Source organism: Rhinoderma darwinii, chromosome 3, assembly GCF_050947455.1.
Source record: "Rhinoderma darwinii isolate aRhiDar2 chromosome 3, aRhiDar2.hap1, whole genome shotgun sequence".
NCBI lineage: Eukaryota > Metazoa > Chordata > Amphibia > Anura > Rhinodermatidae > Rhinoderma > Rhinoderma darwinii.
The window spans coordinates 376,253,700-376,316,046 of NC_134689.1; the positions used below are offsets into that span (position 1 = coordinate 376,253,700).

A 62,347-nucleotide genomic window follows, 5' to 3' on the forward strand; every position below is an offset into this window, starting at 1 on the left:
GCTATGATCAGTAATGTATGCGGATGAGCGATCGTTACTACGATCGTTCGTCCCCATATATTTCCATCATCTCAGCAGCACGTCTCCCTCTGTAAAGAGAGGGAGATGTGCTGCCGATAATATTTCTTACATAAACTATATGATCAGCCATTGAAAGACGGTTTGCTCTTTCAACGACTGATCATTGCCCTGTTTACACAGGGCAATGTTTGGGAACTAGCATTCATATGAACGCTCGTTTGCTTGTATTGGCCAGTGTAAAAGGGCCCTTAGAGTCCTTTTACACCGGCCAATTTTGGGCGTACAAAACGAGTGCCGATCAACGAGACAGCCCGTTGATCGGCTCTCATTTGGTCCGTTCACAAGGAGCTATGATCACTAGTGTATGGGGACGAGCAATTGTTACTACGATCGCGCGATCCTGCGTGGGTTGCGCTTGATCTCCACTGCCTTTCCATAAATCAACTGAGTAGCCGCATCTGATCCTTTGGATTCTGCCGTTTGTCTGAGGCACCCCTGAGGCATATAAATTTACATGCGATTTTGTTGTTCTGTTAAACACAACTCCAGAAGGTGAACATATTTCCCTCTGCACCAGAGATATACATCCACTGTGCAAACATACTGTTTGACGTGTCACTCTATGTTGTTTTTCCAGCTTATTGGTCTATTTCTATGCTACGGCCTGAACAGGCATTAGACAACTATTCATGATGGCATCTGAAGGACTCCCCAATGAAGGGAATGGCACAGTAGTGGTGCAAATGTAGACTTGGCCTTATTACTTTCGGTTTATATTTATTAGAGTATTACTAATGTTATGATTTATGACCGGAATATAAACAATTCTTTGTTCTCATTAAAAATATAAATTAAATAAAATTGTATCACTTATTTCTAGCAGTGCATCTTTGGATGATCAGCCTGTGTTGTGAAGGTTTTTGGACCAAACGAGCTAATTATTGCTATAAGAGATGAGCCAATCTTTGGAAAAATATCCGTCTTGGCATTTCGTTGATGGGTGATTTTTCTATTATGGAGTCCTATGTGCCGCAATGGACAATAGGGAAACAAATACAGATCCATATTCCAGCATCTCTGCCCCCATTGACTTATATGTGGAAAATACGGTTCCATAATAGCTCATTGTCAAATTTGTCGCATTTTAAACTATTCCCTTGTCGTGAAAGTCAATGGCTCAAAATATATTAGACTGAAATTTAGACGAGTGTTCCAACAGACACTCACGCCAGGCACTTTATCCAGCATCTTAATTAGGATATTTCATACCGATATATATCGGTAGAGAGGAGAAATAACACACAGACGCTGCTGATATGCTCAAAATACTCCTCTGTGGGTTTATTTACAAACTCAATTACAATACTATCATACAGAAGGGGTGTAGGCTTGAGGTTAACCAATCAGAGACAATGTTACAATATTTGTTATTCAGCCAATTACATACATACGATACATTCCAGATACATCATTATAATTCTTCACACATTAGGTTTGCAGGTGGCCTTATCTCTCTTGGCAAGAATGTTCCTGTAAGAAGGGGGAGGCACTCCCACATGCATATTTGCCACCCTCCCATCTCACTCCCTGTGGCTTCTCTGCAAGCTTCGTATGGGAACCAGGGTCAAAGATAACTAAAAACCATACGAAATCAACATTAATAGACTTGTGTTAAAGGAAGAATGACTTTCTTATTCACTACAAAAGAACCAAGATGGGAACTCCAGACAAGATGGCTGCTGCACGAAATTAAATTATTTAAACATTATTAGAATCACTTTCACATAATACATATCTTAGTAATTCGGCATCCTGCTTGATAATTCACAATGTAATTTCATACAGAGAATATAAGCAAATAAACCATCCTTCACACCCTCATCTCTGACTATTATGGTTGTATAATTGGTGGATAACTGGTCTATCCAATGTACAATCTCAAGTGACATACAATAGCACTGCCCAAGTTATTTGATCATAAAATGACCAAATAACTGTGACATGCCTTCTAAAGTGATACCACCATATAATGCTCATATTATAAACACACAACAGTCCTGAAATAATAGTGCCACACAGCGCTCAAATAATATCACTGTACCGTGCTCAAATAATAGTGCCACACAGCGCTCAAATAATATCACTGTACCGTGCTCAAATAATAGTGCATAAATAATACCACCATATAGTGCATACATATCACCATATAGTGCGAAAATAATACTGCTGTATAGTACAGAAATAATACTGCCATATAGTGCATAAATATCACTATATAGTGCGTAAATAATATAGCCATATAGTGCAGAAATAATACTGCCATATGGTGCATACATATCACCATATAGTGCGTAAATAATACTGCCATATAGTGCAGAAATAATACTGCCATATAGTGCAGAAATAATACAGCCATATAGTGCAGAAATAATACTGCCATATAGTGCAGAAATACCATGATATAGTGTATAGATAATACCACCATATAGTGCATATATAAAACCACCATATAGTGCATTAATACCACCATATTGTTCAGAAATAATACCGCAATATAGTGCATACATATCACCATATAGTGCGTAAAAAATACAGCTGTATAGTACAGAAATAATACTGCCATATAGTGCAGAAATAATACAGCCATATAGTGCAGAAATAATACTGCCATATAGTGCAGAAATACCATGATATAGTGTATAGATAATACCACCATATAGTGCATATATAAAACCACCATATAGTGCATTAATACCACCATATTGTTCAGAAATAATACCGCAATATAGTGCATACATATCACCATATAGTGCGTAAAAAATACAGCTGTATAGTACAGAAATAATACTGCCATATAGTGCAGAAATATCACCATATAGTGCGTAAATAATACAGCCATATAGTGCAGAAATAATACTGCCATATAGTGCAGAAATACCATGATATAGTGTATAGATAATACCACCATATAGTGCATATATAAAACCACCATATAGTGCATTAATACCACCATATTGTTCAGAAATAATACCACCATATAGTGCATAAATAATTCTGTCATATAGTGCATAAATAATGTCATATAGTGCAGAAATACCACCACATAGTGTATATATAATACCACCATATAGTGCATAAATAACGCTGACATATAGTGCATATATAATACCACCAGTGCATAAACACTATATAGTGTGTAAATACCATCATTATTATGCAGTTACTTTACATAATAGTGCCTTCCAGTGCCCAAATAATACACAAAAATAAATAATAATGAATATATTGTTATTATTTGGGCATAGTATGACAGTAATATTTTGAGCAAAGTGCATAACAGTGGCATTACTTATACACTATACGGTGGTATTATTAAATACTATATGGTGCACCCTTATGGCTTACATCTTGGCAGTGGGCATGATATGTATTAGCAGCTACTATGTCTTTCACATAGCCAAGCAAACAATAATGTGCACTAATCCTGTGACTGACTCTTGTGGCCACCACATTGGCACTACCACACGTGCAAGAGGGAAACTTCCCCCAATAAAAATGTCAGGACGAGCCTCGTATACGTCACATCCGGAAGGCAACCAATAGTATTCGAGTGTTTGTTGCTCGCGTAACTGTCCAATCAGAACGCGACATGATCGGGTGTTCTACGCATGCGTGGTGTCCCTATTCGGAAGCGGAGTGTGTACGAGCGCGGAGGTTATTGATGCTGGATTCTGGGGTGAGAAGGCGGACGGGTGATGTAGTAACGCCACATGTGTAATCCACACTGACCATATACATCCCCGAGTACAGAGGAACTACAAATCCCAGTGCGCTTCAGGCTTCTACAGCGGACAAGTTGGTAGGAATATGCTGCGACTACGGCTGAGGGACATGTAAAACAATGTAATGCAATATTACATTACATTGTTTCACATGTAATTAGTACCGATGCTATGGATGTTATCATCAAAAACTCAGAGGGGGAGGGGGGTCAGCTTTGTTATTATGATCCTACTATTCTGGTGTTAACCCCTGTTCATATTGAGCTGACTCCGCTCTGCTAGGTTTGCTCCTGGCAGGCATAATAGCGAGAAAGTAGAAACCTCATGTCATATCTGTCATGAATCTTTACAGAAGCCATGAGGTCCGTGTGAACAGGGCCTAAGGCCTAATTCACACAAACGTGTTTTTGCGTCCGCAGTTCATCCACAAAAGTGTGGATGAATTGCGGACGCTTTCATATCTATGGGCCCGTACAGGCCCAAACTCAGGACAAGTCATTTTGAGGTCCGGCATGATTGAAATGAATGCACATCTTTTGTGTTCATGGTCAGTGATTGCGGACTGTGCACATGGCTAGCCCCTTCCCTTGGCCTCACACACGCGACCGTTACCATGTGGACGGCCATGACTTTTGGGTCGGCCGGCCGCGGAGTGTCACCCGCGAGCCGCCCACAAATCGCTGGCCGTGCACATGGCCGCGTGCATTATTTTCTTATGAGCTTGGACTGCAGAACACGGCCGTAATAAGACATGTCCGTTCTTTTTGCGGTCCAGGCTCCTGTGCTATGCACGGACCGTGGAAACCACGGTCGTGTGCATGGGTCTATTGAAATGAATAGGGCTGCAATTCACCCACAGAATTGCGGCCGCAAAAATATGTTCATGTGCATGAGGCCTACGAGTAGGGCACCGGTAGCATTGGCCTTGGTTTACACATTGTTAAAGAGGCTCTGTCACCAGATTCTCAAATCCCTATCTCCTATTGCATGTGATCGGCGCTGCAATGTAGATAACAGTAACATGTTTTTTAAGTTATGAGCTATTTTATATTTATGCAAATGAGCTTTGAAATGGACAACTGGGCGTTTTTTTTCCGTTATGTCCAACTGGGCGTGTATTGTGTTTTTATCTGGGCGTGTTGTACAGAGTGTATGACGCTGACCAATCAGTGACCAGTCAGCATCATACACTCATCTCCATTCATTTACAAGCAGCACAGTGTTCTTACTAGAACCATGTGCAGCCACATACACAAGTGTCCTGATAATGAATACACATGACCTCCAGCCAGGACGTCATGTGTATTCAGAATCCTGACACTTCTGAATCTTTTCTGTGAGATTTCTAGCAAGTGAAACGAAATCTCGTTTACCTCCATAATCTCGCGAGATTTCGCTTCCCTTGCCGGAGTCTCACAGAAAAGATTCAGAAGTGTCAGGATTCTGAGTACACATGACGTCCAGGCTGGAGGTCATGTGTATTCATTATCAGGACACTGCAGTACCGTTAATCTCTGTGTATGTGGCTGCACATCGCTGCTGTGTAAATGAATGGAGATGAGTGTATGATGCTGACTGGTCACTGATTGGTCAGCGTCATACACGTAAACACGCCCAGTTAAAAACACAATACACGCCCAGTTGGACATAACGGAAAAAAACCGCCCAGTTGTCCATTTCAAAGCTCATTTGCATATATATAAAATAGCTCATAACTTGGCCAAAAACTAACGTTCCTGTTCTCTACATTGCAGCGCCGATCACATGCAATAGGAGATAGGGGTTTGAGAATCTGGTGACAGAGCCTCTTTAATGGCCGCACCATTTTGCAGACGTATGGCAGTTTAATCTGCAAAACCGATTGCTGGTGTGAGTGACATGTATAAGGATTGTATTCTCTAACAAAACGGTGAGTTTCTGACATTGTGGAGATATCGTTTGACCCCTTGCAGTCACAGCCATTTTTTGTGTTTTAGGCTTCGTTCACATCTGCGCGTTCCGTTGGCGCTTTCTGTCCTAACGGGACCCTGACTGACACAAATGGAAAACATAGCTTTCCGTTCCCATCACCATCGTTTTGACGGAATCCATACCGTAGTCGACTACGCTACTCTGTCAAAACGACAGAACCCTTGCACATCGGAGACGAATGGAAACCATTGGCACCGGAGACCATTGGCACCAGATCAGTCGCCACTGAAATCAATGGTGATGGGAACGGAAACTGTCAGTTAGGGTCCCGTTCAGACGGAAAGCTCAGGCGGATGCAGATGTGAACGAAGCCTTCGTTTTTCAGTCCCCGCCTTCCAAGAGCCATAACTTTTTTTTTTTGTGTTTCCATCAGTGGAGTGGTGTGAAGGCTTATTTTTTATTTTACGCGGGAGGAGTTGTAGTTTCTATTGACACCATTTCAATTACCGTATAATGTACTGGGAAATTGAAAAAAGTTCTTTGTGGGATGGAATTGGGAAAATTTGTAATTCCTCCGTTTTCTTTTTGGGTTTCGTTTTTATGTCCTTCACCGTGCGATACTTAACTGTATCCTGCTGGTCAATACCATTACGGCGCTACCACGTTTCTACATCATTTTTTTTTTTTAATGTTGGACTACTTTTACAAAAAAAACGTATTGTTAAATAAAAATGGCTTTGTGCCGTCAAATTCTAAATAACATAGCTTTTTAAATTTTTCCGTGGATTGAGCGGTGTGAGGGCTTATTTTCTGCGGGACAGGCTGTATCTTTCATGGTACATACGACTTTTTGATCACTTTTTTATTACCTTTTGTTTACAGCTAAGGTGATCAAAACAGCGAAACTGGCGTGTTTTTTTTTTTACGGTGTTCACCGTGCGAGTTAAATAATGTTATATTGTCATAGTTTGGACTTCTACGGACACGGCGGTACCAACTTGTTTTATTTTTTACATTACTTTAGAGGAAAAATGGGGAAATTTTTATTTTTTTTGTACACTACATAAAACTTTATTTGAAGGGGTTTTCCCATCTTGGACAATTCTGGCATATCCACAGGACATCTCTAAGAAATATATGGCACTCCGATAGATAGTGGTGCTCGAGAAGGATTCCACTCCTTAGTAATATCAATGCAAGAATCGGCACTCAAGTTTTCACACGCTTAACCAAAAACGTCTGAAAATACGTATTTTAAGCCACTCGCGATTCTCGCATAGTTTTTCGCAGCGTTTTTTATGGCCGTTTTTGGAGCTGTTTTCTATACAGTCTATGGAAAAACGGCTCCAAAGACATCCCAAGACGCGACATGCACTTCTTTTTCGAGGCCGTTTTTTTTATGTGGCCGTTTTTCAAAACGGGCGCATAAAAAAACGGCCCTTCGGAACAGAACGCCGTTTTTCCCATTGAAATCAATGGGCAGAACTTTGGAGGCGTTCTCCTTCCGATTTTTCGGGCATTTACAGCCCGAAAATAGGCCATGTGAACATACCCTTATAGTGAAGTAAATGTATGATATCCTGTGGATATGCCATAATTGTTCAAGATGGGAAAACCTCTTACACTTTTTATTAGTCCCCCTATGCAAGGGGATTTGAACCAGCGATTGTCAGATCACTGGTACAATACACTGCAATACTAATGTAATGCAGTGTATTGTCATTTTTACAGGCTTCTGTTAAACCCAGCCAGAGGCAGAGTGAAAGCAGACCTGGGGGGCCTTCATTAGGTCGCTGCGCTGCCATGACAAGCATCGTCACCCTGTGATTGCATCACGGGGGAGCTAATTGGCTGTTGGAGAGGGCAGGCCCCTCTAGCTAACTGCTTACATGCTGTGCGGCCATTACCTAACCAGCTGTAATCCATGCCCATCGCTTATGGCTGTAGTTTTCGGACACATGTCCTCTCCCTTAGCAAAGGGTCCTAAATAGCGAAGGCCACATGATTTTGCCGGGTACCATCAGCAGCAAAAGTGCGACTATTGGGCACCATAGGTGAGTGGGCTTTCAGCCACATGCGGTCACCGCTAAATAGGACCTTACTATTCGGCCTAGTTCACATTGCTTTTTGGCCCGTTTAGCGTGCACGTCAGGAAAGCTTCCAACGTACACCCTAAACATGTCCATAGGGCTCCATTAGCCTCCGTCGGACTTGTATATGTCGGGAAGCTCCAGTGATGTAACTGTCTATATGTGGACAGTTATCGCTGGAGCTGACCGACGCAGCAGAGACTGCTGTTATCGCACGGTGGCTTTATCCCTGTCACAATGACCTCAGGTAGCTCTCTGTCCGGTGGTTCGGGCGATGTGTTCCATTATATGCCTGTACAGTGGAATACATTCATGCCTGCCGTCAGTAGTCCCGACATAGAATTCAGACGGAGGGAATAAACGTGATGTGAACTAGACCTTAGGCTTAAGGTGCTGTAGAGCTCACTGCCTGCATGAAACGTTCAAGGATTAACGTTACCGATTGTCATTGCGTATGTTATTAAAATGACCGCGTCTGGGGGCGTTGCCTAGTAACAAATGCAGGCAGACGTGCGGCTGGAGCTCCTGCTGTGCTCATCTTGAAGACACTACTTATCCCTTGCCTACCTGGGCAATACACCCTGCCAAAGTCACTGTAAAGCTGGAGGAGACTGGATCGGTCAGTCTCGCAGAGATAACCCGCTCTAAAAAATAAAAACATACCGCCGGCAAGTCTGGGGCCCAGAATCCAAGATGGCGCCGGTGAGCGAGAATGCCGGAGCAGAAGGGTGCACTCCGATGTAGCAGACAGGCTGGAGAGATTTGCTCGAACGCCACGGCCGGGAAGCTCAGCAGCGGGCAAGAAATCTATGGCCGGAGGAGGAAAGGCGGACAGCCTGTCGTATTGCTCACGCTACTTCGTACTGTTGGAGGAGCGGGCAATGCCTAATAGCAGTGGGGGACCGCACCACAGGAGCGGCAGAGTGCCAGAGCCTTGACTCACCGAGATACTGGTGGCAGTGAAACAGAACTCCTCGGTTCTCTCCTTACTGACAGGCCAGGGGGGCGGCCTGAAGGAGGATATTTTGCTATTGAGGATTGATTTGCAGAAGGTTGTGAAATGCACTACGGCAATTGAGGAGAGAGTGTCTGAGGTTGAAGACGCTATTCCGACTATACGACCTGATGTACAGGCGGACTCACAAGCTGTGGTGGCTCTGCAGGCAAAGGCGGACGACATGGAGAACCTGCCATGCAGAAATATCAGTTTGGTGGGAGTGCTGGAAAAAGTATAGGGCAATAACTCTGGTAATTTCTTTGAAAAATAGCTGCTGGAGCAGTTTGGTCGGGAGGAATTGACCCCTCTATTTGCAGTCGAAAGAGCACACAGGGTGCCTACCAGACCGGGACCTCCGGGGTGACCACCAAAGCCGGTACTAATAAAGCTCCTACATTATAACGATCGAGACCGGATACTATGGAAAGCGAGGGAATGGCAAGAGATATCCATTAATGGCGTTAAGATTTCCTTTTTCCCGGATTTCTCTGCGGGAGTGCAGAAGAAACTATCGCAATACTGGGATATTAAAAAACGCCTCAGAGACATGAGTGTTCAGTACTCTATGATGTATCCGGCTAAACTATGAGTAGTTGCTCTTGGGAATACTTCCTCCTTTGAGACGCCTAAGGAGGCTACGAGATGGCTGGACTGCAATGAAAGTCGATTGAGACGACCTGCTGGAGCAGAGGGAGAGTGAGAGACTGCTCGGAGATGGAACCCGGTGGGGGTGCCGACACACTGAGACGTTAGTATTGTGTGATTTGATATGTTGTCTCCGTGGGTGGGAGTCCACCCAGGACAGAGTTCAGTAGGATGGTATCCCTTACCAAGTTTTTTTCAAAAGCCAGTATTGTTAAAGAGGGTTAATTAATGTGGAATAGTTTGAAAGTTTCATGTGCTGGTTCATTGGGATTGGTTAACACATCTGCATAAGTGGGAGTAACAACCAGAAGGGAGTGGTAAGAACGCAACATGACCACGTGGCACGCATTATTTGAACACCAAGTTATGCCTGCATTGGCTAGGGGAGACACTATATGTCACCCGACCCTTCTAGAAGGGGAGGTTTATTGGGTGGGGGTCCAGTATCTCTGAAAGATTGGTTGGAATCCGTGGAAGAAACCTGTTTCTATTAATGTATGATGGGGTCGGTTAGCTGTATATCCTGGAACATCAGGGGATTGAGAGAATCTATGAAACTTCAGGCAATCTTTGAATATATCAAACCACAAAACGCCCTGATAATAGTGCTACAAAAGACACATCTGACCATGGACTCGATGTCGTTATTGCATAGTATGGATAGGTCACGGGTTTCACTCCTACCACATGACTTATTCCAGGGGGTGAGCCTGCTGATACAAAGGAATCTTCCTTTTATTTGCCATTCCACCTTTACTGATGAAGAGGGCCGATATGTGGGTGTGCATTGCACCCTCTAACATTGGGAATCTGTTTTGATTTGTATTGTACACCGCCTTATTCTAGTGTTGCACTTAAAAAGCTTATGTACTCTTAATTCTGATGGGAGACTTTAAAGCAGTGATGCATGGGGGGCTCGATAAATTTCATAACGGGGAGAGGGAACAGAGGGAGAGAACGATAGCATTTGGGAGGCTCGTTATGGAGAGGAAATTGCGAGACATTTGGAGCGATAAACACCCGGGCACATGCCAGTACTCATGTGCCTCATCCACGTACTAGTCACTCTCCCGGATAGATCAGATCTTATGTTCCCCTACAGCGGTATATTATATTGCACAGGTAGAATATCTGCAGAGAGCATTGTCAGATCAGTCCCCTGTGAGCATTGTCAGATCAGTCCCCTGTGAGCATTGTCAGATCAGTCCCCTGTGAGCATTGTCAGATCAGTCCTTGTTGCTGGCAGTGGGAGAGCGGCCCAACAGAAGTTTGGTGAACTGGAGGCTAAATGCGTTCTGGTTAAAACTGATGGATGGCAAGGAGATACAAGACCAGATATTGGAGTATTTTTGGTTTAACGCAGTCACAGTGCTACTGGGGGTCAAATGGGATTCAATGAATGCCTGGTTACAGGGGGTGTTCATCCAAAATAGTAAGGCTATCAAAACAGTCTAGACGGTTGGGGGATAATTTGATGGAGAGGGTGGCAGAGACTGAAGGAAGACGTGGAGGAGGGCTCGGCAGATTCACTTCGTTTCGGGGCCTCTACCCAGTTTCTATTGAGAAATAATCAACTGGAGAGAGCTGATAACAAGAGAATGTTTCTTAAGACACAGTATTATGAGGAAAGGGCGACTACTCGACGGTTGCTAGCCAGAATGGCACAGGCAGAAAAAGGTAACTAATTTATTCATGGTTTAAGCGTGGCGGCTAGGGACCGACACGGGGCAAATTATGCAAGTGTTTGAGAAGTTTTATACTGACCTATATACCTCAAGAGTGCAATATACCATGCAGAAATTAGGAGTATCTGGGAGGTATTCGACTTCCCATCCTGGGTCCAGGGGAAAGAAAGCTCTTGGGGGAAATGGTGAAGGCGATAGGAGGTTTGGCTAATGAAAAGGCTCCAGGTCCGGATGGTCTGCCAGGGGAAATATATAAGGAGTATAGGGACGAAATCGCACTGAAATTCCTAGATACCCTATTTGACAGTTTTGAAAGAGAGACAACCTGATTCTCTATGTGAGGCGACGATAGCGGTCTTACCTAAGGAAGGGAAAGATATCCAATTACCTGAATCTTACAGACCGGTATTGCTGCTGACATCCGATATTAAAATCCTAGCAAAGGTATTCGCACAAAGACTGAATAAGGTGGTATGTGACGACCAATCGGGTTTCATGCCATCAAAGTCGACAGCTATAAATCTTAGAAGGCTGTTCCTTAACCTACAGGTGGTGCCGGAAGATCGTGTGGGGGGGGGGGGGGTATTGACGCCGCAAAGGCATTCAATTGTATAGAATGGGTGCAACTATGGAATGTCATGGGTAAGCTGGGATTCAGCCCTAACTGAAGTGGATTTGGCTGCTATACGCCCCAATGGCTAGAGTATGCGCGAATGGGGTGTTGTCTGCGGGCTATGGGAATGCGTCAGGGCTGTCCACAGTCACCATTATTGTTTGCACTGGCAGTGGAACTAGAGGTTCAGTACGACAACACGGGCTCATAAAAAGCTCTGAAATATGGTATGGTGGAAGAGAAATTGTTATTTATGACGAATACTGAAAATATTCTTCCATTAGTCCTGGAAACGATTACAAGGTTTGGTTTTTTCCGGCTTGTCTATAAACTGGAATAAATTGGCTATCATGCCTATCGACCCGGTTAATATTGCTATCACTGGAGAGGGGTCCCCTATGCCGGTAGTATCAGAGTTTAACGTCTAACCCCTTCAGGACCAAGCTCATTTTGGCATTCACGACCAGCCCCATGTTTTCAAATCTGACGTGTCCCTTTATGTGGTAATAACTTTGGAATGCTTTTATCTATCCAAGCGATTCAGGGATTGTTTTCTCGTGACATATTGTACTTCGTGTTAGTGGAAAAATTTTGTCGATAAATTCATTGTTTATTTGTGAAAAACACCAAAATTTAGAGAGAATTTGAAGAAATCATTTTTCTAATTTTAAATGTATCTGCTTGTAATACCACACAAAATAGTTTGTCCACTTTGCTTAGTTTTTTGAACGTCCTTTTATTTTTCTAGAATTTCAAACGGCTATATTTTCAGGGACGAGTTCAGTTCTGAAGTGGTTTTGAGGACAATATATATTAGAAACCCCCATAAAACACCCCATTTTGAAAACAGCACCCCTCAAAGTATTCAAAACAGCATTCAGAAAGTGTTTTAACCCTTTGCTTCAATTCCTGTGAAACGCCTAAAGTAGAGGTGAACTTGTGCAGTGTATAGTAACTGTCATTTTACAATTGACCCTTAAGGCTACATTCACACGAGCGTATCAGACTGACACGAGTGAATCTGGTCTGTGTGTTGCGTTATGCATCAGTATGCTTTCCGAGTGTCATGCATTCACGCACTCTCAAAGCACTTTTTAAAAAAAAATAGATTCACACACCCATTGACTTCAATGGGCGCGTAGGTGCGTGAAAACTCACGCATGTGTGAACGGCCTCATTGAAATCAATGGGTCCTTGTGCTGTGTGTGATTTCAAAAGCAATGGGGAAGATGGTTGGACTGCTTGGGATTAGTGTCGTCGGAATTGTGCAGAATATGGGCACAAATATAGGGGACGAAGGATACATAAGGTGGTTTCGGGGACAAGTCCGTTTATGAGTTTGCCCCCTCTATGAAGTAGCTGCTTGAACAGGGAATATTTCTTATATGGGAAAGACGGCCAAAGGGTATACGTTCAGACGGAATGGCAGGAAGAGGGGAAAGACACATTAATATGGTCCTATATCTATACAGTGATATCGTATGGCTTTATGGGGACCATCCAAAAATATGGGTGGGATACTGGAAGGGGACTGCAGGGGTTGAGGGAGGGGTGATTGGGTTTGATTACACGGTCAGGAATATACTGTATGATCTGTTGGAATTGTTGAATGTAATATTGATCCAGCGATGCATGATGGGTTATGTATTGCTGTACTTGTCAATAAACTTGAACTGATTTAAATGAAAAAATGACTGTCTGCTTAATGAAATGCCTTTGCTTATTAACCCCTTAAACCCCTGTCTAACTACGACAGACCTATTAGGGCATGTGGATGTCCTAGAGGTTGGTCCTCACTCGAAACCCCCTCCCCACCTCTATAAGCAGAGCAGCCGCTACCATGGAAGTGTACTACATGTCGGACGTCCAGATAAATGGTTATCCATATAATACATGGACCGCTCGAGCGGGAGTCACTGTCCGGCTTAAAGAGGGGGGTCCATAGAAACATGTACAGGGGTCATTTTCAGAAAACAACTCCTTTAAAGGAGTCGTCCGGGGACCAAAAATTTCAAAACGGACGTCGGCAGCAGTACTGGAGTCTCTGAGCAGAGCATCAGCTGGTGCTTTGCTCGGGAAACTCCAGCTATAGGAAACCCCTGAAGTCGCTGACCAAATGTCGAGAGCGGTCCTGGAGTCCCGAGCAAATCGCTAGCTGATGCTCTGCTTGGGGACCCCAGCAATAGGCAGTGTCACAGCCCCTTGCGGTCATGCCATTTGATGAGAGCAGCGCAGGAAGCAAGCCCTCAGCCATGTGGGACCGTGTCGGCACGTCCTCAATATTAGAAAAGCAGCAGGACTTCTGGGAACAGTTCACTGGGTTTGAACTGCACCATTTAGTACCGAATTTTTAATTAAAGTATATTAGTAAGTTACTACTTTTTACATAAAAATATGAATGCAAAGCGATCCTTGGTCCCCGGATAACCCTTTTAAAGCCTGCAGCCGAGCATGTCGTGTGCCTGGCTGTCAAATAGACAAACTGTTTTAGTTTTGCATAGGCCGTGCGAAGTGGATACTGTGTATATCAGTAGTCCCCAACCTCTGCCTATTCAGTTGTAGTGGAAGTACAACTCCTGGGATGCTGGGAGTTGTAACTTCACAAGAGCAGGAGAGCTAGAGGTTGGAAACTACTGGTGTATAGAATACAGATCATGGTAATGCCACTTCCTCAACTGAACTCGGCGATTTGCAGCCCCTTCAGTGCTTATGCAGGCATAGTGGCACGTTCGTACGTGCGGCTATACCAGCTACTGCAGCTCGGCCCCATTCGTACCAATAATCGGTGGGGTTCCCTGGGAGTGGATCCCCACTGATCATCACACAGTGATCAAAACTAATACATGGATGGCCTGCGTCCGCCATCTAGAGGGGTCCTGAGCGGGGGGACCTCCCTCTATTTTGTCCATCTGTCCTAATAGGGCATATAGCATGGGGATATTTTGATTCAACCTTTTTTTAATGATTTTCTCTTTTTTTGGTCCCTAGGGCTTCAACAATGAATTTCCCAGGTATGTACATACAAATGACGGTGTATTTGCTCACCGTAATTAATACAATTACAATGTAGTCTTCAACTATCTTTTTTTCTTATCTATTTTTTTATTTATTTTTTAGGTTGGCCAGGTTTTAATTTCTTTCGTCCACCAATGAATTTTCCTGGAAATATGCCAAACAACGGTAATATGATGGGCCACGGAATGAATCAAGGATTTGGGATGATGCCTATTAATTATCCATCCTATAACAGGTAGTCTATCTCAACCAAGCTTCTCAAGACGTGTTTTCTTCATAGACCCATCAGCTTGTCTCCTCTTAAAGAGGCTCTGTCACCACATTATAAGTGCCCTATCTCCTACATTCGCTTTATGCTAATTCGTTTCTTAATGCCCAAGTGGGCGTGTTTTTACTTTAGACCAAGTGGGCGTTGTTCAGAGTGTATGACGCTAACCAATCCGTGACCAATCCGCATCATACACTTCTATCCATTAATTTACACTGCACTAGCGATATATCTATATCGCTATGTGCAGCCACATAAACACACAATAACATTGCTGCAGTGTCCTGACAGTGAATATACATTACTACCAGCCAGGATGTCATGTGTATTCAGAATCCTGACACTTCTGAATCTTTTCTGTGAGATTCCAGCAAGGCAAGCGTAATCTCGTTTTAAATGACAGTTTAAATCGTAATCTCGCGAGATTACGCTTGTCTTGCTGTAAATCTCAGACGCTACGGAAGTGACAGGTTTCTGAATACACATCCCGTCCTGGCTGGAGGTAATGTATATTCATTATCAGGACACTGCAGTAATGTTAGTGTGTTTATGTGGCTGCACATAGTGATATAGATATATCGCTAGTGCAGTGTAAATGAATGGAGAGAAGTGCATGACGCTGATTGGTCAGCGTCATACACTCCTCTGTATAACGCCCACTTGGGCATTAAGGAACTCATTAGCATAAAGCTAAAAATCGCTCGTAAAGTGGTAAAAATAGATCGTTTTTCTAAATAAAAAACACTGCTGTCACCTACGTTATAGCGCCGATCTCCTTATGTAGGATATAGGGCACTTATAATGTGGTGACAGACTCTTTAACCCCTTCACGACCAGCCCACGTAGATTAACGGGCTGCAATGCTGGGCTTTTGTTCTGCAACCCGTTAATCTACGTGGTGCCAGAACAGCGTGCACAGCGCTCTCCCTGTGCTCTGAATCTCTCAGCACACGCTGCTACTAGCAGCCTAAGTGCTGAGAGAAGACATCAGGACCGGATTGGTGTCGGTCCCGATGACGTGATCACCATGATAAAGCTATCATGGTGTTCACAGCAAAGTTTGTTGCAGCAACAAACTTTCGTGCTGTTTGTTACAAGGTTTCTCCTCCCTCCCTGTCAGATCGTTCTGAGACAGTGGGGGAGAAGAAGCTGTGCCGAGCAGCTGCTGTGTGTCTCGTATAAAGACACAATGACTGAAAAACACACAAAAACACCTCCACATAGACCGTTTAGTGTAGGCAGCTAGATATAGTTCAGGTAGATAGTACTCAGACTAGGACAATTAATTAGTTAATTAATAATAAATTAGGGCTTATAATATGTGTGTGTGTGTGTGTGTGTGTGTGTATATATATATATATCTATATACACACACACACACACACACACGTAATCTATATTATATATAGACATATATTTGAAATCTGTTAATACTAAAAATTAATAATTAGGGATGTTACATATCTATATCATCATATAGATATATACGTACATGTAATACATATGTATACACACATATACTTATGTAAATCTCTTCATATATTTTACACGTCTGTAAATTCTAAATACATTGATTCATTGTTAGGCTGTGTTCAGAGTTTTTTTGCAGGAGGAAAATTCCTCCTGCAAAAACTGCTCCAGACGGTTTTTGCACAGTGGTTTGCCAAAAACTCGTCAAAACACTCGTCGAGGTGTTTTGTTTTTTTTTACCCTTCTGACTGATTGAAATGGGGATTTGGAGGCGGAAACCGCCTCAAGATAGGTCATGTCGCTTCTTTTTACCGCGATGCGTTTTTTTTTGCTCACAGTAAAAAAGCTCGTCCAACTCCCATTGAAATCAATGGGCGAAATTTTCTGGCGGTTTTTGACGAATTTTGCGGAGCGGTTTCCGGGCCGAAAAACTCGTCAAGAAACTCTGTGTGAACAGGGCCTTAGGGTTGTTCATAAATTTATTGATCAATGGATTAGTGGACTTTTTCTTTGTTACTTTTATTAAAACTGTTACAAAAAATCAGTTAAAAAAAAAAATGGCACGCAAGTTATATACCACTGAAGAGGCATTTGCTCTCTTGAATTCTGATATTGAATGGGGTCACTTTTGGGGGGTTTTCCGCTGTTTTGGTCCCTCCAGGGCGTTGCAAATGCGACACGGCACCGAAAACCATTATAGCAAAATTTGTGCTCCAAAACCCAAATGGCGCTCCTTCCCTTCTGAGGGCTGTAATGTGTTCAAACATAAGTTTATGACCACATATGGGGTATTGCCGTAATCAGGATAAATTTCTTTACAAATGTTGGGGCGCTTTTTCTCCTTTATTCCGTGCAAAAATTAAAAATGTCTGTTTCTTCAGAAGAAATGTAGATTTTCATTTTCACAGACTAACGCCAATAAATTCAGCAAAAAAACTGTGGGGTTAAAATGCTCACTATACAACTAGATAAATTCCTTGAGGGGTGTAGTTTCCAAAATGGGGTCACTTTTTTGGGGTTTCCCCTGTTTTGGCACCTCAAGACCTCTTCAAACCAGACATGGAGCCTAAAATATATTGTATTAAAAAGGAGGCTTCAAAATCCGCTCCTTTGCTTCTGAGGCCGGTGCTTCAGTCCATTACCACACTAGGGCCACATGTGGGATATTTCTAAATACTGCAGAATCTGGGCAATAAATATTGAGTTGTGTTTCTCTGGTAAAACCTTCTGTGGTACAGAAATTTTTCTATTACAAATGAATTTCTGCAAAAAAAATTACATTGGTAAATGTCACATCTACTTTGCCTTAATTCCTGTGAAACGCCTAAAGGGTGAAGAAACTTTCTGAATGCTGTTTTGAATACTTTGAGGGGTGAAGTTTTTAAAATGGGGTGATTTTTGGGGAGTTTCTAATATATAAGGCCCTCAAAACCACTTCAGAACTGAACTGGTCCCTGAAAAAATAGGTTTTGGAAATTTCTTGAAAATGTGAGAAATTGTTGCTAAAGTTCTAAGCCTTGTGATGTCATAGAAAAATAAAAGGAAAAGGACGTTCAAAAAACGATGCAAACATAAAGTAGACACGTGGGGGATGTTAAATAGTAACTATTGTGTGTGGTATTAATATCTGTTTTGTAAGCAGATACATTCAAATTTAGAAAAATGCAATTTTTTGCACATTTTCTCTAAATTTCGGTTTTTTTCACAAATAAATACTGAATTTATCGACCACATTTTTTCACAGACTTAAAGTACAACGTCACGAGAAAACAATCTCAGAATCGCTTGGATAGGCAAAAGCATTCCCAAGTTATTACCACATAAAGTGACACGTCAGATTTGAAAAAATCGCCTGCGTCCACAAGGCCAAAACAGGCTGTGTCCTGAAGGGGTTAAAGGGGTTTTCCAGGATTAAGAAAACATGGCTATTTTCTTCCAGAAACACTGCCACACCTGGCCACAGGTTGGGTGTTGTATTGCAGTTCAGCCTCATTCACTTCAATGGAGCTGAGCTGCAATGCCATACACAACCTTTGGGCGGATTGGCAGTGTTTCTGGAAGAAAGCGGACATATTTTTCTAATTCTGAACAACCCCTTTCATTTGTCAAGTCCCATTAAAGATAAATTGTGTGTGATGAGAAAGTTTTTGTGGGCTAGAGAGCGCCCTGCATATTGATCTCCGTATAAGTATGTGTCCCTTTTTTTTAAATTTGTTTTTTCCTCCAGACCTGCTTTTCAGCGTGACTTTCAGTTTTCAGAAAATCCTGACACTGACGTTCATGGAAATTCCTTTTGGGTAGGATCATTTCAACAGAGGGAGTGCACAGTAAGTCCGCGTGCAGTAGTTTTGTCTTCCAGTGTTTTGGTTATCTAGGACAAGTCGTACATATTTATTTAGAATTCCCCCCCCCCCCTTATATATATATATATATAAAAATATGTATGTGTGTATATACATACACAAAAAAATAGAATCCAACAGCACAGGCTTAAAGGGAATGTGTTGCCAGAAAAACATGTTTTTTTTTTAAAAATTAAACATTTAGTGTGTGGGTGATTAAACATTGTTCACATTTTTTTTATTTTTTTCACGAGTCAGGAAATAGGAAATATTATAAATTAATTCTAATTTATAATACTACCCATTTTTGGTCACTAGATGGAGCTATTCCCAAAATTGCAGCATTGCAACAATGGGTTAAAAGCCCTCGCTCTAGTGAGCTCTCAGCATCCCCCCCTCCTTTATCCTGGCTAGTGCCGGGATAAACGAGGGGTTTGAACGGTGTAACCTCCTACGCTGTGTGTCGCCATTTTTTGAGCTAACACACAGTGTAGTAGGTTTACATACAGTAGTAAACACACACAAACACGAACATACATTGAAATCTCTTACCTGCTCCTGCCGCCGCGGCTCCCTCCGGCCCGTCCGCTCCGTTTGCTGCCGCTGGTCCAAGTGCACAAATCCGGAAGCCGCGACCGGAGGTAGTAATATTACTGTCCGGCCGCGACTTCCGGTCCACAGGAAAATGGCGCCGGACGGCGCCAATTTCGAATTTGACTGTGTGGGAGCGGCGCATTCGCAGTTCCCACACAGACGCCGTACACTGAAGTCAATGGGACGGGAGCCGTTCGCAGTCCCTATGGGACTGTGGCTGCCGTATTCCATGTCTGTATGTGTCGTTAATCGACACAGACAGAAATGGAACAAAAAATGGCAGCCCCCATAGGGAAGAAAAAGTGTAAAAATAAGAAAAAGTAAAACACAAACACACAAATGAATATAAACGTTTTTAATAAAGCACTAACATCTTTAACATATAAAAAAATAATTTGTGATGACACTGTTCCTTTAAATGAAAGGGGGTGCAAGCCTTAGGGAACTGACCACTGTCCCTCTAGACATAAAGCAGTAAATAGGCAGCACTCACAAAGGCTTATGGTGAAAAAAGTGGGTGCTTTATTGACCCCAAAAGTGCGACGTTTCGGCTCGCACAACCTGAGCCTAGACAGATTATATCTGCACTTATCTGATTTAGTCCATCTCCATTCAGCATGCATTGGGTCCCCCGGAGTCTCAGGATAGCAGCATACTACAGGGTGCCAGCGAGCAAGAGCTATGCAGGTTGAATTAACCGCTTCCCGTCCTGCGCCATAAAAGTACATCGCATCTCGCCATAACATTGTGATGCTAAGCCAGCACCATCACTTGCGGGTTTCGGCTATAATATACAGCGGACGACCGGTATCAGCGATAACTCTGCTTTTGGCCGTCTAAGCCACTCTCCCTTTCAGCCTGAAGACGGACTCGCGCTCACATAGGATGTCTATAAGCATCTTTAGGATGACTAGGAGAGCCATTCATAGCAGAAGGTGAAAGCGCTCATCTGATCGCTTCTGCCCCTTCATTTCAGGGGTGGGGGGGGGGGTCTCCTCACCCGGGCCCCACCAATCAAAACTTCTGATATGTCTCTCTGACATATCAAAAGGTTTCTGAAAATACAGTTACTCTTTAAAGGTATTCCTATCACATAATGTTATGGCAGATTGCTGGAATATCTAATGACGTGAAGATTCGTGGGGTCTACCTAGTTCGAGTATTGTGATTCCAATGCACTTGTAAAACACTGGAGGGGGGAGGGGGGATATTTTAAAAAATGATCACAAATATACATTAAAAACGTAAACTGGTTATCTGGGATGTTATTTTTTTTTTAGTAATGGCTGCAAATGTCCCGAAATTAAAAAAAAATATATTGTACCGCCAGAGCGTCATTCAGTGTTTGTTTACATGCGGGCAGCATGTGACCGCTGCAGCAGCCAATCATCAACCTCGGCGGTCATGTGTTGTATTCCTGGTATTAACGCTCAGCGGTGGGTACCAGGAATACGGTTCGCCACTGCTAAAGCCTTTGATTAGCTGCAGCAGTCGCATGCTTCCCACATGTACACAAATACCAGGAGGACTGCCAGAGCGTCAGCGCTGGGTCGCCGGGGGAAAGAATAGGTGAGTACGATTTTTTTTTTATTATAGAACATTTGCAGCCGTTAGTAAAAAAAATACAAAAAAACTAGAGGTGGTTTAGAGCGCAGCAGTGCAAAAGTTATTTTTAAAGGAGCCACAATGCTTAGCTATTCTGAGGGTCATGGGTTCCCGACAGGTAGATTACCCACTGAACAAGTGATCACTTCTAATGGAGGGAAAGCCACTTTAAAGACCAGGATGAAGCCTAAGGCTGGGTTCCCACGTAGCATATATGCTGCAGAATTTCCACAACGGAATTCTGTGCGGAAGTTCTGAAGCGTTTACAGTAGCAGCAAAGTGAGATATGAACAAATCTGATGCATGCGCTGCAGAGAAAATCTGCGGAGAACCGTTTCTTAAATTGGCGTGCGGTTTTTTAATCCACAGCACGTCCATTTATGCTGCGGGATTCGTTGTTCTTCTGTTGCAGGTTTTCCCCCATTGAATTCAATGGGGATGTAAAACCTGCAACAATTAGCAAAGTGTTGCGACTTTTTCTGCGGAAATGCTGCGGTTCCGCTGCAAAATTGGCAAATAAGAAAAGAAAACCCTTTTTTAAAAAAAATAAAGTTACTTACCGCCCGACCGTTGTCATAGCCATGCTTTCTTCTGTTGTCCATGCAGTCTGGCCTCCTGGGATCACAGGCTGCAGCGGTCACGTGTGCTGTTCAGTCATGCCAGGAGGCCGGACTGCATGGAGAACAGAGGGATGCGTCACATGGACAGCGGTCCAGGTAAATATAGACCCCCGCCCCCCTTTTTTTTTTTTTTCAAATGCTGGTTTCCATAGCAGACTTCCCCGCCCGAAATACTGCACCACAATTTGGTGAGGTTTTTGCGGCGGAATTCGCTGAGGGTCCTAGGTCGGATACGTGGTGTACTTTTTATGCAGTGTATCCGACCCATGGGAACCCAGCCTAAAGAGTGTGATGTATGGAAGTATGTGCAGATCTTATGTCTGTGTTTGTCTTCCTGCCATGTTTTAGGTGATTGACAGGACGTTCATAAAGAATAAAACTAGGTCTGTCGTGATTAAGCAGGTTCCAATTGAGGACGATATAAAGGAGAAAACGGGTAAGTTATTGCGGGACATTTATGAAAACTAATGCAAAGGAAAAGTCAAGTAGTTGCCCAATCCGCTTCCTCCGAGGCCTTTTTGTTTTGTAAAATTAAAGCTGCAACCTGATTGGTTGCTCTGGGCAACTGCTCTACTTTTTCCTTTTTGCATCAGTTTTGACAAATTTCCATCATTGTGTCAGACTAAGTTTTTGGTTAATTTATGTATATTTAAGTCAAGTTATGGAAATTGATGTTGTGGTGGATCACGTTAATTTTAACCCCTTAAAAGGTCACTTGCTTTTCAACAAACTTTGCATAAATCAATAGTACAAAGTGACTATAAGAAACTTTGTAATCTATCTTAGAGAAAAATTCCTCTCTTTTTTTTTTTTCCACTTACCGGGCTCTTTTTCCTCTCACCCCTGTCTTCTGCAAGGGATCATTCACTCTCAATTCACTGCTAAATTTTCTTTGAGAGACTAGAAGGATTATCCACTCACTGAGGGATCAGGTTACAGCTGCCTATACAAGTCTATGGAGAGGGGAGGGGGTGCAGAGAGAGGGACACTGGCTGCTGGTAAAGTTAGATTTTACCCCAGTGCTGGATTTCAGGTATACTGCGCATTACTGCTGTAGATTTTTATCCATGCTGCTGCAGCTTCGAGCCTGTTCACATCACCCTTGCCCTTCCTTTGAGGGGTTCTGTCCGAGGTTTCCGTTGTTAACCCCTCAACGGAAACCTAAGCTTCCATTTCCCTCACCGTTGATATCAATGGTGACGGAAACCTAGCTAATGTTTTCAGTCTGTCACCGTTGTGACAGGGTTACGTTGTTCCTGACGGAATTTCTGTCACCATTGAGTTCAATGTTGAGGGAAACTGAAGCGGAGGTTTCAGATTTCTTTCCGCTGAGGGGTTAACGCGCCGGAAGCCTCCAACGGAACACAGACAGTGATGTGAACACAGCCTTCTATATATGTGATAGAGATTCTCCTCTATGTTTGCCATCTATAGAAGACATGATGGCAGTTAGGCTTCATCCACTAGCTCAGGGAAAACTGAGAATTAGAGATTGAGTCTGCAGAGAGGAAAACTGCTAAATAATGCAGAATACAAGTCATATAATGATCAGAAATAGTGTTATTCCTCATGTACACACACATGGCAGCTTATTCTGAAAGGTCGCCTGAAACGTTGGATATGCTTTAAGGTCTAAGCCATTTGTATTTTAATATTCGTTTTTTCCTCCCTGCCTTCGAAGAGCCACTACCTTTTTTTTATTTTTTTTATTGACCTAGCCGCATAAGAGCTTGTTTTTGGCAGAATAACTTTGTATTTATTAATGGCATCGTTTAACTCCTTAATGACCGTCCACCGTCTTTTGACGGAAGGCGGTGTAGGTGCTTCGTCTACAGTGACGTCTTTTGGCATTGCTGTAGAAGAGGCTGGTGAGCGCTCCTGTGAGAGCTCCTTCTCTGAGCAGGAGATGTAACTTACAGCTCCTGATCTTAGAGCAGCCTGCTAAATACAGCTGGGGTTGGAAAACATTCCGACCCCAGTTAACAGTTTGATCGCCGCGTTCCGTGTCCCGGAAACCCGGTGACGTGATCAAAGATCGGGGAATCCCTCTGCAGTCAGCCCTGGGGACCTAGAAAGGACCCCAGAGCTGTCTGTTGCATTATGTGCTGCCCTAACATCAGCCTATGTCAAAGTGACACAGTGTAATGTATTAGCATGGATTAGCAAGTAAAAAAAATAAATAATAGAGTTGTAAATAATGTTATCCCTTAATGGGATTAAAAAACTATAACAAAAAATAAATAATGTCCCAAAAAGTCATTATTTTGCATAAAATATATTTTATTGCCAATACATTACATAAAAACGAAAATCCTATACATATTCGATTTCTACACGACCGTAATAACCTGAAGAATTAATTTAACAGGTTATTTAGTGTGAACGGGATAAAAAAATAAACGAGAAAAACGATGCCGAGAATCGCTTTTTCCTATATTCACGCCGGAAAAATAATAAATTTTTCTACCCACAAACGGCAAAATAAAATCCTATGTCTCCCGCATAAAACAAGGCCTCACACAGCCACGTCCATGAGAAAAAAGTTATGGCTGCTGAGAGGCAAAAACCCAACAATGTAGCTGGTGGTTAAAGTGTAGCTAAACGTTTGACAAACTTCTGACATGTCATAGTGACATGTCAGAAATTTGGATTGGTGGGGTCCGAGCACGGAGACCCCCCCACCAATCGCTAGAACGAAACAGCTGAAGCGCTCATGTGAGTTCTCAGCCACTTCGTGTCTGTTCGGCCTTTTCCGTTTGTCAAACGTTTAGCTACACTTTAAGGCCTTTTCAGGCCCGGTTATTAAGGGGTTAATGTACTGTAAAATGTGGAATTGTGTTTTGTTTTGATTCTTGCCGCGGTTCACCATGCGGTAATAATGACATGTTGACGTTATTCAGGGGGTCACTACTATTACAGCGATATCATGTTTACAGTTTTACCACTTTTTAGAAAATAAAAGCAATTTGTTGTGTTTTTATTGGTACCACTTTGAGGCAAATTTTTTTTTACAACTTTTTGATCACACTTGATTTCGGTTTTTTGGGGAGGTGACTAAAAAACAGCAATATTTTATTTTCATTTTTTTCATTTTTATGGCGTTCACTGTGCGGCTAAATGTTTTTTTAGTTCTAACTTTTACAGACGCGACGATACCTATTATTTTTTTATTGCTTGCATTATTTAAAAAAAAAAAAATGGGGACAGGGTTTTTTTTTTTTTTTCACTTTTTAAATTATTTTTTTTCAAACTTATTTTTTAAATTTTTCCCCACTAGGGGACTTGAACATACGATCATTTGGTTTATTGTATAGTACACTGCAATAAGTATGTATTGCATTGTATTGTGCTTTTACCAGGCTCCAATTAAGCTCTGCCTCTGGCAAGACTTAAAGTGGTTATGTGGGGACCGAAAATTATTAGCAGTGTTCTTACTGCAGTATGCGAGTACGCTCACTAATGTACATTCTGGTCGCGCTGATTGAGATTTTTATAGCACTGCCGGGGGCCCGGAAGTCTAGTTGCACAGCCTTTTTTGATGATACGAATCTTCATCATGTGACCGGCTTTGCTGTACTCTATGTACTAGTAGTAATACAGGGGGGCCGGTCACATGACGAAGAGTCGTATCATCATCAAAAAAGGCTGTGCAACTAGACTTCCGGGCCCCCGGCAGCACTATATGAACTATGAAAATCTCAGAATCAGCGCGACGGGGGACCAGAATGTATATCAGGGCCTGTTCTCATCACCGTTCGCTTCCCGTTCCGTCGGAGGTTTCCGTCGTGTGAACCCTGTAACGGAAAGTGAAACCACAGCTTCCACAGCTGGTTTCCGTTCGGCAACATTCCGGCAGGTTTCCGGTTTTCCGACGCAATCCATAGTGGAGTCGACTCCGCTATTGATTCCGTCTGAAAAACGGAAACCTGCTGGAATGGTGACGAACGGAAAACATTAGCCATGTTTCCGCCACCATTGATATCAATGGTGACAAACGGAAGCTGTGGTTTCACTTTCCGTTGCGGGGTTCACGTGACGGAAACCTCCGACAGAACCCTGGAACGGAAAGCGAACTGTGATGTGAACAGGCCTTTAGTGAGTGTACTCGCATACTGCAGTGAGTACACTGCTAAAAATTTTTGGTCCCCACATAACCCCTCTAATCTGAAAAGTAAGATGGCAGACGTGGGGACCTTTTAATATACCCCCGGTTGCCATTACCATTCAACGGCGTTCTGCAATTGTGTTGCGGGGTGCTGATGGGATAGCAGAGGGTGACCCCCCCGCCCCCTCATCTGTTTAATGGCTTAGATGCCCCGATTGGAATTGACCATGGCATCTAAGCGGTTAAATGGATGGGATCGGAGTCATCTCTAATCTCAGCTGTTAGAGCAAGGTGTCCTCTGCAATGTACAGCTGACACCCGCTGCGTTTATTTGGCACATAAATGGCGTCTGGCGGCATCCATTGTGATCTTATCGGAGTGTTGAAATAATTTGTATCCTTATGTTATATCTCAGGACAGAAGCTTTCTGGATCCCTCAGGAGAAGGGGCTAAGTTACAGTTTTACATATTCATCAGACCATCTACATAGTTTAGGAAATTCTCAGTCGCTCAGGTTGTACGCTAGTATTATATATATGTGCCCCCTCTATATGTTTCTTTTTCTCTTATTGACAGATGCAGATGCCAATGCAGCTACAAATCCAGAGCAGAAAAAAAAAAAATCTAAAGCCTACCGCAAAAAATTAAGAAAATTAAAAGGTGAGGCGCTACACAGTGTTTTGGCACATTATGTTACAATAACAAAGCAACTGCTACTGAAAAAGTATTGACTGACCTTTAAAAGTAGAGGAGTCCCTGTCCAGTGCGTTAGCAATATGTTGCAGCTAAAAATCTACGGGACCAGAAAGTTGTCAGCCGCAAAATCCAGAAGGTGAGGATCCATGCAGTGTATGGGCAGCCATAATCTTAGGCTTCATACTCTGGGGATGCTGTGAAATGTCTTAATTCCAAGCACATATTTCCAGCATCTGCCTTCATTGTTGGTATTATAGGATTCTATAGCGTTGGCGGCCGTTCTGGATACGGGAGCCATGGAGATGAGCAGGACGCTCGGTCTCCCACTGAAGTTATGTTCAGCCCATAGCATGGACTTTACACTCCCTGCTGCTGCTCAATGCAAAATCAGTAAAACAAGTGATCTAGAAAAACTAGCACACTCCTGCGCTTGACTCTATTTTTAACTAAAAGTGGAGGTACACTTTAATCTTCATTGAACCTCTTCCTGCTGCAGCCATTTTTCAGTTTTTGTTTTTACTTTTTTGCATTGGACACAGACCACGGGCATATGGTGTTACCACTAGTACTGAAAAAGTGGTCCCATCTGCTTGATATACATATACCCTGCCCACAAACACTGAGCTATTCAGTCTGCTTAGTGTCTGTAGGAGGTAGATACTTCTGCTGTTGCGGTGGAGTATACCATCTTTTTTTGTCGTCGCCCCCCCCCCCCTCTTTTTGTCTACCTGTTTTCCCCTCCACGGCGGACGCGTGGTGTTATCAAGCAAATGCGCCATTGTCTTCCTCCCTATGAAGACAAGTGGGACAAGATCGTTGGCTCCTGTCACGCACCAGCTTAAAGAGGCTCTGTCACCACATTATAAATTCCCTATCTCCTACATAATGTGATCTGCACTGTAATGTAGATTACAGCAGTGTTTTTTTATTTAGAAAAACAATCCATTTTCACTGAGTTATGACCTATTTTAGATTTATGCTAATGACTTTCATCAATTCCATGGAACGGGGATTTTCTTTCTTCGGTGGACATCAAAGAAACATACTTGCATGTCCCTATTTGTCAGACTCGCTGTCGCTGCCTGTGCTTTGAAGTGCGGTCCCATGCTTAACAATTTGTGGCTCTTCCTTTTCGTCTGGCTACGTCCGCAAGAGTCTTCACAAAAATCCTGCCAGTCGTGATGGCACTCCATTGGACCAGTGGGCTGTCTGTCACCCCGTACCTGGACAACATTTTGATCAAGTCTCCCACCAGGGAGGACAACGCGACCAGGCTCCGGATCACTCTGGATACCTTGTGCTGGTTCGGTTGGATTGTCAACTGCTCCAAATCTTGCCTGTTTCCCACCCTTCAGAATGGGATGTGCTCGTTGCGGATGGCTGCTGACCTTACCACACCTCTGCATGACTGTTCTTAGAACCAAGGTGGCCTCGATCGAGACCATTTTCTTTATGCAGTTCCACACACGCCCACTTAAGCGGGTGATCCTATTCCATGTTTACTGTTCCCTGGAATTCGGTGGTGGATCTCCTCCCTGGGCTGGACCCCCCCCCCCCCCCCAAGGTCGCTCCTTTCTTCTGCTGATCTGGAAGATTCCGGCTATCCTGGTAGCCAGATTTCCTGCGTCGTCGTTGGTACGCGGACATTGTATGCCTACTGGCTGACGTCCCATAGTCATTGTCTCTCCGTCTTGACCACCTCTCCCTTCCACCTGTGTGCCTGTTGAGGCCGCTGTTCGACAAACCGTGACGCATTTAGGAGTGTGTCATTCTCACTATGTTCAAGGCTAGGAAATCTTTCTCCACCCGCATTTAGAATCATACATGGAAGACCTAGTTGCATTGGTGTAAGGATGGCAATATCCCTCCTTTGCGTATTTCTCCACCCAGAGTTCTTTGCTTTCTTCAATGTGGCCTGGATCTAGGTTTGGCTCTCAGTTCCCTGGAGGGACAAGTGTCGGCCCTTTCCATCTTGTACAGTCGCCCGTTGGCATCTGAAATTGACGTTAAGACTTTTCTATATTGGTTTCTCACGCTGTTCCCCTTATTGTCGTACTCTTTCTTGAGATCCCAATTTGGTTTTGGAAGTCTTGTCTCCTTTCGTTTTTTCTCTGAATAAAGTTTTTTTTCTGGTTGCGGTGACTTCCACCTAAAGGGTCTCTAAAATGGCAGCTCTGTTTTGCCGTTCTCCATTCCTGAAACTCCTTCAGGACAAGGCGGTTTTCCAAATGGTGCCTTTCTTTTTGCTGAAGGTTGTTTTAGCTTTTCACATGAATGAGAACATAGTTTTTCAGTCTTTTTGTCAGTCTCCCAATCATCTGAGGGAGCGTTCTCTCCGCAACCTGGATGTTGTCCACGCCTTGCAGACTTGACTTTCTGTTACTGCTACCTTCCGGAGGTCGGATTACTTGTTCATCCTCCCGAAGGATACCAGAAAGGGGTTAGCGGCCTCTAGGGCTACTGTAGCTAGCTTGATTTGGATGGTTATTTGCAAGGATTACTGGGTTCAGGGTAAGTTCCCCCTTTTTGGATCACGGCCCACTCTACCGGAGTGGTTGGGGCCTTCTGGGCTCTGTGCAATCAAGCTTCTATCATTTAGGTGTGCTAGATGGCCCCATGGTCTTCCTTGCACACACTTGACTCTTGTCAATCTCTATCAGGTGCACGCCTCTGCAGACGCATCCCTGGGTCGCAAGGTCTTGCAGGCATCTGTGAAATAGGTGACCATGTCCTGACTTCTGTTCCCGCACCTGGGGAATGCTCTAGAATGTCCCACAGCAAGTGTCCCCCAAAGCAGGCAATGAAAAAACAGGATTACACAGTACTCCCCGTAAAATCCTTTGCTCGGCCATGTCATTGGGGGGCACAGCTCCCACCCATTGTGGTCCAAGGTTTTTTTCGAAGAATTCTTTCTTTTTTTTTCTTTTTATCATCCTTTTTCTTAAGGGCAATATACATCTAATGAAAGGGAATTGTTTATTTTTTAGTAAAAATGTTAGTGTGTTTTTAAACTTTATAATTTAGTTTTATTTATTTTTACTTTTTAAAATACAGCTGCTCTGTATTCTCTATAAAGAGCAGCTGTATGGTTATGCTGTCTGAACTTAGATCTGATGGATAACAGGTGGATCCTGTGAACCAGTAAGTACCGTGGACCTGACAGGAACATTTAGTGAGCGATACAGCTGCTCTGTAAGTTAAACTGATTTTTTTTTTTTTATAAAAGCTTAGTATAAAGTTGCACCAAACACACTGGCCATCTTATAAAAATTTTTTTAAAAATAATTCCTTTCAGAGGTGTGTGTATATATTTAAAGAGGCTCTGTCACCAGATTTTGCAGCCCCTATCTGCTATTGCAGCAGATCGGCGCTGCAATGTAGATTACAGTAACGTTTTTATTTTTAAATTCAAGCATTTTTGGCCAAGTTGTGACCATTTTTGTATTTATGCAAATGAGGCTTGCAAAAGTACAACTGGGCGTGTTGAAAAGTAAAAGTCCAAGTGGGCGTGTATTATGTGCGTACATCGGGGCGTTTTTACTTCTTTTACTAGCTGGGCGTTCTGACGAGAAGTATCATCCACTTCTCTTCAGAACGCCCAGCTTCTGGCAGTGCAGATCTGTGACGTCACTCACAGGTCCTGCATCGTGTCAGACGAGCGAGGACACATCGGCACCAGAGTCTACAGATAATTCTGCAGCAGCATCAGCGTTTGCAGGTAAGTCGATGTAGCTACTTACCTGCAAACGCCGATGCTGCTGCAGAATCAACTGTAGCCTCTGGTGCCGATGTGTCCTCGCTCGTCTGACACGATGCAGGACCTGTGAGTGACAACACAGCGTGATCTCTCGAGAACACGCTGTGTCTGCACTGCCAGAAGCTGGGCGTTCTGAAGAGAAGTGGATGATACTTCTCGTCAGAACGCCCAGCTAGTAAAAGAAGTAAAAACGCCCCGATGTATGCACATAATACACACCCAGTTGTACTTTTACTTTTCAACACGCCCAGTTGTACTTTTGCAAGCCTCATTTGCATAAATACAAAAATGGTCATAACTTGGCCAAAAATGCTCGTTTTTTAAAAATAAATAGCAGATAGGGGTTGCAAAATCTGGGTACAGAGCCTCTTTAATTCGTTTATATTCTTCTAGTGTTTGCAGACGTACTAAATAGCTCAATGTCTGTAGGCCGGGTATATCCTGTAAATGGGGCCACTTTTTCAATTCTTAGCGTCAAACCTCCTTGTGGCAACAGAATGCACCCACGGTTTGTGTCCCCCATTGAACTTGACAAGAAAAGGATTTTACAGTGATTACTCAAAAAATCCTGTTTTCCTCCCCACCTTCCAAAAGCCATAACTTTTTTTTTTTTTTTTTTCTCCGTCGCTCTGGTCATATGAGGGCTTGATTTTTGCGGGATGAGTTGAAGTTTTTGATGGCACCATTTATTGTGCCATATAATGTACTTTGGAACTTCAAGAATATATCTTATGGGGTGGAATGGGAAAAAACACTGATTCCTCCATTGTTTTTTGGGTTTCGTTTTTACAGTATTCACTGTGCAATAAAAAAAGCGACACTCTTAACTTTTCAAAAATTGTTTTTATTAACATTTTCCAATAAGGGATACATAAAGTAAAAAAAGGGAAGATGGGGGATGAGAAATATCCAAGACATCAAGAAAGATAAAATAATGGGATAAAGCAAAAAAAATAAATTAAATACAATAAAACGGAGGTAAATAAAAATAGGGAGTGGGGTTGGGGAAAAAAAACATAAGTCATAACCATTACTATTAAACTCATTATATCCATAGTTCCAATAAGTCAGGTGAGGGGATCTACATATTTAGGCAAATGCAGGCTCTCCCCTCCTCGTCAGAGTGTGACGATAGCCTGGGCATGGAACCAGCCAAATACCCTGTGCCAGTCACACCGATATGTTATCCAAAAGTTTTCTCCGAGAAAGGAGAGCACCACTAAGCGGAACAGAGGCGTGACCCCCGCAGGCATCATAAGAATCCGAATCCCCATCAACTCGTAGTGAACACACGTTACAATATAGGTGCGTCCCCCATGAGTACCTGCTCGTGAAACCATATAGTGGAGTCAAAGCAGTGTTTTATTTTCATTTGCACATTCCGCGGGAGGAGTGAGATAAAGGATTCCCAGGTATAGAAAAATTGCTTGACCTTTTGCTCTTTATGGAGAGATGCCTCCATCCAATCCATCTTCATCAGATAGGATAGTTTGTCAAGAAACATTTTGAAAGGTGGGCCCTGAGCGTGAAGCCAGGTTTGTAGGATAGCCTTTACCCCCGCTGCCGCCACGTAGTGCAATAGTCTGTGCGCCCCGGGGGAGCAGTGGTGTGTATCGGGGTCCAGGTACCCAAAGATTGCCCATAACGCTGTGTTAGGAACAAAGTTTGTGAGGTGTTCAGAGGTGAATGATTGTATTCTGGACCAGAAAGTTTGGGTATTTGGGCAGGACCATAGACAGTGATCTAGGTTAGCTTCTGTTGTGTGGCATTTGAAGCAATGCGAGGTGGGATAGACGCCTATTTTGTGCCCTATATGGGGTGTTAAGTATGACCTATGGGAGACCTTCAATCTCCTCTCCAGGAAACGTGCCGAAGGGAGAAATTTATGTGCCTGTGTTAAGGCTGCTAAAATGGTTGTGTAGGTGAGCGTGTGGTCATCTGTTTGCCAGTTGGTTAGGGGGGGGGGGGTTTGTGTTTGAGAATAATCTAAGGGAACATGGATAAATTGATAATTACGAGTGATTTGACCCCTGAGGTAGTTTAGTTTTGAAAAATTGTCGCAAGTATGGGTTCCATTCTTGATCAGGTAGCAGTGGTAGTATCTTTAAGTAACTTTTGACTTGTATATAGCTAAAGAGATAAATCTGGTGATCCGGAAATTTAGAACAGAACTCCGTAAAGGAAAACATCCTACGCTCTTCTATACTCACAAATTGCCCCACAGAAGTGAGCCCCAGCCTGTACCATCTGTGAAAGACAGCATCAGGATTACCATTCTGAAAGTCAGGGTTACATACCAAGGGCATAAGAAGAGATAGCAGAGTAGAAAAATGAAAGATCTTATCTTCTGCCATGCCTTCCATGTAGTAAATAGTAAGGGGTTGGCCCTCGTTTCCCTTGTCAGGCTCCCATAAGGAAGATGCAAGAGTCCTGATAAAGCGTTCCCCCATGAACAATGCTGAGTCGAGAGGTGAGGAGGTGTATACAGAGGTGTTGTGGATCCAGTCAGAGATATACCTATATAGAGCTGCCAGATTGTAGTGTTTAATATTGGGGAAGTTGATACCTCCGTTACCCCTGGGCTGTTGCAGGATGATATAGGCTATTCTGGATCTTTTCCCGCCCCAGATAAAGGTTCTATAGAGATAGTTGATTCTGCGCTCGTCTTTGGGTGTGAGGTAAATTGGGAGCGTGTGGAAGAGGTACAAAAGGCGCGGGAATTCTGTCATTTTGAGCAGATTAGCCCTGCCCAGATAAGAGAGTGTAAAGTGTTTCCAGGAGAGGAGCGTCTTCTCCAGTTCAGTTATATAGTGCGATATGTTGGTGCTATAAAGTGCGGACAGGCGTTTCGTGATTCGAACTCCTAGATACGTGAGGGCCTGAGAGTTCCATTTAAATGGGAATTTGCGTGACCACAGGGGTGTGGAAGGGCCTTTCAGTAACATCGCTTCTGTCTTATCTAGGTTCAGAGTGTAACCGGACAGTCGTCCCACCCCCTCCAATTCACTCAAAAGAGGGTCTAGAACCTGTTTGGGGTTAGATACTGCTAACAAAATATCGTCAGCAAAAGCGCCCACTTTTAATTCTATATTACGTCGTTTAATGCCCTGAAAAGTAGATGTCTGGGAAAGATGACGCAAGAGGGGGTCCAGGGCGAGATTAAAAAGGAGGGGGGTTAGGGGACAACCCTGCTTGGTGCCCCTAAAAATATCTATCGGAGCCGTTTTATGCCCATTGACCGTCACACTAGTCGCACACACAACACGAAGGGATTGCAGGAATTGAGTAACTGTCGATCCAAGGCTCGTTCGTTCCATTACCTCATCGAGAAAAGGCCAGGCGACAGTGTCGAATGCCTTCTCAGCGTCAAGGCATATTAACTGGTTGATCTTGCTCCTGCGCCATGACTGTGGCAGCAACAGCTGATCTTATATTCTTGATACTAGTCCTGCCTTGTGTGAAACCCATTTGAGCTTCGCATAAAAGGTCGGGGAGAACAACCTGGAGTCTGTGAGCCAATATCCTTGCCAATAATTTATAATCTTGATTGAGTAGTGAAATTGGCCAATAAGATTGGGCCAGAGACGGGTCTTTATTTGGTTTTGGTAAGAGAACTGTGCGAGACTCTGTGAATCGGTCAATGGGCATTTGGCGTATAAAGGCGTCGTTAAATAAATTAGTGAGAGTGGGGATTATTTGGGGAGCCAGGATTTTAGAATATTCCGCCGGGAATCCGTCCGGACCCGGTGTTTTGCCATTGGAAGTCAGAGAGATGGCCCGTCTCACTTCCTCCTCATATATGTCCGAATTCAGCAAAGATTGCTGATCTTCAGATATGGAGGGTAAATTTATGGTGTCCAGGAAAGTATTGATATCTGGGAGGGATGCTGGGGCCGCTCTATATAAAGGTCTTCATAATAGTCAGAGAAAATCTGCGCTATATCAGAAGAATCGGTGACAAGGGAGCCGGTGGTAGGGTGCTGCAGGGATAAAATGGGTTTGAATGGACGTCTTTGCTTAGTTAGGGTGGCGAGTATTTTTCCAGTTCTATTCCCCCATCTATAAAACTTATTGTCTGTGTTTTTTACCTGCCAATGGGATTCATCGTAGACAAATGTGTCCAAAAGATGCCTAGCCGTTTGGTAAACATTTTGGTTATACGCAGAAGAATCTGCTGCATATGTGCGCTGAGCGGTCTGTAAAGCCTTATGTAAGGCGTCAAAGCGCTCCCTTCTCGTTTTCCGCCTACGGGACAGATAGCTGATGACATGACCTCTCATTACAGCCTTGGAAGTCGCCCACAACAAGGGGGAATCATCCGTATGAGAGATGTTGTCATCCAAGAATTGACTCCAATATGTTTGGAGATACTGTTTAAAGTCATCAGAATCTGCCATATATGCAGGAAATCTCCAAATTCTAGTTCTCAAATTGGATGGGGATAAGGATAATGACATTGTAATTGGAGCATGGTCCGATATGGTGATTGGATGTATACGTGATGAGCAATGTGACTCAAACAGGGGGGGGGGATATCAGAAAGTAGTCAATACGGGAAAATGTTTTATGGGCTACAGAATGGCACGTGTATTCTCTTGCCCCAGAATCCATCACCCTCCAGGGATCGCACACATTAAGGGAGTCAATGAGAAGAGTGAGGGAGGCGGTCGCTACCTGGGACTGAGGTGTAGAAGGGGACCGGTCTAATGTGGGGCATTGTACAAGATTGAAGTCGCCTCCAATTATTAAGCGACAGTCGGGAAAGCTTGTTATGATTTGGAGAACCTCTGGGGAAAAAGCTTTGTTGGTCGTGATTAGGGGCATAAATGTTTACCAGTAAATATGCTATCCCGGCAATTTAATACCTGTAGTATTAGGTACCTGCCCTGAGGGTCTGCTATGGAGTTCTCTACAGTGTATTGAATGTCCCTTCTGAAAAGTGTCGCAACCCCCCGCGAAGAGGAAGAATGTGAGGCAGAAAGGCAATCCGCTAGCCATGGGGCTTTCAAGTTGCTTTGCGTGCCTGATCTCCAGTGAGTCTCCTGAAGAAAAATAATGTCAGGGGAGAGTCTTTTGAGATGATTAAGCACTTTTTTCCTCTTCAGGGGCGTGTTCAATCCTGCTACATTTCAGGAAAGGAATTTTATATGAGGGTGGGTGCTAAAAGTGTCAGGGTGTAGTGTGTTTGGGGTACTCATCCTATGTCGAGGTGGTAGATTCGGGTCAAAGGTAGTGAAAGCCAGATGCTGCACCCCACGGTCCCAGCGAGCCGCGAGTACAGCCCCTTCCCACTGATGCCATTACAAGCGGGAGTCACGCCTCCCATCACCTGAAAAAGGATAAAATACATGAGCGAGCATGAGTAACATAAAAAAAACATAGAAACAACAAAAATTGTAGCGGCCTTTACAAGTAACTGGTGTTCTGCTATGAACACAACTGCCGCACATTGCGCTTTAATTCGCCAATGTCCATTAGTAGGAGGGCTAACTTTTCCTCTCAAAAGGTCTTCAGTATCCTTCATCCCGCGCTTCTAGATGGAGGCCTCTGTGGTCCAGGACCGGATCCTCAAACATCAGCGTACGGTCCCCCATTTGCACTTTCAGCTTGGCCGGGAAGAGGAGCTGAAATCTGGTGTTCTGGTCGTGCAACAGGCGGCAAATAGGAGCGAAGGCTTTTCTCTTTTGAGTGACCGTCGCCGAGTAATCTTGGAAAATCAGGATTTTGGAGTTATTCACGTGAAGGTCCCCCAGCTGCCTGTATGCTCTCAAGACTCTTTCTTTTATCGCCCAATGAAGATACTTGGCGATCACTGGACGTGACCTATTGTCTCCCGCCTTCCCCCGGGCCCTCGGCGGTCCCAGCCTATGCACTCTCAATCATGAGGGGGTCGCGTCCCAGGTCAATGTGGAGGGCTGTGGGTATATCTTTGGTGATGTAGTCCAGTAGCTGGTCGTTCGTCACTCTTTCAGGGATGCCCACGAAGCGCAAATTGGTACGCCGATCCCTATTTTCTAGGTCATCCAGTTTGTCTCTCAGGGCTTGGGATGTGGCTTGACTTTGCCGTAAGGCGACCTCCATTGTGGCGATAGAATTTTCCGCTGTATTAAACAGTGTTTCCATATCTGCTATTTTTTGAGAGTTCTAAGTGATTTGCGCCAATGCAGAGTTTATGGAAGTATGCAAGATATCCAGCCGCTTGTCGAAGAGAGGAAGTAGAAGTTTGGAGTCCTCCTGTGCCACTAAGGTCGCCTGAAGTGAGTCAGTTTCCGAGTCATGCGAAGGACTGTTCTGTGGGGTTAGTCTGGGTGGCGTGACATCGTCATCAGGAAGAAGTTCTGGGGAGAACTGATTTTGAGAGCTGGATCCTCTATTAGAAGAAGAACTGGGAGTCTGTTTATCCCCCTTCATATGGGTTTTGGATTTCTGCATTTTGGAGGACGGGGGTATCCCGGGCGGCACAAGAGCGGGTAGGTTGATCTCTCAAAGATTTCGTCAAATATTTGTCCATGTCACGTTCCCCTATCAGGGGAATAGCACGAGAGATTTTACAGACAATCAACAGGCAGCAGAGGCAAATAGAAGGAAAGTAGCCCACAGCACTTTACATCTTTACAGGACATTCTAACTTTATTCTGTGGGTCAATGCAATTACGGTAATACCAAATTTATATAATTTTTTTGTTTTACTACTTTTTTAAGAAAAAAAAAATAATAGTTCAAAATATACATTTGCTTTGTGTCGCCATATTCTGAGAGCTATAACTTTTGATTCTTTTCTGTGGACCAATGTGAGTGCTTGTTTTTTGTGGGAGCAAGCGTTATTTTTTTTTTTTTTTATTGGTACCATTTTGGAGTACATAAGACTTTTTTTCTTAATCACTTATCAAATATAAATGTCGGCTTGCCGCTTGTTGTGAGCGCCACAACAAGCGGCAAGCCGACATTTATATGCAAAGCGCCATTCACAAGCTTACAACAGTCCCCAGCACAGCTCAGTGCCTGATGAAGGTCAATGTGACTGAAACATCGCACTGCACAAAAAAAACTGCTCAAAATTAAAAACAATAACTTTTCCACCTTCAAATTGTCTAATACGCTTTATCTGATACTGGGTTGGGCCCCGATTCGTACACCTACCTGATCTAGTGCTATCTGAACCGCTACGCATCTATACCAACATTAGTTGGATCGCTCTCATGATATAGTGCAATACTAATGTTTTGCAGTATATCGTGACTTTAATCGTGATGCTTAAAGGGTAATTCCCAAGTTAAGTCAATTTAGTTTTTTTTATGCACTCTAATCTGAAATGAAATTATAAATCAATTGCTATTAAAAATTAATTCCCTAACTACCTTTTTTTTTTTTAAAACTTGATAACTCAGCTAGTGCTGGTTATCTTTTATAAAAAGGGGCGTGAGCGGCTGGATGTCAATCAAGCCGCTCTGCAGTGTGCGTGCTCCCGACGTTGCTAGCTAATGTAGTTCTAGCAACATCGGCAGAAAGATGGTCTCAACCAGGCATGGTAAGTCTGGTTGAGACTAACACACCGTGAATTGCAACACCCCGGCACCCTTCTCTGTAACATTCTTCTCCCCCTTACGGATAGCCACTTCCTCCCCCTGCAGTACTTTGAGCCGACCTCTGATGTGTCCTCAAGAACCATGGCCGGCCCGTCCTCTAATGCGCATGCGCCAATATGCGCATGCGCCGATATGCGCGTTCATGAGAGAAATGACATCCTCTCCTAAGGACGGAGAGGATATTATTGCGCAAGCTCGGCCACCGCTAAAGGTAAATAGTGGTGGCTGGATCCCTAGACAATGAGCTGCAAACAAAGAGGGACTGACCGTGACCTGAAGAATGAGTATAAAGAAAACGACATCAGTGGGATAAAGCAAGGCAATTTAATAAGCTTAATAGCTAGATTTATGAAGATGGGAATAACCCTTTAATAGGAGCACAAAGATGGCAGACCTGGGGTCCTCATTAGGCCCTCAGGCTGCCATGATCGCGTCGTGGTGGGTGATGAGACATCAAAGGGAGCTGCCCTATCTTTCTAGATGCCGCAGACGCTGATCTTCTCGTTTGCACAGCCAATAAAATGGTCACTGGTCTGTAGCACATTTCTCTGTGTAAACGGAGATGTGCTGCCGAAATAATGGAAATGTATGGGGACAAATGATGAAAGTAACATTCGCTTGTCGCTATACATAGCTGCTTTCACAAAAAGCAATTATTGGCTAACCAGCGTCAATTGACAAGCTGTCTGGTTGATGGGCACTCTTTTTCATGGCCCATATTGGGCTGTGTAAAAGGACCCACAGCTTCACTCAGGGATCAGGCTACAGCCACCCATAGAGGTCTATGAAGAGGGGAGGGGGAGGAAGCTGGAGGGAGACAGGAGAGACACACAAACGCTTCTACATTTTCTCTCTCTGGATCTAAACTCAAGGAAAACTAAGAATTAAAAATAGAGCCCGCAGCGGTGGAAACGGAAAAAAAATAGCGTCATATAATGGTAAGGTAAAATGTTATTCCTTATGTACACAGACGTCTAGTTATCCAAAAAGTCACCTTAAGGAGGCTCTGTCACCAGATTATACGTGCCCTATCTCCTACATAGTGTGATCGGCGCTTTAATGTAGATAACAGTGGTTTTTATTTTGAAAAGCGATAAATTTTGAGCAAGTTATGCACAATTTTAGATTTATGCTAATTAGTTTCTTAATAGACAACTGGGCATGTTTTTACTCTTTTACCAACTGGGCGTTGTAAAGAGAAGTGTATGATGCTGACCAATCAGTGACCAATCTGCGTCATACACTTCTCTCCATTGATTTTTAGCAGTACTCGCAACACAGCGTGATTAGGCTGTGCAGTCACATACTCCCACATTAACGTTACCGAAGTGTCTTGAGAGTGAATAGACATTGCCTCCAGCCAGGAGGCGATGTCTATTCACACTACCGACACTTTGGTAAAGTTTCTTGGGGACTTACTCACACAGCACAACGTGATCTCACGAGCTCACGCTGTGCTATCATTCACAGAAACTTTACCGAATTGTTGGGAGTGTGAATAGACATCGCATCCTGGCTGGAGGCAATGTCTATTCACTCTCAAGACACTGGTAAAGTTAATGTTGGAGTATGTGACTGCACAGCGTGATCACGCTGTGTTGCGAGTACTGCTAGAAATGAATGGAGAGAAGTGATTGGTCAGCGTCATACACTTCTCTTCACAACGCCCAGTTGGTAAAAAAGTAAAAACACGCCAAGTTGTCTATTAAGAAACTAATTAGCATAAATCTAAAATTGTGCATAACTTTCTCAATATTTATCGTTTTTCAAAATAGAAACCACTGTTATCTACATTACAGCGCCGATCAGATTATCTAGGAGATAGGGCACTTCTAATCTGGTGACAGAGTCTCTTTAAAGGTTAGGTACGCTTTAAGTGATGGGAATGGTAGATGTGGGGCTTTGATATCCTCTCCTTGTTTGTGTTTGTAACATGTATCATCCTTTTATTTTAATCATTACATTTTTATTGATCGATACAGCTTTGAATCAACAGCAGATGCCAGTTTTCAGCCAGCCTTCAACTTCAGAAGTTGAACAAGTAAGTATGGAGGTCATTGCTGGAATGGAGCATTAGAGGGGTTTTCTCACCATTACAATTTATGGCATGTATGACTACTGGGACAACATTGGAAAAGCGGTCTTACATCCCCCGACTGGGGAATTAGATGTTCAGTTCTAATGCTTCTAACAGCTGAGGGTTTGCCTCAACTGTATCCCGTATAGACAATGTGACTCTGTGAATGGAATAACCCTTTCATTTATATAAACCAGGAAAACGTTAACTTTTTGCTGCCGGGAAAATTTTTACAAATAAAACCTGAATTATAAAATACATATATTATCATATAAAATGCCACCCAACACTTTACACTCATGTTGCTTTCATGCAATTTTACATCAAAGCGTAACGTTTTGAAAAGTCAACAAATCGTCTTATTAGAAACTGGGGATTGGCTGTGCAGCTGCAAGACACCACTGTATGTGACAACCATAGGGCACATATCCCCCTCTGACTGGTATGGAGGGGTGATAACATGAAGAATAGTTCCTGTATACCCCCTGCAGTCAGTGGTGTATAAACAGGGGGAGAGATATCCGTAACAGGCTGCTCTTTTTCTTCCTGCTCTCACTTGCAGCTTCATCCCTCCCCTACACAGACACAGAACCAGGAAGTTAAATTTTTTTGTAGGTTGTGGGGAGTAATGCTGGATAATGTGTGATGGGGTTAATGAATACACTATTCTCCTGCTATGGGCATCTAAGTGAGAACCCCCTCTAAGTTTCAATGAGGTTTTAGATCTCCGTTCATTTTATTCTGCAGCAGAAAGAAACCGGGACCCAGAACGGAGAGACTAAGATGCACGTGGCAGCTTGCACGACCGGAGGTAAATACTACTTCCATTACTCCTGTATTATAAGTAAAGAACTTTGTTTGTGACCAGAGACTGATGTCCGTTCCTAGATGATGATGATGATAGTGAAGATGATGATGATGAGACCACCCAATCACACAAGAAGCTGAAGACCGATGAGACGAATCCTCCTGCTGAGCTGTAAGAACCAAAGATAGTGTCATGTCTTATTCACTTACTCTACTTCTCAGATCGATATGTGTAACTCACTCTGGTATGTAACCCCATATTACATACCCAACCACTATTTTAAGGGGACCCACCTATTTCAATCCTATTATAGTGTTAACCGCAGCATAAATAATTTGGAGCTTTTCCTGGTATACTTGATAAGGTTGTGTTGGTACATAGCACCATTACTCTGTTTCCCCACACACAAATATCACTAATTGTGGCTGCCACTAGGGGGGGCATTCTGTATGTGTCTGCTATTCTGGTGAATACAGATCAGCTCCCTAGTGGTGGCAACAGGGAGCCAAGCATTTATAAGTATGTGTGCCCAGTCTTGAAAAACAGTTGCCCAGCAATGAACTGCTTAAACATAATAAGATCATCCATAAACACTGGGGGGATGCTGCAGACTGCTACACATTTGTCAGGGTGTATGTAGTATTACACGGTACCGATTGAAGTTAATGGACGACCATGTAATCGGTTGCGACGAGTCTGCCAGAGCGAGATCTGCTCTTTAGAACGGCTTTCAGCTCAGGCTAGAGGCGACCCACCTCTATGACATCCATATACCGTAATAGATCATATAGAGGTGGTTCAGGTGGGACATTCCTTTAAGAAGTCCCGTAACTCAAAAGTGTATTAGGAAAATCTCCTGATCATGTATGCTTCTCCTTGTTTTGTTTTTTTCATCAGACCCAAAGTTGCGAAAAAATATGGATGGCAAGGTAATCCCAAGACTATATTCTCATGTAGTTTGTGTCAATATCAAACCCAGGACGAGACAGAAATCCAGAAACATTTCTATTCCAACCAGCACAAAGAGATCCTAAGACATCTATGTATTTTTTTCCCCAAGCACCGTGTGGACTTCCTTCATGTAAGAGAGAATCGTATGAATATACCCTGCGAAGCTTCTCAAGCCTGGCAAGGAGGCCGTTAACAATGTTTTTTTTATTTCTAGGAATACCTTTTATTTATGAAAAATAAAATGTCCATTCAACGACAGACGAAGAAGCTAAATCCCATCAGAGACTCCTTTACAGGTGAGACGGGGCACTCTGCTCCCTGAAATGGACCACTTTACTCTGCCCTATTTTGTCTTGCCTCATAAAGGAGATTTATCAAAACTAGTGCAAGGCAAAAGTGGAGTAGTTGCCTTTAGCAACCAATCAAATTCGTCCTTTTATTTTGCAGAAGACCTTTGAAAAATATAAGGAGAATCCTGATTGGCTGCTACGGCCGCACACCACGTTTCCTCTGCACCAGTTTTGATAAATCCCCCCATATGTTTTTGATGTTTGTTAAGGGGGAATACTGATTAGGAGAACCCCCCCCCCCCCCTTCCTCAATTGGAGTAGTCCTAGTTCAATCAGGTCTTCTATGAGTGAGATGTTCCCTCTTATGCTCTTCAGATCCTCCTCTATGTACAGCGTTGTGTTTTTATTGTATTGCCACCGTGGTGTGTTGTGTATTGTATTGCCATCGTTGTGTATTGCGGAGTGTATATTTATTGTTATGTCTGTTGTGTTTTATTGTGTTGCCATCATTATGTGTACTTATTGTGTTGTATTATGAATATTTATTGTATTGCCATCTCTCTTTTAGGAGTGGGTGTTGAACATTACTTGCATCGTATCCAAGCGGTACACTGTCTGGCTTGTGATGTTGTCATCCCAGATGTCCGTCACCTTCTGATCGAACACACAAAATCAGACGTCCACAAACAGAAGGGCAAGGTACAGACCAATTGGAATAGAACCGATATATTCAGAATAACTGGTGATCCTTCACCTAACGCACATCATACACTTGGCAGCAACAGATACTTATGGATCTGCTAAGTATGTAAACCATATACAGCTGGTTCCTAGTATATTTCTATTACTGGAATTCTTCAGCCCTTAGGCTTTGTTCACATCTGTGTCGTGGCTTCCGTTTATAATGGATGCCATGATGCAGTGAGGGATCCATTGCACAAAGGATACCGGTGGTGCCGGACAGACCCTATTGAATTACAATGGGGTCCATTTGGTTTTGCCAAGAATGCAGGGCTATATTTCCCGGAATCTGTGATGGATGTGAACATAGCCTTAGAGGTTGCAATTCGGATCACAGACCTATATTAGGGAAATTCAGGATTCCCACGATTGCTGGTCCTAGGACTAGCACGAGTGAAAGAATACGTTTGCCGGTTATTCTCAAAACATAATCTCAGACCTGGAAAATTGGTTCTTCTGCATCGTAATTGTTGGTCCAAAAAATCGGCTTCTCTCTAGTTCTCATTGAGGTCCTAGGGATCAGGGATGGGCACGAGCTTTGTTTGACCCTTAACCCTTTTGAGCCTGTCAGAAGGTCTAAAGTCTCATTTACTATGGTGATGTCAGAAGTGCATCTAGGAAGTGGCAGCTCATCATTCATAACACATGGCGAGCGATCGGGCAGCTGAATGTCTGGTTTTCGGCTGCCAATGACTGCCGGGGACCCGAGGAGAAGATAGAAGCATCTTTTGCCGTACCGCGAACCCTGACCCAATTACCCTAATATAGACATGTAACATTAAAATTTACGGTAGACAATGAGTATCACAAATAAAAGGTCTATTTTAGGGTAAAACTATGTTATTACCAAAAAAAAATATTATATACATGATTAGACATTTTTCTTATTTTTTGTAATTTTTTCACGAGTCAGGAAATACTATAAATTAGATTCTAATTTATAACATTTCCATGTGCTGGTCACTAGAGGGAGCAATTCCCAACATTGCAGCATTGGCATGTGGTAAAGCAACCTCATTGCTTTATGCTGCAAAATTGGAGTAGACACACTCGCTCTAGTGAGCTCACAGAATCCCCCCTCCTTTATCCTGGCTAGTGCCAGGAGAAAGGAGGGGGTTGAATGTTCAAACCTCCTACACTGTGTGCCGCCATTTTTTTAGCAAATGCAGTGTAGTAGGTTTACATACAGTAGTAATCACACACTAAAACACGTACATACACAGAAATAACTTACCTGCTCCAGCCGCCGCCGCTCCCTCCGGTCCGTCTGCTCCTAGTCCTTGCTTGAACACATGTCCGGAAACCACGACCGTTCGCATTCTCTATGGGGATGTATGCGCCGTATTCCATGTCTGTATGTGTCGTTAATCGACACATACAGAGATGAAAAAAATTGGCAGCCGTCCTTTAAATGCTTATGTATCTCAAAATGCTCTGATAGAAAGTACATCTTGACCCCCTATAAAACAAGACCTCATGCAGCTGCTTTGATGTAACAAAACAAAAAAAAATATTTGGGAATATGATGAAAACACAATTTTTTTTTTTTTCCTGAGGCTCAAAAATTACTTGAGTGGTTTATGCAATCTAGAGTGTGTTTTACATATAATAGGCCCACGTTTAGGGTATGTTCACACAGCCTATTTTCGTCTGTTTTTCGGGCCCTAAACGCCCGAAAAACGGCTGCAAAATCCGAAGCAGAACGCCTCCATCTGCCGATTGATTGCAATGGGAAAAACGGTGTTCTGTTCCGAAGGGATGTTTTTTTACGCGGCCGTTTTGAAAAACGGCTGTGTAAAAAACCGGCCGCGAAAAAGAAGTGCAGGTCACTTCTTGGGACGTTTTAGGAGCCGGTTTCATTGTCTATAGAAAACCGCTCCAAAAAGGCCACGAAAAACGTGAGTGGCTTAAAAAACGTCTGAAAATCAGGAGCTGTTTTCCCTTGAAAACAGCTTCGTTTTTTCAGACGTTTTTGAGTTTGCGTGTCAACATACTCTTACAAAGCAACTAAGGGGGGGGGGGGTTTACACTGGGTAATTATCAGGCAGACAAGCGTTTGTAGACCGCTCGTTGCCGATAATTGTCCTGTGTAAACAGGGCAGCGATCAGCCGATGAACGAGCAAACGCTCAATCATCGGCTGATTGCATAGTTTTAAAAAAGTTAAATATCATTGTCGGCAGCCGACATGATGTATGGGGACGAGCGATTGGAGTAACGACCGCTCGTCCCCATACATCGCTACTTCTGGCAGGCGTAATTCAGTGCTGATCAACGTTGATCGTTGCTCGCTGCATCGGCCTTAATGCAAAATGTGAGCTTATCACGTTTATAGAGGGTTTTAAGCGTGCAGTTTCTTTTTTTTTTTTTTTTTTAGGCACTTCGGTTTCTTTTTGTTGCCTTTAGTTGGTGATAACATTCAGGGAGTTTAGTTTGGAGACGGGCGTAGAATCCAGCTCCATCACAGTACTAAGGGTGAATGTGAGACCAGATAATTTCTGCAATACTTCCTCCTTTCTTCAATTTGAATGATTGTGCCTCTAAATGTTTTTATGTTTACCAGGACATATCCAGAAACACAAAGACCAATAGCCTTGCGGTAGCAAAGAAGCTTTTACTGGATAGTGACGTTTTGCAAATGCTAAAAAAATACAACCAGGTAAGTGACGGCCGTGTGCTGCTGGGCTGCTGTATGCAGTCTGGAATGGTTATTGTAGCGCTAGAAGGATGTTTAACAGGTTCACATTATATTCTACCTTCTTACCAGAGCATGGGTCATAGACACTGCTGCTGCTGCATGGGGGTAGGGGCTAGTTTTTCCTATACACCTGCAGAGAACATACATTAAGATGAAATACATACAGTGATGTCAATGGTAGTATTACATCTGTATGCTGCTGTGTGTGCGCACAAAGGACAATTTGGAAGGAGGGATTTGGAGACGACGTCCAGATTACAAGTAAAATATAAAAATGGTGCCAACTACAGTATTATAAGATATTAAAGAACGTAGCACAAACTAAGTCTTCAAATACAACGAACTGCACAAATAGCAATACTGTGTGTGTGTGTGTGTGTGTGTGTGTGTGTGTGTGTGTGTGTGTGTGTTTGTCTAGTCACGTTATTATGACCACCTTATAGTTTCGACGTAGGCAGCGCGTAGCCCATGAATTAAGTGATGTCGTGGAATTGCTCGGTGGGTATATAAGGTGTGCGATAGGCTGAACATATATCACTCGTTGTCATGGGTAAATGGGGCGATTTGTCAGAGTTGCAAAAAAATGGATGATTTGCTTTCGGGCCACGAGTGGCAGTATTTCTCAAACCGCGCAGTTTGCCAACAGTTTGCGTGCTGCTGTGGTGAAAGTGTATCATGAGTGGACAAATGGCCCATTGGGAATAACCGACTTGGAAACTGCGGAGCACCACGACCTGATGTTGGGAGAGGTGAACGTCGGCTACGAAGGTGCGCGCGGGACAAACAACACTCTATGTTGGAGTAGCTCACAATGAAAATCAACCAGGGGGCTACGAGACGTGTGTCTAAAACAGTTCAGCGAACCCCACTGCGTATGGGGCTCCGAAGGAGACAGATGGTCACTGCTCCTATGCTAAGAGGTGCATCGGAAAAAAAAGGCTTCATTGTCTGGATTAATGTTGGCGTGTCAGGCCAGAAACATAAGAGAACAAACACCCGGCAACCATTGCTGGAAGAACATCGGTTTGTGGCGGCAGCGTTTTATGGTCTAGGGTATTTTTTTATGGCATTCTCTGGGCCCACTCATCCATGTGGAAGGCACTCTGAACCGATCTGGGTATGAATCCATCGTTGCTGATCACGTCCACCCATACGTGCGGTTTGTCTTCCCTGGGGCAGATGGAATCTTCCAGCAAGACAATGCAACATGTCACACGGCTAGAAATGTCCGACAGTGGTTGGAAGAGCACGACCAAGACCTCCAAGTACTTCCCTGGCCCCCTAATTCACCAGACTTGAACCCATTGACCACCTCGATCTTCTTGTTTGCTCTATGGATTCTCCCCCACCCACCCTCCAGCAAATGTGGGATGCACTGCAGTCAGCACGGCTCCAGATACCTGAGACAACCTACCAGCACCTTATTGGTCATGATAATGGGACTCGTGCGTGTGTGCGTGTGTGTGTGTGTGTGTGTGTGTGTGTATATGTATGTATATATATATATATATGTATATGTGTATATATATATATATATATATATATATATATATATATTATATATATTTTATATTCACTATAGTGTCCAAATTATGCCAATACCATAGGACCGACTGATATAGGACAGACCTGAATATGAATTGCTAATGGTGTTTATAGCTTATCCCCCTTTTATAGTATTGGTCATAGATATAACAATTTTACACCCCATGTAATGTTAGTTGATACGTTACATCCTGAGGCTGTAAGGGCATGCTGGGAATAAAAGCTCCATAAAAAGCTTCAGAGCCACAGGTTGGAGACCATGGCCCTAGAATATAATTTCCCCACATAGGTCCTGCTGAGCAAGATCGGCGTCCTGCTCTGACTAAGAGGGGGACTCAGGCTAAGTGACTGATGCACCAATTAACGGCATATACCCTACAAATGATAGTGAACCAGCTGCCGCGATGTCATAGCTGGAAACTTATGTCTCTTGTGTGGTTTTTTTCAGGGACAAAACCCCTTCAAGGACATACCGGTATATTCGCCGCATGTAAGCAGCACACAGGAAGTCCTAGTCGCTGAGGAAGATGATGTTGTTAATTATTTTGAAGACGACATTGCTGATGACAAAGATGGCCAAGAGGTTCCTGTTAACCATAATGAAGATCCTGCTCATGATGAAGACTCTGAGAAGAAACTCCTTATTACCAACGAGCCAGAGGAGAAGGGACCTGATCCGATACCTAAGGAAGCCCCATCCCCGACTATATATACTGACGGGAGCGTTAAAGAAGTAGAGGAGGCGGAAGAAGAAGAGGCAGAGGAGGCAGCTGAGGCCCCGTGAAGTTACTTATTATCTCTTACTGTGAAATAGTTTTTTACTTTATACCAACTTCATCTGGGGCAAGAAATTCCCCTTAAATCATTAACGTTTAAGTATGAGCCCTTTAACCCTTGCCTCCAACAAAATTTCCGCCTACCACCAGAGAGGATAAATGCTGCGTGACATTGTGCTTTAGAATCTCTTACATAGGTTAGCTGACAAAGACGACCCTTTTTTTAAATAGATTTGCCGACTATCCGCGTCCGATCGTTCTCTTCCTCTGTAGTGGCCGCTGAGAAAATGTATTGCATTGCCAACTTTTCACATAAATGACCCACCTTCTAATTCACGGGCTTGCCGGGACTACCAGAGCAGGAAACGTTCTTACAAAGCAACACTCTGTACTTATAGAGGGGGGACCCTAAACGAAAACCCCTTCTTTATGGTATCCAATTGGACATATGTAAAGGGGTCATTGTGAGACAACCCACTTAATCAGTTCCCTATTCCTTATGTCGGGTTCATCCCATTTTAGAGTCCGTTTCCTAAATCAACTGAGTAGTTCTGAGGATCGATGGCCAATTTTACGCTCAACACTGGTCATTAAAAAGGCAGACGCCAGAAGATATCTGCAAGTATTGGTGGATTCCTTAACAAATTTCACAAGTATTGTTTGCCTGAATGAAGACTATTGGGGTTTAGTCTACATCTTAGTCTACTTTTGTCCTCCAGAAACCGCGCTACTCTTGTCCATGGTCTGTGTCTGATATTGCAGCTCATCCCCAAATGAATCCAGGTGAGTTGCAATACCAGACACAGCCCATGGACAAAAATTGCGCTGTTTCTGGATAAAAAGCAGACTTTTTCTAATCCCGGACAGCCCCTTTAAATCATAACATCTAACCCAAAAAAGTCCTATATCTGTTATGACTGAGGGAACACATCTCCAAATATTAATGATTACAATTATATCTATGGTCCGCTTTATTTCTAGATCACCCCCTCCCCCCCCTCTTCCATTCTCTAGGTTCAAACCATTGATTACAATGGGACATGGTTCGTCAAAACTGGCCTTGTTGCCCATAGCGACCAATCAGGGCTCCGCTTTCATTTCTCTAAACAGCTCTAGAAAAATGAAAGGTGCACTGTGATTGGTTGCAATAGGCAGCAATGATAGTTCTTCCTTTTAGACTGTTTCGATAAATCTGCCCCTTGTTCTAATGTGAAAGATGAAGGAAAGCAAACGGGACATGACATGAAACCTGTGCCAGAAGACATTTTGACATTGAATAAGTAAAAAGAAAAGGGTTCTCCGGCATCTTTTAAGTAACTCACTATATTGGAGTAGTTGATGACTGCTGTCATCTGGGAACATGTCCTACGCACGGCCTTGACCTTATGGAGACCTATATGGATCATGAAGGAGGGGATCTATGCTCAGGACCCCCCTCTATTGGCCATGGTGGAGGGCACCTGCAGACATTATATGAAGAGGGCTTATCCAGATGGGACAATCCCCTTTAACGTCGCCCTCCAGTTTTCACAAACACGGACACGTCATAGGTTTAAGGCAATGGGGGTTACAATCCCATTTAGGTTTACTGGCAGGAGCATCAACATTAGCTCAGAGATATCCACGCAGAAAGGGTACAATGCCCGGGTTGTAAATTCTAGACGTTTCCAGTTTACCCGTCAGACGCTTGTAGCTCCACCAGATTATTATTCATATTTAGTCTTGTTTGTATTAACACCATGTTTTCATTTTGTATCCTATTTCTGTTGTGTGCTGAAGTGTAAATAAAGTTGTAAGAAAGTTTTCGTGGCCTTTTTATTTTGGACCCTGCACTGTTAAGGTGATGACGTTGTAAAGGCTATGCCCACCTTTGTAACTTTTTTTTATTTTTTTATTTTTTTATTATTATTGTTCCAATGCATTCATTAACCCCTTCCCTCTTTAGCCACTTTTGACCTTCCTGACAGAGCCTCATTTTTCAAATCTGACATGTTTCACTTTATGTTGTAATAACTCCGGAATGCTTTCACCTATCCAAGCGATTCTGAGATTGTTTTCTCGTGACACATTGGACTTTATGTTACTGGCAAAATTTGCTCAATATGTTCAGTATTTAATTGTGAAAAACACCAACATTTAGTGAAAAATTGCAATTTACGTTTTTCTCAATTTAAATGTATCTGCTTGTAAGACAGGCAGTTATACCACACAAAATTGTTGCTAATTAACATCCCCCATGTGTCTACTTTAGATTGGCATTGTCTTTTGAACATCCTTTTATTTTTCTATGACATCACAAGGCTTAGAACTTTAGCAGCAATTTCTCACATTTTCAAGAAAATGTCAAAAGGCCATTTTTACAGGGGCCAGTTCAGTTGTGAAGTGGCTTTGAGGGCCTTATATATTAGAAACCCCCAAAAAGTCACCCCATTTTAAAAACTTCACCCCTCAAAGTATTCAAAACAGCATTTAGAAAATGTCTTAACCCTTTACACATTTCACAGGAATTAAAGCAAAGTAGAGGTGGAATTTACAAATGTCATATTTTTTTGCAGAAATAAATTTTTTTTATAACACAGAAGGTTTTACCAGAGAAATGCAACCCAATATTTGTTGCTCAGTTTCTGCAGTTTTAGGAAACATCCCACATGTGGCCCTAGCGTGCTACTGGACTGAAGCACCGGCCTCAGAAGCAAAGGAGCACCTAGTGGATTTTGGGGCCTTATTTTTGTTAGAATATATTTTAGGCACCATGTCAGGTTTGAAGGGCTCTTGCGGTGAATCCCCCAAAAGTGACCCCATCTGGGAAACTACACACCTCAAGGAAATTATCTAGGGGTATAGTGAGCATTTTGACCGCACAGGTTTTTTACAGAAATTATTGGAAGTAGGCCGTGAAAATGAATATCTACATTTTTTCAAAGAAAATGTAGGTTTAGCTAATTTTTTCTCATTTCCGCAAGGACTGAAGAAGAAAAAGCACCGTAAAATTTATAAAACCATTTCTCCCGAGTAAAACAATACCCGACATGTGGTAATAAACGGCTGTTTGGAGACACGGCGAGGCTGAGAAGGGAAAGAGCGCTATTTGGCTTTTGGAGCTCAAATTTAGCAGGAATGGTTTGCGGAGGCCATGTCACATTTATAAAGCTCCTGAGGGGACAAAGCAGTGGAAACCCCCCACAAGTGACCCCATTTTGGAAACTACACCCATTGAAGAAATTATATAGTGAGTGTTTTGACCCCACAGGTTTTTTGCATAAATTATTGGAAGTAGGCCCTGAAAATGAGAATCGAAATTTTTTCAAAGAAAATGTAGGTTTAGCAAATTTTTTTCTCATTTCCACAAGGACTGAAGGAGAAAAAGTACCGTAAAATTTGCAAAGCAATTTCTCCCGAGTAAAACAATACCCCACATGTGGTAATAAGCGGCTGTTTGAACACACGGCGGGGCTTGGAAGGGAAAGAGCACTATTTGGCTTTTGGAGATCACATTTAGCAGGAATGGTTTGCGGAGGCCATGTCACATTTACAAAGCCCCTGAGGGGACAAAACAATGAAAACGCCCAAAAAGTGACTCCATTTAGGAAACTACACTTCTTCAGGAATTCATCTAGGGGTGTAGTGAGCGTTTTGACCCCACAGATGTTTCATAGAATTTATTAGAATTGGGCAGTGAAAACAAAAACAATCCTTTTTCTTCAATAAGACGTAGCTTTAGCGAAAATTTTTGTATTTTCTCAACAAATAAAGGAAAAAAAGAACCCAACATTTGTAAGGCAATTTCTCCCGAGTACGACAATACCCCATATGTGGTCATAAACTGCTGTTTGGGCACACGGCAGGGCTCAGAAGGGAAGGAGCGCCATTTGGAGTGCAGATGTTGCTGGATTGGTTTCTGGACGCCTGTGGGCCCAAAACAGTGGAAACCCCCCAGAAGTGACCCAATTTTGGAAACTACACCCCTCAATGCATTTACCTAGGGGTGAAATAAGCATTTTAACCCTGCAGGTGCTTGCCAGAAATTGGTGTGCACTCGATGTTGCAGAGTGAAAATGGGATTTTTTTTCCGTAGATATGCCAATATGTGGTGCCACCATAACAAGACAGCTCTCTAATTATTATGCAGTGTTTCCCGGTTTTAGAAACACACTACATGGGGCACTAATCTTTTGCTTGGACATTCGACCAGGCTCAGGAGTGAAAGCGTGACGTCAAATTGAGGCCTAATTTGGCGATTTACAAAGTATTGGTTCAAAACTGCAGAGGCTCAGAGGTGAAATAATAAAAAGAAACCCCTGAGAAGTGACCCCATTATGGAAACTGCAACCCTCAAGGCATTTATTAAGGGGTGTAGTGAGCATTTTCACCCCACAGGTCTTTTCCATAAATGATTGCACTGCGGATAGTGCAAATTCAAAATTTATATTTTTCCCTATATATGCCATTCAGTGGCAAATATGTCATGCCCAGCTTATGACGCTGGAGACACACACCCCAAAAATTCTTAAAAGGGTTCCCCTGGGTATGACGATGCCATATATGTGGAAGGAAACTGCTGTTAGGGCACGCTGTAGGGTTCAGAGTGGTGGGAGCGCCATTTGCCTTTTGGAGAGCGGATTTTGCTTGGTAGCAAATTTATTTGAGTATTGCTGATGTTTCCATTTATAATGTGGGGGTACATGTAAGCTGGGCGGAGTATATAAGGGGCATAGTCAGGTGGTATAATAATGGGGTAAAAAAACAATAAAATAATCCATAGATATGTGTTACGCTGTGCAGCAATCCTTTTTACACAGGCCGGTGTCGCACTGATAAATGGCGTCCTTTCTTATGCCCTTTTTGGTCCACACTCCGCAACTTTGCAGTTTGGGGAATTTTGCTGGGAAGTGTTGTCCTTGTATAATACGGGCACCGTCGCTTCCAGCGGATATGTTTGGGCTCTCCCCTTCCTGGTTCCTTAGGTTCCTTTGATAAATCGCCTCTTGAAACAGAAGAAATGTTCCCCTCGGACCTGCACAACTGCATATTTTTTTATTTCCTGAATTATTGGAGCCATAACTAATTGTATTTTTCATAGACGTAGTGGTATGAGGGCTGGTTTGTTGTGGGACGAGCTGTAGTTATTATTGGTACCATTTTGGGGTACATGCGACTTTATGATCACCTTTTATCCTATTTTTTGGGAGGCCAGGTAAACCAAAAAAATGCAATTCTGGCACAGCTTTTTTCGTTTTTTTTATACATCGTTCACCATGCGTTATAAATTACATGTTAACTTTATTCGGCGGGTCAGTACGATTCCGGCGATACAGAGTCAGCGCAGCATCTACCCGGACATTTCCCAGCACTTCATGCTTCCCTCTACTGACAAGCTTTATGGAGAGGCTGATTTCATTTTCCAGCAGGACTTGGCACCTGCCCACACTGCCAAAAGTACCAATACCTGGTGTAATAACCACAGTATCACTGCGCTTGATTGGCCAGCAAACTCGCCTGAATCTATGGGGTATTGTCAAGAGGAAGATGAGAGACCCCAGACCCAACAATGCAGACGAGCTGAAGGCCAATATCAAAGCAACCTGGACATCCATAACACCTCAGCAGTGCCACAGGCTGATCGCCTCCATGCCATTCCGCATTGATGACACCTCAGCAGTGCCACAGGCTGATCGCCTCCATGCCATGCCGCATTGATGACACCTCAGCAGTGCCACAGGCTGATCGCCTCCATGCCATGCCGCATTGATGACACCTCAGCAGTGCCACAGGCTGATCGCCTCCATGCCACGCCGCATTGATGACACCTCAGCAGTGCCACAGGCTGATCGCCTCCATGCCACGCCGCATTGATAACACCTCAGCAGTGCCACAGGTTGATCGCCTCCATGCCATGCCGCATTGATGACACCTCAGCAGTGCCACAGGCTGATCACCTCCATGCCATGCCGCATTGATGACACCTCAGCAGTGCCACAGGCTGATCACCTCCATGCCACGCCGCATTGATAACACCTCAGCAGTGCCACAGGTTGATCGCCTCCATGCCACGCAGCATTGATAACACCTCAGCAGTGCCACAGGCTGAACACGTCCATGCCACGCCGCATTGATGACACCTCAGCAGTGCCACAGGCTGATCGCCTCCATGCCATGCCACATTGATAACACCTCAGCAGTGCCACAGGCTGATCGCCTCCATGCCACGCCGCATTGATGCAGTAATTCATGCAGAGTCAGAGCCCCGACCAAGTATTGAGGGCATATACTGGACATAGTTTTCAGTAGGCCAACATTTCGGTATTAAAAATCATTTTTTAAATTGGGCTTATATAATCTAATTTTCTGAGACACTAAATTTTGGGTTTTCATAAACTGTTCCCATAATCAGCAACATTAAAATAAACAAATACTGGAAATAGATCCCTCTGTGTGTAATGAATCTATATAATATGAGTTTCACTTTTTGAATTGAATTACTGAAATTAACTTTTTGATGATATTCTAATTAATTGAGAAGGACTAGTATACTTGGCCGTAAATCCGCTACAAAAATGAGCTGTGGTGATTTGATTCACAAAGGTGCATCTTATCGGATATGACCCTCCAATGAGATTTTGACATTGCACATTACTTCCATTGTGATAGATGCATTTTTTTACAGGAGTTTTTTGGGGGTTTTTTTTTTTAGATCTTATAAGGCGAATACTAAATTTTCTATTGTCAACTACTGACAATAAGGTAAATATTAAAAAGGTAATATAATCAGCAAAAATACAAAATGAAAGGCAGGTGGCCAATGATAGTAAAACAAATCCCCAAAAATTCTTCAAGGTCTGAACATGTAGGACCCCTAGATAGTGGTAATGGGGAGTTGGTCACAGGGGATCAAGAGAAGGCAGAGTTACTAAATGGGTTCTTCCACTCAGTATATACAACAGAAGAAAGAGCAGCTGATGTAGCCGGTGCCAGTGCTGTTAATATATCAGTTGATATACTGAATTGGCTGAATGTAGATATGGTGCAAGCTAAAAAAAATAAAATAAATGTACACAAGGCCCCGGGACCAGATGGGTTACACCCTAGATTTCTTAAAGTGCTTAGTTCAGTTATTTTTGTCCCCCTCTTCATAATGTTTAGAGATTCTCTAGTGACTGGTATAGTGCCAAGGGACTGGCGCAGCGCAAATGTGGTGCCTATTTTCAAAAAGGGCTCTAGGTCTTCCCCGGGTAATTATAGACCAGTAAGCTTAACATCAATTGTGGGGAAAATGTTTGAGGGGCTATTGAGGGACTATATACAGGATTATGTGACAATAAATAGCATTATAAGTGACAGCCAGCACGGTTTTACTAAGGACAGAAGTTGTCAAACCAACCTAATCTGTTTTTATGAAGAGGTGAGCAGAAGCCTAGACAGAGGGGCCGCTGTGGATTTAGTGTTTTTGGACTTTGCAAAGGCATTTGACACTGTCCCCCATAGACGCCTAATGGGTAAATTAAGGACTATAGGTTTAGAAAGTATAGTTTGTAATTGGATTGAGAATTGGCTCAAGGACCGTATCCAGAGAGTTGTGGTCAATGATTCCTACTCTGAATGGTCCCCCGGTTATAAGTGGTGTACCCCAGGGTTCAGTGCTGGGACCACTATTATTCAACTCATTTATTAACGACCGGCGTGTTTTTACGTCGGCCGTTCAGGGTAGTTCTTCTGAAGTGTCGGCTTTTCACGTCGGCACTTCAGAAGAAGTTTCCCTGCATCGTGCGGGGTGCTGCTGAAGCCCGGTCTGTTAGTAACAGCCTCAGGCTTCAGGGCAACGATCGGAGAACACTTGCAGTTTTTGCATTGCAAAGGCTGAAATCCGCAACGAAATTCCGCTTCTGCGCAACAGACAGTGCATGCTGCGGACTGAAAATTCTGCACCGCAGCCTGGTCCGCAGTGGAGTTTTCCGTAACGTCTGAACTAACTTTCCTAAAAATGTATAGAAACAAATGTAAAAAACGGCCGCTGGAGAATTCCACTGCGGAATTCCACAGCAATTCCGCCACGTGTGAACGTGCCCTTAGGGTTAATCTAGGCTCTATTCTAAAGTTAGTCTAGGGTTAGCCTAGGTTTAGTCTAGGGTTAGTCTAGGTTTAGCCTAGGGTTTTTGTGTAGCGTACGTGTGTGACGTCTGTGTATTTTTTTTGTGCAAAAAAAAAAAAGTTTTATAGTCTACGTGTTTGTTCGACATCATTTTTTTGTGGCGCGTGCTTTTGTGACGTCCGTGTATTTTTGTCAAGAAAAAATAATAAAATTTGTCTGCGTGTGCGTCTGGTTACAGTCTTTGTCGTACGTGTGTGTAATTACAATGGCCCATAGAAGGTTCACGGTGGAAGAGGCATACGCCATGTTAATTTTCTGACTAATGAAAGCGATAGAGAAACCGCGTCGGAGGTAGAAATGTTGTCTACCAGTGATACGCTTTCTGCAATGTAAGTGTCGCTGCAGAGACCACAAGCACAGGGCATGTCGCAGAAGTACCACAAAACACGGCCCACTCTATTCCCCCAGAATATATTGAGTGGATACCCACAGACTAATTTTCCCCTAATATCAAAGAATTTATTGCCACACCAGGGATAAATATTAATGTGGAAAATTTTACAGCCCTCGATTTTTTTTAAAATATTCATTACAGATGAACTATTGGAGCTGGTTGTCAACCAAACCAATCTGTATGCTCGCCAATTCTTTGCTGAAAAGCCAACGTCCTCCTTTGCAAAGCAGTGGCACCCCACAAATACTGGTGAACTTAAAAAAAAAATTGGGGCTCATCCTCAACATGGGGTTAGTGAAAAAGCCCTTAATCCGGTCATATTGGTCAACAAGCCCTACACATGCAACACCTGTTTTTCCAGCCGTTATGACCAGAAGCAGATATGAAGTGCTAATGCGCTTCCTTCATTGTAACGACTATCACCATCCCCCCCCCCCCCCCCGTAGTGATCCAGGCCGTGACCACCTGTATAAAATAAGGCCCCTGATAAATATTTTGGAGGAGTTATTTATGCCGGTGTACAACCCCAAAGAAAACCTAGCGGTGGATGAATCGCTGATGAGTTACAAAGGCAGGCTCTCATTCCGCCAGTACATCCCCTCAAAGAACGCAAAATATGGGGTGAAAATCGCCAAGCTCTGTGAGAGCGGTACAGGCTACACATCTGCCTTTAGAATCTATGAAGGCAAAGACCGTGATATTACCCACTTTATTAACTCATTTACTTTCACACTGTTTTTGTAGGGAGAACCAAAAGGGAGGGTTGCTTATCGGATAATGTTTCTCTGTAAAAATGCAGCAATACTGTATTTTCTGGAAAAACCTATTTTTTATTTCTTTCCACCTATTAAAAATACTCACTATACCCCGAGATGAATATTAGCAGGACATTTATACTTGTCAAAATGACGTGAAGTACCACGGCAAATATAGCGTGGTTCCCTAAAATCATCTCTGGAGTAAAAAGGCCTCCAAAAGCCAAAATGGACTCCTTCAATGATATGCCCTATAAGTTTGGGCAAATTCTGTAAAAAGTGTGAAGGGTTTAATCAGAAATTGAACCGCTAGAAATAGACTTTAGAGTGTCTAGTTTGTAGAACACAATGTTTGTTTTTACCATTATTTATTGGACTTCAAGTCCATTACCCATATATTACTACCATGGTGTAAAAAACGAAATTAAGACATTTTAGTGCGCAATCGAAAAAAGGCACACTTGTGTTTTATACTATATTTCTGGTCAAAAAAATAAACTACTCCTCCAAGTCAGGTGTCCTTATGATCAGGATAAATGAAAAAATATATTTCAATACATTTGTATTCTGCAATTACTTTTATTTTCAAACTGTTACATTTTAAATGATGAAAAATCAAAATTTTTCTTCTTTTTCTGTCTTTCCACGGCTATAAAAAAAAGTAACAAAAATGTTACCTATAAATGTTATATATATACCACAAAAAGGAAGCACTACATGTCCCAAGAAAGCAGTGCAAAATTCACATCGATACATAAAACACAGACAGAGTTATACTGCGTTACATCTGTGAATAGCAAAACTGCGAAAATTGCTCTGGTCACTAAGGTTTAAAACACCTTCGGTATTAAGGGGTTAAAGCTAGGACTACATGACAACATTGGTCGCTCGAGAAAAAAAATAATTTTATATGCAACTTGCTGTCAGATGACTATTTTAGGAGGCGGTTTGGTTGCGATTTGCATGTGATTTAGGCTTTGGGACATCAATAGACACCCAAAAAAATAAAAATCGCTGTCATGTCACAAATGAGTCACTGTCGCATGCAACTTACAATAAAGTCTAATGTGTACGGCTTGCAATCTGCAACCAAAAATCCAGCAGGCTTGGAATTTCTGTGACTGTTGTGACGCGGTTGCATTAAATTGCGTGCCTTAACGCGACCACATTCACAATCATTACTGGTGATGTGGCATTGTGATTTTCATGTCGCGTGACTAAAGTAGCCGTGTAGCGCTGGTCTAAATCCCTTGACTCTTAGGTGACGTCTTCTCTTATTGGCATTGTACTCTTTTCTTTTCCATTCGGCCCAGACCTCTGTGACGACTGCACCAGACCACTTCAGGGTTTTGCTGCCCAGACATCTTTGGCTCCTCGCTTCTGAAGCCATCCCCAGCTTCTGTAGCAACACAAATAAATTCAGACACTAAATCCCTAAATAATTTTGGTGTATGATCTGGGGTCTGAATTTAATTCAGACCCCTATATAAATGCAGAGCCTTCCAACCAGACACCTATATTAATTCACATCTCTCCATATACTTACCCTCCTCGCTCTCGGGCATCTCTTCAGTTCCTGGCAGCGCTGCACACATGGTCCTATTATTTGGAAGCCAAAACTAGGAGTGGAAGCTACAAGAGAAGAGGTGTACTGGAAGGGTTTGTAACTCTTTGTGTTATGGACCTACTCCTGGTTTTGGCTTCCAAATACTGAAGCAAAATACTGCCGTGTGAAAGAGGCACACATTAAAGGGGTTATGGCATTTAGAAAATCCATTTTCATACACCCTATTAGGGAATTCTGAGTTAATAGAGGGGGTCCTCATATCAAAAGTGGAGAGCAGTCTCTCGCTCTGGAGGACCTGTCCTGTATTACACAGACAACACAATGATATGAATGGGTACTGTGTAATGCTTAATTTCCCCTGTGGTGGCACTGCAGGGAAAGTGAACACTTACTGGCAGGTTTCCCCACAGATACCAACAAGGGCGTCTGTACACATAGCGGGAGTGTGGCGTGCGGCCAAGTACCACACGGTTTTACAATTCGTTTAAATGCTGCGCAGCTTGTATAGGTGGAGCGCTGTGTGCGGATTTGCAGCATGGCATGCTACATGTATGGGCACCCTAAGATTATGTTAGCGCATAGTGGATTTATTACAGTACACTAGACATGAGGGAATAAGATTTGAACAAATTTGCGTGGATTTTTCCCATTGCAAATGGTGAAATCCACGTCACACAAATTTTGGTGGGATTTATAAAAGATTCTAATGGGAGTGAACATGGCCTTGGAATAACGGCTCCCTATTGACACGTGATGAATGAGATCGCCCTGTAGAAATTGTATTGTATGTTACTTTTACATTGATAATATGTGATCTAGTGTCGAAGAACAGATGCGATTTTACAAGCAAATTAGGGGTGGAATTTTTTTATAGGAAAATTAAACTCACATAATGCAATTACACAATATGGCATGAAATTTTAACAGTTGGGGGGGAAATTCCATTTGATTTGGAGAAGATAAATGGGATTTCGGCAGAAGATCGACAGATCAAGAGCCAGATACCGTAATGCGCTGTAAAGTCACATGTGGTTTTGCCGTATGGCACACTACATTTATGCTTGAGAAAATTGTGGAAAAAAAGCTGTGGATTTGTGCAAATCACGATAAGACCACTACATGTGAATGCAGCGGATCTTTACACCTCGTTCCAATTTTCATATATTAAAAAAAATTATCCTAAATGTAAACGTTGCGGCGCAAGGTTAATATTCCGTATTGTCTGGATGCTCAGTCAACTTCACCCCAACAGACTCCTACTGGGCCTTGTTACATTTATGCCTTTATGATTCTTATTGTACATTTATGTTCTTTTTTTTTTTTTAACAGATTTAGTGCCATAATAACTTGCAGATACTTTTGTAAAGTCAAAGTTTAAATGGAAGATGCCAGCACAGCCACTGTGTGGTCATCAGAGGTATTACATTTAGGTATTGCTGGTGCAGGCAGTTTTTATCTATAGAGATTTAGGCCCAGTTCACATGGCGTTTTTTTGACACGGAAACCGCGTCAGAATCATTGCAAAAAACGTCTGAAGCTGCCTTCCATTGATTTCAATGGGTGGCAAAGGGATTCTTTCTGTGGAGGTGTTTAACCGCTCCCAGTAAAAAAAAGCAGCATTTTTTGCCTGTGCGCTCAATGACCGCGGACTAATAAACCCTGCGAAAATCGCAGCAACAATTTGCAGGCATGTCAAAATCCAGCAAAAAAAAACTCAGTGTAAACAGGGCCTTTGGCTAGGGCTACAGACTGATGTTTTGGACAGTTAATAGTAATACACCCAGGGGTGGGATTCAAATATGCTCTCTGTTTTGCCAACAAAACATATACGTGCCTTGGGGGGGTGTCCTGAATGTTTAACTGGATTGGCATACTATGTATATAATTACATAAGCGTACATACCTACCTACTGACATTCATTATATTAAACTCACCCATTACGTATAGACCTATATGCGCACATTCAATATCCTAAGCGTGCTCAGCCCATTTAGTAAGAGTGTGCACAGTAAGCCGCAACAAATCTCCCGGCTAATGCACAAATACAGTGCCAAAGCTCAGTACACATATACAGCACCAGAACAAAGCTCAGTACATAAATACAGCACCAGAACAAAACTCAGTTCATATATACAGCACCAGAACAATACTCAATACATATATACAGCACCAGAACAAAGCTCAGTACCTAAATACAGCACCAGATACAAACTCATGACATAAATACAACACCAGAACTAAGCTCAATACACAAATATACAGCAACAGAACCAAGCTCAGTATATATATACAAAGCACCAGAACAAAGCTTAGTACATATATACAGTACCAGAACAAAGCTCAGTACATAAATACACACTAGAACAAAGCTCGGTACATAAATACAGCACCAGAACAAAGCTCAGGTCATATATACAGCACCAGAACCAAGCTAAATACACAAATATACAGCTACAGAACCAAGCTCAGTAATATATACAGCACCAGAACCAAGCTCAGTACATAAATACAACACCAGAACATCTAAATACACAAATATACAGCTACAGAACCAAGCTCAGTACATATATACAGCACCGGAACAAAGTTTAGTACATATATACAGCACCAGAACCAAGCTCAGTACTTATATACAGTACTAGAACAAAGCTCTCTATATATAAACAGTGCCTGAACTAAGCTCGGTACATAAACACAGCACCAGAACAACGCTCAGGTCATATATACAGCACCAGAACAAAGCTAAATACACAAATATACAGCAACAGAACCAAGCTCAGTACATATATACAGCACCAGAACAAAGCTCAGTACATAAATACAACACCAGAACAAAGTTCAATACACAAATATACAGCAACAGAACCAAGCTCAGTACATATATACAGCACCAGAACCAAGCTCAGTACATATATACAGCACCGGAAAAAAAGTTCAGTACATATATACAGCACCAGAACAAAGCTCAGTATATATATACAGCACCAGAACAAAGTTCAAAACATATATACAGCACCAGAACCAAGCTCAGTACTTATATACAGTACTAGAACCAAGCTCTCTACATATATACAGTGCCAGAACCACGCTCAGTACATATATATGTAACGGCTGGTGCGCCATTCCCCACCTTCCCCACGGCCTCTGCTCCGGTTCCTGCACCCTCCATTACTGCATGCTCATCCCGAGCTTCACTTTCCCCAATCCGGACGCTCTGCTTGCCCTGAGCAGCGTCAGGTGAGTGCATCCCTTACCTCCCTCCGCGGCCGTCATCCTCGATGTGCAGGTGCAGTCACTAGAGGGAGCGCTGACTCGTTCTGTCTTAAAGGGCCAGCACGCGCCTTAATTCTAAAGACTTCCTATTTAAGGTTCCTCCTTCCATTCACCCATGCTTGTTCAACCAAGTTCCCCGTGAGTTTCCCTGTGCCCTGGTTCTCTGTTTCCTTCCCTTCTGCCTTTGTCTGGATTTCCCATTGCTGACCTCTGCCTGAACTTGACTATCATCTAGCAACCTATTTACATCTTTCTCATTTGTGGCCGGTTTTGGAAAGCCCTCCAGGACGTATTACAGTTCTGCTGCCCGTACATAGGGTGGTGTTGCAGGTCTGGACCTCTGAAAAACAGTTCTATGTTTATTTGGATGTGCAGGTGGACATGCCATTGTGGTTTAACCCTCTTCTTCCTCACTTGTTGGAGGGTCTGGCTCCTACTTTTTGGATTGGATTTGGGGTGCGCACTATAGGGGACGTTTATATTGATAATACTTTTTAGTCTTTTACACAGATGCAAGATGATTT

The 62,347-nt window shown here is 43.0% G+C and overlaps 1 protein-coding gene across 3 annotated transcripts; it reads left to right on the forward strand.

Annotated features, from left to right (window-relative positions):
- The first annotated feature begins 3,675 nt into the window (after positions 1 to 3,675).
- Positions 3,676 to 49,490, forward strand: LOC142750038 (uncharacterized). Of its 3 annotated transcripts, none has more exons than XM_075858779.1 (14): positions 3,676 to 3,757; positions 14,733 to 14,755; positions 14,862 to 14,994; positions 18,725 to 18,824; positions 22,007 to 22,094; positions 26,340 to 26,423; positions 39,785 to 39,843; positions 40,627 to 40,690; positions 40,768 to 40,858; positions 41,585 to 41,768; positions 41,853 to 41,934; positions 42,497 to 42,627; positions 45,232 to 45,327; positions 47,360 to 49,490. In XM_075858779.1, the coding sequence occupies exons 2-14, from the start codon at positions 14,743 to 14,745 to the stop codon at positions 47,693 to 47,695; spliced, it is 1,461 nt and encodes a 486-aa protein (XP_075714894.1). In that variant the 5' UTR covers positions 3,676 to 3,757; positions 14,733 to 14,742; the 3' UTR covers positions 47,696 to 49,490. The 3 variants fall into 3 exon arrangements, with proteins under 3 accessions (XP_075714894.1, XP_075714893.1, XP_075714895.1); XM_075858778.1 differs by having other exon boundaries at positions 3,681 to 3,880; XM_075858780.1 differs by lacking the exon at positions 26,340 to 26,423 and having other exon boundaries at positions 3,681 to 3,880.
- The last annotated feature ends 12,857 nt before the right edge of the window (positions 49,491 to 62,347 follow it).

Excerpts from the sequence above, each read along its gene's own strand:
- LOC142750038 (XM_075858779.1), top strand. Across the intron at positions 18,825-22,006 it reads TTCAACAGAGGGAGTGCACA|GTGATTGACAGGACGTTCAT; the intron begins GTAAGTCCGCGT and ends GCCATGTTTTAG. Across the intron at positions 40,859-41,584 it reads ACGAATCCTCCTGCTGAGCT|ACCCAAAGTTGCGAAAAAAT; the intron begins GTAAGAACCAAA and ends TTTTTTCATCAG.